Raw genomic sequence first — 72,089 nt, 5'->3', positions numbered from 1 at the left:
TTCTTATTTTCACAACTCACCCACATATCTTGCTCAAATTCTATGCATCCATAAAGCTTTCTAAGTCGTAGCCACCTATATTCCAATGAGTGTCAACCTTTAGTAGGTAGGACTTTATTAGATGAATGACAAGGGCCTCCACTCCCCCTTGGCCTTTATTAGATGAATGACAAGGACCTCCACTCCCCCTTGGCCTTTCCCCCCTACTTTCCTTCATTTACCTATCTCATTATAACCCTTTTCACTCATCTCCATTTTGGTCCTTATCCATTCATCTTTACTTGCTTTTCAATCCTCTCCTCCCCTCACATTTCACCCCTCTCCTTTCCCTAATTAAAAGATGTAAACGATTTATCATCCCTGTTTTGAGAGTATTGGGATGGCACTTGCTTTTTGGGATAAATTTTCATAAGCTTTTGTCATGACGTGGGTATTTAAGTCTAAAAGTAAGACAAGGGGCTCCACTTTCCCTTCATATGGCCATATGTCTCTAATGGCTCTCACTTATTTTACTCATTTATACTTTCCATTTACCTATCCTAAAGGTCCTTAGTCTCAATAAATTATTCCATACAACCTAAGGAGAAAGGTAATTGAAAAGGCCTTTATTTTTCAATGAAGAAATTCAATTGATTTCCTAAGTGAAAAGGAGGAGTAGCCCAAAAGCTAAGGTGAGAGATGAATTCAAGAGGTCTTACTATTGGGCTAGAGGAAGATGTTGTAAGAGAAGTAGAATCATAGTATCTCTCTCCCTCAAAATGAGAGAGAGTCATAAATAAGCTTACCCTCTACTTGCCTTTCCCTTGAATCCCCTCCCTCTTCCACTAATTAATTTTTGCTATCTTTTTGGCCTGCCGTTTGGAGGTCTTAGTGAAGGACTCCAACCAAAGAGAAATTTATTTTTGGGGGCTTTATTTTTTGAGTTCCCTTTTGCGGGATAACTCACACATGTTACTTGATCTGCACTCAATTGCAACGACTCGTGTGTGGTGTGGTCAATACACTACACGCACGAGCCACGACTCTCTCAGCAGCCTGAGCTGACCGAATTCCACGGCTTCATTATTACACTCTGCCTCTTGCGTTGCACACGTTCCTTCTGCTCTTGAACCCATCCGTACTTCTTCTGTTTCAAACCCACTGCGTTTCACTTAGACGCGATGCCTAAAACTGTAAGTCAAGAGGATAGATGACGAGAGAGCAGGCCGGTGCCGTGCCTCCTTCTCTAGAGCCGTGCAGCATCCTCTCAAGAGCAGATCTTTTGAGCAGCCCGATGTCCAATTTCTTGTTTGCTAAAACTTCCCTGCATGGGCGACGACGAGGAGGTTGCTTACACTCTGGTTCAGCCCCGGGCTCCCTAGTTCTCAGCTGATGGCCCGCAGATAAAGCGTACAAGGCGTAAGGAACGTCCCTACAAGGTCACGATTTCTGCTGGTGATCTCGAATTGTCCGATTCCAAAGGGAGAATCACAGTTGACGCTACGCAAGACGCCCCGAATTCTTGAAATTTTTTAAAAGAGAGCCCTGAATGACTGAAGGAGAGAAGCCGAACTGGTATGGAAGCGAGGGCCGTATCGTTGCTCCCGGAGATAATGGTATAGGAGGGACTTTCACACACGGAGGCAAGTATGTCCAATATAGCATATTTGGAAATCTGTTCGATGTCACTGCGAGATATCGACCCCCAATTCGACCTATCAGTCGTGGAGCCTACGGGATTGTCTGGTAATACGATTCGCTTGTCTCTGATTTCTTTGAATTCTGTCCGGGGATTGCCTCGCTTGGGAACGGGCAGATCTTTCTTACCATGATTTCCTTGAAATCTGTCCGGGGATAGCCTCGCTTGGGCACGGGCAGATCTTTATCAGCAAAGCTCTCCTTCTCTCTCTTGATGCACAAGGATTGCTTCGCACTTTTTCTTGGATCAGTTGCAATCGCTTAAGAGAACGCAATAGGGGGTTAACGAAAGTAGTCGCCGAGCCATGAAAGAGTTAAGAGGGAAATTGAGCATGAATTTAATTGCCAGGGGGGTAGAAGGAAAACTAAGGTATAGTGTGATTCTTTACAGTTCTGCTTTGGATTCGGAAACTGGCGAGGAGGTCGCAATTAAAAAAATATCAAATGTTTTCCAAAACATGCTCATCGCAAAGAGGTCTCTTCGAGAGATAAAGATACTCAGGCACATGGATCACGAAAATGTGAGTGATCTTTGCAATCCTGGGGTGCAGAATGCCTACTCTGCCTTGCAAATATATAGTGAGCTTCCGTTTGTTAGCGATGTACACGCAAGAATAAGCTAATTTAAGCGGCGAGATCTAATGACTGACCTTGAACCATTCTCTCGGAGCAGATTCTGGCTCTCAGAGAGGTCATTCTTCCTCCAAGAAGAGAGAATTTCAGTGATGTTTACATTGTGACAGAGCTGATGGACACGGACCTCGCTAATATTATTCGGCTGAGCGAAGATGTAACAGAGGAGCATTACCAGGTAACAGACAGAAGTCATGGCGCCGTTTTGTTTTCCTTGCGTATTTTGTGAGATTCCTTGAATTCGAATAGCGAGATTCCTTGAATTCGAATGATCCGTTTTTCTTTTTCGATTCCACAGTACAGACATAGGGTGTCAAAGCTGACGAGTTTTCTTCTCTAGTTTTTCGTATATCAGCTGTTAAAAGGTCTGAAATACGTACATTCAGCCAATGTCCTTCATCGGGACCTCAAGCCTAGCAATCTGCTTATCGATGCGGACTGTCAATTGAAGATTGCTGATTTTGGCCTCGCCCGAACTTTTTCGGAAACAGATCAGATGACAGAATATGTCATTACTCGATGGTACCGCCCACCAGAATTGCTGTTTAATTCAAGAAACTATACGTCGGCCATTGATATGTGGTCTGTAGGCTGCATTCTCGCAGAGTTGTACAATCGCGAACCTTTGTTTCCGGGGAAAGATCACGTTCATCAAATTCGAAAGATCACACAGGTGCCTAAGCCTAGAGATTATTAGATGTTAGCAGCAGGAAATGGACGTAGGATGGAAGGTCGTAACTGATGTTGTGCTCGCAAAATTGTGGCAGTTGATGGGTTGTCCGAGCGATTCGGAACTAGGGTATGTAATAAGCGAGCATTCGAGGAAATATGTCGAGCAGCAACCAAGGTATCAAAGGCAGGCGTTGGCAGAGAGGTTCCCAAAACTACCCCTTCTTGCAATTGATTTGATTGAGAAGATGCTTGTCTACGATCCCACAAAGAGGATAACAGGTAATTACTTACACCTTACAACAAGGACCTTTGCCATTCATGGAATAAAGCACTCAACATAGCTGCAAGCTCCCCACATGTGTTGCATGCAATGCAGGGTCACTTGTTGAATTCCTTACACTGCCACGAGAAGCTACTTCTAGTTCTCTCCAATCCTTCTCAAGAGATTCCCTTTCAAAGCAAAGTCCTCATGAGATTTACACTCTTATGAGCTTAGATGGGTGCATGAGATTGTGAAATTAACACCCAAAGATTGACATTTTCCAAGATGATGAATGATCAAAATGTGGCCAATTTGTGTTTGACAAATTGCATGGATGCTTTCGATGGATTGTGACATGAATGGAAAATTCTTTGTAACTTTGTGTATCTTGGTTTGATGCAGCGGAAGAGGCACTTGCTCATCCATACCTAGCTCACTTTCATGAGCCAACAGATGAACCCAATTGTCCCACTCCCTTCATGTTGGGCTTTGATGAACAATCCCTGTCAGAACAAGATATCAAAGATGTAATCTATGAGGAGGCCTGCCAAAGTTCAAGTTGCTTCGTTGACAAGCAATGTTAATAATTCAATGTCCCAAATTAGACTTTTTACATTCAACTTCATCTTTGTTCCCGAAAGGTCCTTGAACTTGTGGTCTTATTAATCTTTTACAATGGCAACCATCCAACTACATGTAACTCCTTGCAATAGTAATACTACACCTACATTTTGGGATCATATGAAATTAATGATGTTTCATTCAATTGGCTCGTTGTTAATGCAAGCAAATTGAATCACTTGCGATTGCCTTCCTATAAATCTTCAATCTCACATCTGTAGTTGTGAATTCCTACCATCATTACGTATGAATTATTAGTGGTTTCCTTTTACTTTTAATCTTGACAATCTTTTGCATGGATAATTTGATGAACATTTTGACTTTCTTTACAAAACGTGTGAATATATCATAATATCTCAATAAGAAATTTAAAGACACAACGAGAAGGAAAAGTGGAATCTCTTCATTGTCAATATTTTTGACATATGGCTAGAATGGAGCCGTGTGCTCAAGGCCCCAACCCTGAGTCACCTAGCCACTCCATGGACCTCCACCCCTCAAAATGGATCTGGGGTAATGAGGTCTCTATCACACAAGGCTTTATATGCCTTATTATATGGGCATCCATTTTGATTATGGGATTATCTCCTTGGACGTTTTCCACTTGTCATTCAATGGTGAGGTTCTATTAGTGCTCTCCTTCTTTGCACACCATGCACTCATGATTGCACATTTCAATAGCCCCCCTTGATGATGAGTTGGGTTTTTTTTAATGCTATTGACTTCATTCTCACATGCTCCCTTTATAATCAGTGAATTTAATTCATCATTTGGCTTCCAAAGCACTAACATTGTCTACAAGTGGTCCATTCGCTAAGTTCACTATGCGAATCTTCTTTTGTTGCATGATCGTATTCATTTGACACTCCTTCATGTGCATGAACATTCTCTTGGAGGGATTATGGTGTGGGCCTTATCAACCTATCTACATCACCAATCTTTATCTCCCAAAGCATTCACAATACTTGCTTTCTTTTTGGTAGCTACTACTCGCTGCACTACTGAGCATATCCTTTAAGAGAGCCACAACATCTATTGCCTTCCACAACACCATCCCATTGGTCTTAAGCGGCTCAAGTGTGATCACCCTTTTCACAATTGCACCGGCTTCAGCATGTTCACATTTTGCATGTGCTGAACCAAAAAGTTCCAACACATCTCTACACCGCTGAGACCATAAAACCATGCAACAAAATAGAATGGTAGATAGCCAATTTGAACTGCGTTGCACATCCATCAGGCCATACCTGATGCTTTGTGATTGTCAACCCTTGTTCTTACAACCACTTGTTATGTATTAGTAAAGAGTGTTGCATAAAGAGCATATCATGATCATTGTCTTCTGAAATGTAAAAGTGCATGTCTTTCAACACAATCCTCTCCACCCTTGCAACGATACATAATGTGTGCCAAGGTTTTTACTTGATCATTATGCCAATGCATTGATTGTATCTCGTTCTGTTCCTTGAAAGTAAAATTTTCAACAAAATCTAATACGGAACATGATTGTATCTTCCAGAAAATTCCCTATGCATTCTTTGATTTGACGAGGTTCCATTTATATACAAAATTAGGCTTGATGAAGCAATTAATGTGGGTCTTTGGCATCGACCATGATAGCTAGTCCATTGGTACCTCTTTGTAAGATAATGCCTTCCTCTTATGTCCTGTTCATGTTACTTTTTGGTGGTGTAAAGCATGTCCTTAAACAACTACATAGTGATAAGTTTTGGTGTACCAACTCTTGTGACGTTGTGAGGAGGGTGCTGAAATCTTATCGTAAGGCTTTATGCCTATGATGTGTCTGTAACACTTAGAACTATTTGCAAATAGTCTAAATACCACTTGCTAAAGGGGGGGATCCCTTCCTACAGGTGGATATGGAGAGATATAGATAGCTTCTCTTCTCCATCTTTCTATCTAATGTTCTCTTTGGAGCGATGGTTCACCATGCATAAATAGATGACAATTTTTGCCTGCAAAGAAACCTATGGCATAGGGAGGATGGGCTTGCAAGAAAGTTGGAATCAACTCAATGGTAAGGGATGGTAGCACTATTTGGGACAAGTTGAGGGGTGTTTTGCAATCCTTTTTTAATGATTTTCTTTCTATCTATGATTTTGGTATATAACACTTATTACACTATTTGCCAATAGGTTGAATACAACCGTGCCTAAAGGGAGTCTCCCTATCTACTGCTCAAAGCCTGCTAAGGAGCGACGGCTCACCATGCACAAAAAGATATGATAGTTTTGTGTCATGGAGGGTTTAGGTGATTTTGAGCACAAAAGACATGCAGAGTTTTGTGATTTACAACACATGGTGCAACACGTCTTATGTGCTTCAAAGGACAGATATGTGCTGCATGTGCTAGTAGTACACATAGTATTGCCATCTGCTTTGAAGGAGCCATGTTATACTTTTCTAGTGGTTATTGTGACATTGGAGGTACCTCAAATCTTGTGGTTTTCAATATGCAAACACAAATTTTCAAAGCTTCACATCTCAAATTGGAATTAGGCAGCGTAGTTTTGTGTAACACACATAGAAGATTTTCCTCAAAGAAGATATAAACCAAGTTTGATCTTCCTCAGTTGGACTTCACAAAGCAGTATGCAGGTGGACTTGTTATGCATGCTTCTCTACTCTAGATATGGGCAAGTGTGGAGCCCATAGTTTTGTGTCCGTAGGAGTAACACAATTGTGGGAATCATGTCTTTGTCCCAAAGGTGTAGATATGGGCAAGTGTGGAGCCCATAGTTGTGTGTCCGTAGAGTAACACAATTGTGGGAATCATGTCTTTGTCCCAAAGGTGTAAATCCAACCTATCATTGGCTAAAATGCATCATGGGTGAATGTCCCTAAGATATAAATTTAGCCTATCATAGACTAAAATGCATCATGGGTGAATGTAAGACATGTAGTCTAGCCAAGAAACTTCTCATTGTAGATCAAAAGAACATAAATTAGTGACGTGATGGAAAGTCATGGACTTTTTGAAACTTAAAAAAGCCAAGTCACTAGCTTTTTATATTTAATGACTAACAAAGCATAACATCGCTACATTAAAGCAAATAGCAATACTATGTGTGGTAGCACATCGAACATATTTCTATGCTTTTAAGCACATGGGATATGTTGCACCATATGTTGAAAAGAACAAAGCGGTGCTTCATATACTTTGTGCTTAAAATCACCTAAAAGCAAATGCAATACATCTCTATGTTTTAAAGCACATGGAATGTACTGCACCATGTGCCTTGAAGCATAATGTGTGCATCATAATCTCTATGCTTAAAAGCACCTAGCTACAACATTAGACACACAAAGCACAAAAAGCATAGTTTTTTTATGATGTGCTCCACTATGTGCTTTGAAGCACAAAGTGGTGCATCACATACTTTGTGCTTAAGAAAACCTAATTACTTCATGAGGCACACACACAGCACAAATAGCACAATTTTTTCTTTGAAGGACATTACAAAACTAGTTCAAATATGATATGGATCATTATAAAGCACATGTAACACATCTTTATGCTCTGAAGAACATGGGGTGTGCTGCACTATGTGCTTTCAAGCAAGATCCAGTGCATCAAATCCTTTGTTGTTCAAAGTACTAACATACATTGTGAGACACTTGCATAGCACAATATTTGTGCTTTGAAGGACATTATAGCACTACTTCAAATATGATATGTTTGATTACAAAGCACATGTACTGTTTTATAATACATGGGATGTGCTGCAGTATGTGCTTTGAAGCACGAAGCAACGGTATCACATCCTTTATGCTTGAAAGGACCTAGCTACATCATGAGACACACAAAACACAAGTAGCACAAATTTGGTTCTTTGAAGGACATTAAAGAATTTCTTAAAATGTGATATGGGGCAATACAAAGCACACAGAGTGCATCTCTCTACTTTAAAGCACACAAGACTCGGTCCACTATGTGCTTTGAAGCAAAACAATGCTTCACATCCTTTGTGCTTAAGAGCACCTAAATACTTCATGAAACACAAAGCATTAATAGAACAAACTTTTTTCTTTTAAGTACATAACAACACTACTTCAAACATGCTATGGTTGATTACAAAGCACATGCATCACATGTTTCTATTGTTGAGTGCATTCTATCTATTTTCAAGCACATCCACTTTGCTCTAAAGCAAATTTGGTTTGATTTAAAGGACAAACTAAAATAGATCACACAAAACACATCCTCTAAGATGAAATCACATGAATATGTGATGAAAATTAATGAACATATGATTTTTAACACATGCATTTGATGGTGGGCTATCACAAATTGCCTATGTGTCATGAAGAAAATGGGTTAGAAGATTAATGTATTCTTTTCTACCAATGTGATGATCACAAATATCTTTCTTTTTTGGTGAAACATGAGTATGCTCAACCTAGAAGACAATCCAACTTGCTAGAAGGGTGTTTTCATTTGCATAGATCCAAAGGGACTTTAGTGCTATTAGTATCACAAGACAATCTATTGTGGCCTTCATATGGATTTCTAGGATGTATATCCAATAATCTAGAGGCTTGGATGATGGAGACTTCATTGCTTGTGGACAACACACTCACCACATAACTTAATTGGCTTCTCTTCACAAATATTTCATCAAATTTTGGATTCTTGAACAATTGCACTGACTCTTTGAGAGCCATAACAAGTTTTTTCCCTGCATATGTCTCCTCCATGTATCTTGAAAGGCGTGGGTAATAGAGCACTTTTTACATAATCTTGTAAGTGTCTACACAGTCTTAGCCTTCCTAGTTTTCACTAATATTGCATCCTCTATCTTCAATTTCTTTTTTAACTTTTCCCTTTGTTTTTCTTTTGTCTCTCTTTCCACTTCCTTATAACTTTCCTTTTGAAAGATTTGAAAGGAAAGATTGAATCAACAATGTTGCTACATTCTTCATCTCTCCATCTCACTTTTTGCATTCTTGACTTACCTCATCTTGCTTCGCAATCCCTACCTCATTGAGTAGTCCTGTAACTATTTGCACAGCTGGCTCTTACACTCCATCCATGGAACCTAAGAGAGAGTGTGTTAACCGCATAGATTAACGAAGTCATAGTGGTTAAAAATAGAGTCACTTTGGTTAACGAAAGCGCGATTCTCTTAAACCAAACATGCAATTTCAAGATGGCTATTTAGGGTTCGGAATTCTATTTAGGGTTCAGAGTTTGAGGATGCATTATACCATGTTTTTCCACCAAGTATCATACAAGGGGGCAGACAATTTTGAAATAGTTGCCCAAGGCAGGATAGCACAATAGCCATTTGTGGTACCTGTTCAGGACCAACAGCTTGGGAACTTGGGCCTACTGCAAGAAGGTATAACATGGCATACTGCCATTATTACCTTGACAAATCATAATTGAATAACACACGCGCCATTGACAAAGCATGGGAAAAGAAACAACAAAGGTAGAGCCACAAGAAGTCAAGACAAAGAAAGGGAGTGGCACCATGTCTTGGTGTCAGATGAATTTATAAAAAGAGAATAGAGGGAGTGGTAGGATGAATAGGGTTGGCGCTCCCTTCCAAAGATGCTATGTATAAATGGCCAAAAGTTTGACTTTGGTCTTCAATTGTAAACTTAGGAATACAAGCTCTCTCTTTTTCAAGAATGCTCTTTATGTTCATCTTGCTCTTGCCCTTACGGATGCCTCTCACCCCCCCCCTCCTACCTCTCTTGCTTCATGCTTCCCACTCCCCTTCCCTCTTATTCTCCCACTCCTTCTCCCCTCTGGGATCTTCTCTCCCCTTCTCCACTTGAGTATTCACATTGCTACAACTCTAGAAGCCATTTGCATGACACTCTTGGACCGTATGTGCTTGCATTTCTCCCACAAGGAGTAGTATTGAGTAGGAGGCTCCATCAACATTCCTTCAAGATCCCCATGACATGTGAGTCACCATCAGAATACACATTTTTGGCCCCATTGTTGAGGGAGTTCAAGGTATGCTTTTGCTCTCACATTTTTCTTCTATTATCTCCCATTGCCAAGTGCTTGGTTTTGGAATTTTGAGTAAAGGATGAGTTGATAAAAAGAGGAAAGTGGGAGATGAAGGAGATAGACAACTCGAGTTAGTTTTTTGTGCTTTTTGAGGCTTGAAGGTGTGTAAATCTAGGATAGAGTAGAAGGAATCATTGCTAAACTGAGTATGCAGTCACATCTCTTAGAAAAAGCTGATATGAGATGATTGAGTTTCTTGTTTTTGTTTTCTCTTTTCCTTTCTTACTGCAAACAATACAAACTTCTGTTGAGATATCAAGCTCCACTCGTGATATGCCAGGGTGACCGTTGTGCATTTATGTCACCGACTTGTTAGCTGCAGATGCGGTTGGTACACCACCCATGAATAATAGCTGGATGACAGCTATCCTTATGTACTCTAGTTCGTGGCTCAATTAGTATGCTACCTTAGTTAGCTGAGTTTGGTTTGAGACCCACATATAGGGTTCTATTTCTTTGTACTAGAGTTATTTTTGGCTTTCACAACTAAGAAGAGGAAAACTGTTTTCAGCCTCCACCTTTGTGTGTATTCCCCATTGTGTATGTGAGAAAGCCGCAAGTGAGACTCCTTCCCTTCTCTCCCACTATCTTTACATGGTATCAGAGCTTGGTTCATGGTAAGGAGCTCAAGAAAGAAAACCAAGTTCACGATGTCCTGGTAATAGGACCAGTGTTGCTTTCCTTTTTCGAGTTTGGGAGGCCATTTCAGGGTCCATTTTGGAGGCAGAAGTTCTCCGCAAGCATTGAGAAAAAGGCCCTGTTTTTGCTGTGCGACCACTGCTCTGTAGGTCGGTGAAAAGTTGCCACAAAAATTGCATTGTATGCCTATGCACAGAGATATTGGGAGTTACAGAATCATCCTTATTGACTGTTGATGCAAAATCGTCACTAGGAAGTGACCGTGTGGTCAAATACCACTTTCATCAGTTTTGCAGATTTGCCCTTGTGAGGCTGAAGCTGTATTTTTTACAGTGACAGAATATTTTGCAGTGTTCTATAATGGCATCTGATTCTCTTTCATAGATTGTCACTGAAAAGCTTGACAAGAACAACTTCCAAGCATGGAAGTTTAGAATGACAAATTTCCTTATGGGAAAAGGCTATTGGGAGTTCATTACAGGAAATGAAGAAGAACCAGTTCTTCCTAATGTTCCCAATCAATAGGAAATGCAGGCATTTAAAGGATGGCATGAGAGAGCCAGAAAAGTTATGTATTGGCTGTCTATCAGTATTTCAGATTCTATGATTGTGCATATTCAGGATGCAAGTACGCTAAAGGAGGCATGGGATACTTTGGCAAAAATTACAACACAAATACGCAAGCTAGGAAAATGCAGCTCAAGCAGGAGTTGCATAATGTGCAGAGAGAAAATATGAGCATCAATGACTACCACATGAAGGTGAAGAAAATTGCAGATGCACTTGCTTCCATTGGGTCGCCAGTGGAAGATGGTGATTTAGTTTCTGTGACCTTGAATGGTCTAGGAAAGGATTATGCACAGTTCTGGAAATCCATTGCCGTCCGTGAAAAATTTCCTGATTTTGAAGAGTTGTTTGCTCTTCCAATTTCTGAAGAGCAGAGAAATGGTGGTGCATCTTCTTCAGGAGGAACTTCAAAAGAAACTATCTTCTACTCAAATGCTGGAAGAGGTAGAGGCAGAGGTAGAGCAGGCCGATCTGGAGGCCATGGTAGAAATCAGAATATGCTACGAACTCAAGAAAACCAGTCCTATGGAGGAGGATGTGGTAACTCTAGAGGCAAGGGGAGCCAAAGAGGTCGTGGTGGACGGCAGAGAGGCCAAAATGCAAACAACAATTTCGAACGCTACTACTATGGTAAAATGGGTCATATGGCTAAAGACCACTATAAAAAGTAGAATGACATCATGAATGGAAAATTGCAGCAATGGAATTATACATCTTCTAGTAGATAGGGTAATGACAAAAATGAGCACCTGTTTATAGTGCAGCACATGACCAATTCTGTGACAAGTGCAGAAGAAAGGAATGATGTGTGGTATGTTGACTCATGTGCATCAAACCACATGACAGGTCATGCAGAATGGATGCAAGAAGCAAGAAAAATGGAAAGACCAGGATTTGTGGAGACCGGTGATAATACTGCACATCCTATTGTGCAGATTGGTAAAATTCCTTTGTCTATGTAGGATGGGAAAAAGAAATACCTGTCTGATGTATTTCATGTCCCGAATATCACCAAGAACCTCGTTTCTATTGGTCAAATGGTTGAGCAAGGCTTGCAGGTTAAATTTAATCCTCATGGATGCTTTGTTGAGGATATGAAAAATAACGATCGCTTGATAGCAACAGGAAAGAAGAAGGGCAAGATGTTTACGTTGGATGTGGACATGCCTAAATTGAGTGCAACAATGTTTGCACATGGGACCAGTGTAGTTGCAGATATTGATATCTAACATAAACGCATTGGTCATGTTAATGTACAGCGACTTAAATCAATGCAGGCCCAAAATATTGTTACAGGATTGCCTAAATTCAAGGTTGTAGAAATGCATAAGGTATGTGAAGCCTGTCAATTTGGAAAACAGGCAAGGAAACCATTTCCTAGACATGTTCAAGAGAGTAAGAAGCCATTGGAATTAATCCACTGTGATGCGTGGACTACTAAAGCTGCATCTATTGGAGGCTGTCATTATTTTATCACTTTTATTGATGACTACAGTAGAAAAGTTTGGGTGTATTTTATGAAAAAGAAAAGTGAAGTGTTTGGGCATTTCAAAGCTTTTAAAGATATGGTTGAAAAAGAAATAAGGCTACAAATAAAATGCCTAAGGTCAGATGGAGGGGGAGAGTACCTCTCAAATGAGTTTGCAAGGTTCCTGCAGGAGCATGGCATAAAGCAGCAATATTCATACAGTCATACCCCACAGCAAAATGGACTTGCAGAAAGGAAAAACAGGCATATTGGAGAGGTATCTCGGGCCATGCTAAATGAAAAAGACCTACCAAATTATTATTGGGCTGAAGCAGTTGCTACAGCACTTTACATAATGAACAAGACTCCCACTGCAGCAATACATGGCATGATGCCAGAGGAGATGTATACTGGTAGGAAACCAAATATTTCTCATTTGAAAATTTTTGGTTGCATTGCTTATGTTCATGTGCTAGATGAGTTGAGGTCCAAGTTGGATCCAAAAGCTGAGAAGTGCATCTTTATTGGTTATTCTCTGCAGTAGAAAGGGTATAGATGCTATAACCCTTCTACTCGTAAGTTTACAGTGAGTAGAGATGTTTTTGATAAGATGAGCAGCTGGTATAAACCAGTAAATGTGATTGATGATGTAGATGCACAAAATGATAATGCTGCACAGAATTCACAGCAGCAATCACAAAATATTAGTGGACTTGCAGTGTCCTCTAGCAGTGGTTCACATACTTCACCATGGATAGGCAGATTGAGATTAGGAGAATCTCCTCAAAGCAATGCAGATAAGCAATGCAGATAGTGGTATGCAAGTATCATGAAAAGAAAAAGAGAAGGTAGATCAGCCCATGTTTGATGTGAATGGAGGTCACTCTTATGTGGATGGTGAATCCAGTGGCTCAGAACAGAGCATTGATGATGAGTTGGGTATTCCTTCTGTTGTTACACCTAGAGTAAGGAGGACCAGGGATGTTTTGAGAGCACCTGGAAGTGAGCCTATTTTGCGTAGGTCTACCAGAGCTAGGTATCTTGTGGATAGGTTGAAATATGATGGATTTATAGCCATTCACTATGCCTATATGGTCAAATTGATACAGGAACCAGAACCCACTTCTTTTGAGCAAGCCATGGGAAAAGAAAAATGGGAGAAAGCCATGGATGAGAAAATGGATGCCTTGGAAGCAAATGCTACATGGGAATTGGTGCCTTTGCCTAAAGACAAGAATGCAATTGGCTGTAAGTGGGTTTATATGGTGAAACACAATGCAGATGGTTCTGTGAACAGATACAAGGCAAGATTAGTTGTCAAGGGGTATGCATAGACATATGGCATTGATTATGAAGAAACATTCAGTCCGATTGCAAGGATGGCAACCGTAAGAGCAGTCATTGCTATGGCTACATCAAAGGGATGGTCTTTACATCAGATGGATGTAAAGAATGCCTTCTTGCATGGTGATTTGCAAGAAGAGGTCTTTATGGAGTAGCCACCAGGTTATGTTCATGCTGTTCATCCTGAGTTTGTTTGCAGGTTGAATAAAGCCTTGTATGGCTTGAAGCAAGCACCTAGAGCATGGTCTGACAAGATAGGACAGTATCTTGTCACTATTGGCTTTCAAATTTCCAAGGTAGATTTCTCACTTTATGTGAGAAAAACAGAGAAAGGTATTATGCTGCTTGTCATTTATGTTGATGATGTAATCATCATAGGTGATAGTGATGAAGATATCCTTCATGTGAAAATGCTATTGAAGCAGAAGTTTGAGATGAAGCATTTGGGAGAGCTACGTTATTTCTTGGGCATTGAGGTGATTAGATCACCAAGTGGGATACAGCTCTTGTAGAGGCAATATGGATTGGACATGCTGTCCAAATATGGGATGATAGGCTGTAAGCCTATTTCAGTTCCTTTGGAGCAGAATGTGAAGCTGAGCGTAGATGCAGGTGAGCTTCTGGAAGACCCTACTATGTACAAGCGCATAGTAGGAAGTTTGATTTATATGACTATTACCAGGCCAGATTTGAGCTATGCTATTGGATTGGTAAGTAAGTTTATGCAGGCTCCAAGGAAACCGCATTTGGATGTGGCTAGATGCATACTCAGGTATGTGAAGTCCACATTGTAGTATGGACTATTTTATGAGACTGGGGTTCAGATACAGTTGCATGGATACACTGATGCTCATTGGGCTGGTAGCATTTTTGATAGACGATCTACTAGTGGATATGTGTTCTCCTTTGGGAGTGCTACAGTCACTTGGAGCAGCACGAAACAGCCTACAGTTGCCTTGTCAAGCACAAAGGCTGAGTACAGGGGTGCAACAATGGCTGCATGTTGGTTGCATAAGCTACTTTATGATATGTATCAGTCTACAGATGGCCAGTTGTCATTTATTGTGACAACATGAGCAATATACACTTGGCAAATAACCCAGTCTATCATGCTAGAACAAAGCACATTGAGGTGCATCACTATGTGCAGGAGAAGGTTTTACTAGGTCTTATTGATCTAGTTTATGTCAACACAAAGGATCAGGTAGCTGACACATTCACGAAGGCATTGGAACAGAGAAGCTGCGCAAGTTTAGAGACCTGCTTGGTGTGCAGGAATTGGGATTGAGCTCGATGGGGAGTGTTGAGATATCGAGCTCCACTCGTGATATGCCAAGGTGACCGTTGTGCATTTATGTCACCGACTTGTTAGGCTGCAGATGCGGTTGGTACACTGCCCATGAATAATAGCTAGATGACAGCTCTCCTTATGTACTCTAGTTCGTGGCTCAGTTAGTATGCCACCTTAGTTAGCTGAGTTTGGTTTGAGACCCACATATAGGGTTCTTCTATTTCTTTGTACTAGAGTTCTTTTTGGCTTTCACAACTAAGAGGAGGAAAACTGTTTTCAGCCTCCACCTTTGTGTGTATTCCCCCATTGTGTATGTGAGAAAGCTACAAGTGAGACTTCTCTCCCACTATCTTTATAACTTCATGCTTGCTCCACACATCTTGATCCATGAGTGGATCAATTGTAGGAAGGGGGTCATGTTAGCCACATGGGCTAATAGTGTCACACTGGTTAACAATGGAGTCACATTGGTTAACAAAGGCACCATTTTTTTGGGGTTCTCTTAAAATAAACATGCAAATTGAAGATGGTTGTCCAGGGTTTAGAGTTTGTGGATGTATTATACAATGTTTTTTCAACATCATACAAGGGGGCATGCAGTTTTGAAACATTTGCCCAGTTTTTTGAAATAGTTGCCTAGGCCTTCGAAATAGTTTCCCAGGTCAGCATAACACAAGTTCCTTTAGGACCAACAACTTGAAAACTTGGGCCTATTGTGAGAAGGTACAACATGGTATACTACCATGATTACCTTGACAAGTCATAATTGGACAACACAACTACCATTGACAAAGCATGGGAAAAGCAACAACAAAAGTGGAGGCACAAGAAGCCAATACAAAGAAAGGGAGTAGCATCATGTCTTGGAGCCAGATGGGCCTTAGAAATTTGTAAAGAGAGAGAATGCAGGGGAGTAGTAGCATCGATTAGGTTGTACCATGTATAAAAGTTTGACTTTGGTCTTCAATTGTAAACTTGCAAGTTGGAGGAATGCAACCTCTCTCTTTTTCAAGTGTGTTGTTTATGTTATTATTGCCCTTGTCCTTGTGGATGCCTCTCAACATCCCCTTCCCCCCTTTCCCCCTCTCTAGCTTCATACTTTCCACTCCTCTTCACTCTCATTCTCCCACTCCTTCTCCCCTCCCCCCTTCTTCTCTCCCCTTCTCCTCTTGAGGATTCGCATTGCTACAACTCTGGGAGCTATTTCTCGGACACTCTTGGACCAATGTGCTCGCATTTCTCGCATAAGGAGTAGCATGGTGTAGGAGGCTACATCAATATTCCTTCAAGATCCCCACAACACATGAATCAATCCCATACTACACACACACACGCACGCACGCACATGCGCACACACACGTGTGTGTGTGTGTGTAATATATATATATATATATAGAGAGAGAGAGAGAGAGAGAGAGACAGAGAGAGAGAGAGAGAGAGAGGAGCTCAGATGTTGAAGACTTATGCTCCTTGTGATGAAGAAGGAGGTCAGAGATTTTAGACAAAGAGGGAGGAGTTGAGTTTTGTTTCTTTCTATAGAGGAGGTATTAGAGCTTAGACAAAGAGGGTGAAGAATGCTACTATTTCTTGCAATGGAGAAGGAGTAGGTAGGGAAGCTCATTTTGTAGGACAAACCTCAAGTAGGCCATAATTGAAGTTTCTTGGCTAAAAAGAAGTTGCAACTCCATGCTCAGAAATGAGGCTCATTGAGATGTCCAGTGCTAGAATGATTTGACGAGGACGTTTCAAAAAGGAAGCTACAAAAAGAAGTGGGAGCATGGGTGTTTAAACATTAAGAAAGCCTCTACATCTTTCAACAAAAAGAGTGCTATACAAGTGCTCAATCAACATGTCCTAGACAGTGTTTTTTGTTACATGTATTCATGCTGCCATCCTATTATATTCCTTTATCCATCTAATTTTATTTGCAATGTTTTTTTAAAGCCACGTGGTTCTTGTGAGCTGGCATAGCCATGTGTCAAGCAAATGTGATCCTCTATCCCCAAGTTCGATACCAATTAGTTGCCATGTGTCAATCTTGGGCATCTTTGGAGTGTTTGCCACAATTTTCCAGTGGTCATGCCAATTGGTTTATGTGTGCAAGACTATTTGCTACTTTTGTTCTATTGGCTCTTGAGTTGTTTAATATATAGCTCTTTTACTCATCACCATTAGTTTTAATTCTTCATCTGTGACCTTGGCATTTCCCCGTGTTGATTGCTTGCTGCTGTCTCTTTTACCACTCCACAAGCTCTACGTGCTCGGCTTCTCTAGCCATGTTATGCTGGCTTTTTGGGTCCAATGCATTGCCTTTAATTTTTCTAATAGTCTACCATCATACTAGTTTAGTATAGTCTTGTAGCTACTTACATGGCACCTCTCTGCTCAAGGTCATATCTATAGATGGCTTGTCATGTCTTAAAAGCAATTATTGCCCGTTGCTAGTGATAGCCTATATGGCATTGCATATTTTACAAGATAGAAGTAAGGTTGAATTGTGAGAACACTATCATTTTAGAATGCCTTAGTTATGTTTATGTGTATTTGTGACAAAAACAATGTACATTTTGAAATAGAAATATATGTAGTACATTTTAAATATTTCAATGGCCGCATACAATGACTTCTCATGAATGAAAGTTCCAAGTCGGTCATTGCAAAAAAAAAATTTGTTACATTTGATGACACCAATTGCATATTTTACAAGATAGAAGTAAGGTTGAATTGTGAGAACACTATCATTTTAGAATGCCTTAGTTATGTTTATGTGTATTTGTGACAAAAACAATGTACATTTTGAAATAGAAATATATGTAGTACATTTTAAATATTTCAATGGCCGCATACAATGACTTCTCATGAATGAAAGTTCCAAGTCGGTCATTGCAAAAAAAAAATTTGTTACATTTGATGACACCAATTGATGAACGAGGTTTAACACTTAGCTTCTACCTACCCATTTGTGGTTTACAAATATCTTTGAGTGGCTCCAATGAGGATGTCTTTGTGCTACATTGGAGTTCTCCAAAATCTACCTCCTTTATTCCTTTTGAGCCAACCTGAAAGCTAGCTTAACCTGTGATGTGTTAACTTTATTCTTGGCTTGAAGTCTTTGTAGTATTCCTCGATAGAACCACTAGAACACTTCTTTTAAACTATTGGCTTTCTGTCTTCCTCCAAAATGTTGTGTATGTCTAAAGAATGCATTTTGTAGTGTGATTTCTCCATTCCCTGTGTGGACCAAATTGCATAGCATCCGTATTTTTTTACAAAGAAAGGAAGGTGATTGTAGATTATATGCTATTTTGATACATAGGCAAGTGGGCATTAGAATATATAAAACTAAGATTGTTTGCTTTTTAAAAAAACATGCACAAAAAGAAGAGATTGTTCTTACCATGTAATGAGTGATGTTACATGTTGTCCAAGCCTGTTTCATTGCCTTTCCAAAACTCTTTATCGCTTCTTCAAATGCTTATTGATCATTTTTCCTAAAGGTGCCTTGGTCACAAAAAACAAAAAGTTTATCTAAGAATTTCCACACCTCTGCCTTGACATCTCTTGCCAATCCATTTGCCTAATGATCTTCCTCATATGTTTGGAGAGTCGCGCATTCAAACTAGGGCAACAAGTAGGACAAGCATGGTACCCTTGTGTTTTAAGTCATGCATATATGCATGCACAAATAGGTAATTAGACATGCATAGATCACACCACAATCAAGCATAAAGATCTCCTTTGTTTTCCTATCTTTTTCTCTGTTTAACTCTCTTTCCATCCTTTCCTTTTCCCTCTTTCTTTCCTCCCCTCCCCTCTCCTCTTCTTCCTTTTCCATCTACTCTTTTTCTCTCCTCTCTTTTCCTCTTTCTCTTTTTTTCCCCCCTATCTCTTTCCCTCCTCTCTTTTCCCTCTTTCTCTCCTCTCTTTCCCCCTCTTTCTCTATTTTTTTCTCTCTTTTCCCTCCGCTCTTCCTCTCTTTCCCTCCTCTCTTTTTGTACTCTTCTTTCTCCCCTCTCTTTTCCTACTCTTCTTTCTCCTCCTCTTCTCTCTCTCTCTCTCTCTCTCTCTCTCTCTCTCTCTCTCTCTCTCTCTCTCTCTCTCTCTCTCTTTGTTTTCTCTCTTTCCCTCCTTTCCTTTTCCCTCTTTCTCCGCTCCGCTCTCCTCTCCTCTTCTTTCTTTTCCATCTGCCCTTTTTCTCCCCTCTTAATTGCTCTCCTCTCTCTTCCTCTTTCTCTTTTTTCCTTTTTTCCCTCCTCTCTTTTCCTCTTCTCTTTTCCATTTTTTTCCTCTCTCTTTTCCTCTCTTTGTCTATATTTCTCTCTCTTTCCCTCTTCTCTTCCTCTCTTTCTCCGCTCCCCTCTCCTCTCCTCTTCTTTCTTTTCCATCTGCTCTTTTTCTCCCCTCTTAATTGCTCTCCTCTCTCTTCCTCTTTCTCTTTTTTCCTTTTTTCCCTCCTCTCTTTTCCTCTTCTCTTTTCCATTTTTTTCCTCTCTCTTTTCCTCTCTTTGTCTATATTTCTCTCTCTTTCCCTCTTCTCTTCCTCTCTTTCCCACCTCCCTTTTCCTACTCTTCTTTCTCCTACTCTCTCGTCTCTTTTCCAAGCTTTGTTCTCCCCTCTTTTTTCCTACTCTTCTTTCCCCTCCTCTTCTTTCTTTTCCGCTCTTTCTCTTGTTTCTCCTCTCTTTTCCTCTCTTTCTCTGTGTTTTTCTCTCTTTCCCTCCTTTCCTTTTCCCTCTTTCTTCCCTTCCCTCTCCTCTCCTCTTCTTTCTTTTCCATCTACTCTTTTTCTCTCCTCTCTTAATTTCTATCCTCTCTGTCTTATTTTCTTTTCCTACCCCTATTCCTCCTCTCTTTTCCTCTTCTCTTTTCCCTCTTTTTTCCCTCTCTTTTCCTCTCTTTTCCTCTCTTTCTCTCTTTTTCTCTCTCTTTCCCTCCTCTCTTCCTCTCTTTCCCTCCTCTCTTTCCCTACTCTTCTTTCTCCTACTCTCTAGTCTCTTTCTCTCCTCTCTTTTCCTACTCTTATTTCTCCTACTCTTCTTTCTCTTTTCCAACCTTATTTTCACTCCTCTCTCTTCCTCCCTTTCCCTCCTCTCTTAATTTCTTTCTAGTTGCTCTTTTTCTCTCCTCTCTTAATTTCTCTCCTCTCTTTTTTGCTTTCCCTTTTCTTCTTTTCCTCTCCCTTTCCCTCCTCTCTTTTCTTCGTCTTTTCCCTCTTCCCCCCCTCTCTTTTCCTCTCTTTCGCTCTTCTCTTTCTCTCTTTTCTCCTCTCCTTTCCTTCTTTCTTCTCTTTCCTTCTCTCTTCCTCTTTTTCTCCTCTCTTTTCTCTCTTTCTCTCCTCTCTTCTCGTCTCTTTTCCTACTCTTCTTTCCCCTACTCTTCTTTCTCTTTTCCTCTCATATTTTCGCTCCTCTCTCTTCCTCCCTTTCCCTCCTATCTTTATTTCTTTCCATCTGCTCTTTTTCTATCCCCTCTTAATTTCTCTCCTCTCTTTTCCTCTTTCTCTTTTTTTTTCTGTATTTGTTTTATATGCCCATAGTTGGTTGTTTTATTCTAACATATTATAAATGGACCACCCTCCTCCCCAAATTTCCTCCCTAAAGCCAAACCCTCTTTCTCATGTTGTGACCATTTGGCATATGGATACCCTGCTATCCCATGTAGCAAATAAAATTTTGCATGATACCCAAACCCTCTTTCGACTTTTTTTTTGCCCGAGGACCTATCCTACAGAGTGAACAACATAGGGGAAGTTATACAGGACAATGATGGGAATAAGGTCACAAGATACATGAAGAGCTTGATGAGCACCCACTTCCCCAAGGATATATTTAAACCTTGGAAACAACAGGACAATAGAGCCAAGGAGGCAATCATAGATGCCCTAAAGAGACAATTTCCCAACCCCAGAGGGTATGAGTTTGATCAAAATGCCATGCTTACGTGCATGGGGGAGCTCTAAAGTATTGTAGATATGACTTTAGGTTGGCTGTTAAGAAGTGTAAGCACAAGACAGCGTGGGCGGACCCAAAAGATTGGAAGATAGCAAAGGAGTACAAGGATAATTTACATGCATTCGAGGCTCACCGGAGGACAGTGAGGATACACTTGGAGATCGTAGGTCCTTTTCACCTCGAGAGTGGTGACAATTTAAGTGGAGATCGTAGGTCTCTTTTTCACCTCGCAGTGCATCATGTGAGTATACCCTATTCCTTATCATTATCTCATTAGACTATCACTGTTGTCTTACAATCAATGCTCTTAGTTTTTCTAAATTGTTTCATTATTAGGGAGGCACGTTCAACCCATCTAGAGATCCGAACAGAGATCCAGACTTAGAGATTGATCTGAAGAAGAAGTGGTTGGGCTCGCAGAAGAGAAGAGGGAGGGATCAAGCACACACATAGAGACCGAGGAGGAGAAGGAGGACAAAGAGGAGCAATAGCAGGATAGCACATTTACTCATTTAGTATTTCGGCACGTTTACCCTTTTGTAGCCAATTACTTCGGTAGATTTGCCATTTTGGAGTTTGACACTTTTGTCATTTTGTAGTGCATTAGCACATTACTTTGGCAGATTTGCCATTTTGGAGTTTAGCACTTTTGCCATTTTGTAGCACATTACTTTGGTAGATTTGCCATTACTTTATAGACCTTATTTGCAAAATAGTAACATGTACACCTAATTTGTAACATTTAATCATGATTATAATGAAAAAAAATTGTGGAAATCATGCAAGCAACTCGGAATTTAAAAAAGGTACATATCCATTTTCAAATAGATGCAAAGAATGCACCATTTTTAAAGAGGAATGAATCCTCCTCAGCAAGTGAAAGTGATTTAGAAGCTCTTCAAAATCAAGGAAAAACACATATGGATTTGTGTTAGAAGGGAAAATATATCCAGTAGATCCACAAACTTGTTAGACTCCTCGATTCCGTGGATTGACCAGCTTAATAAAGTTCCTATGTAAGGGTGAGAATGGTTTGTTAGGATATTGTCGAAGGTTGAGCAAGTAGCCTTCACAGCAAATATCAATCTTTGCTTAATGAAAGACACAAAAGATCGCAATGTTAGAGGCTTGGAATCAACATTTGGTATCATCTATGCAAGCTCCAAGTTTCAAATGTCTTCATATGATGGTATAGAGAAAAAAATTTAGGAATTATAGGTAAAGGTTCAAATATTAGATGCTCGATTGAGAGAGAGCACCACTATAAATGCAATTCACTTAGAGATGCAAAACACAGCTCTGAAGGATGAGATAAAAAGTTTGGAAAAACCATTGTCATTCATGAAAGATACTCCAATGGGTCCAAGACTACGTAAGAGGAAATTGTGTCTAATGGATGAAATATCCAAGAAAAGTGGTCATTGGAAGTGTTGAGTGAGAGCTTGTATGAGTGAGCATCGAGTCAGAGCTTGTACGAGTGTTTCAAAACTCATGTCTATCCATGATGAACACTATGGTGCTATTATTGAAGTGTTTACGAAAAAAGTGTTGGAGTCTCTTATACAACATCCAAAATTCAAAAGTCTAAAATCAGAGATAACATTTGAGTCATGAACAAAGTTGTGGAGCATTTTAATGCAACCATTGCACAGGGAGTTTGTGATACTGCAGGGATAAGTACAAGGGCATATCGTCTCATATTTAAGACCTTAAAAATAGCATGTCTTTTTGTGGGAGCAAAAGTTAAAGCCTCACTTCCTAGGCCGACTAATGTTGATAAGGCCAAGCATGCACTCAATTTGGGCATACTTGATTTAGTCCAGCATGTATGTAGTGCACTAACTTTGAAAACAAAGGCTAGAGAGTGTAAAGAATTGGAATTGATAGTCAACAATAACTTTGTAATGGATGTTCGAAGAGTTCTACAAGCCATGGTGAAGTTTTATGATATGCCTATGGAGGAATGCAATGGCACTCTGAAGATTGTACTAAAGCTTGATGGAAGTGAGGTGGTCAAAGGTAAAAAATTAGAAAGAGTTAGTTTGACAATGATGAATAGAATACTAGACCTTGAAGTTAAGCTTTGATGATGCAAGACAGTTCATTGTGCAATCAGAACAGAAGATTTGGTGGTTGGCTGCCTTTGAGGTATGATGGAAATTTGAATTTTAATGCAATAATGTAAAAAGACTTAGAATATTTTGAAATAACATGTGAGTTTTTTTAAGAATGACAAGCTCAAAAGTGCTAATCAGTTTGATGTACGGAGAAAGTTACACAATTCCTATTGTGAACGAGGGGGGAAGGGACAAAAAAGATTGGAAAAGGCACGAGTTTAGCTCTTGATAGCTTGGTACCTTTACTACAAAAGAAAAGATTCTAAGATGATGACGCACAGTGTTTCATCAATGCTGTGAATGACTTTAGTCAGAATATGGAGATAGCTTGGGGAAAGAACCATTTCACACAGTACATGGTAATCTCTAACTTGGACATTGAGATGTGCATATTGACTGGTCCTATATTTACTAATTTGATTTTCTATTTGGCAACACATTTTATATGCTCATGCACCATACATGGCATGTAATTATGGAAGCATCAGAGTGTGGTCCACTTAGAGCACGGAAAGATCGCATTGGCAAGCCCGTTGTGCATATAATAGAGCGACCCAACACGGGGGCGGTAGAACTAAGTCAAGCCCAATGGTTCAATTGGTTCAATGGTGGTACAGGCATATTGAAATAAGAGTAGCTACAACACTAGCATTCAAAGAGTCCTTAGTGTCCCATGCAATGCAAGATGTTAATGCAGAACGTCGAAGAAGAATATACAACTCATCAAATGTAAGATAGAATCATGCAAGGTGGCATGCAACCCATCATAAACAAGGGCACATATGGGTGGAGACTGATGAAAATGATGGTGTAGACTCTTCCAATGTGGATGCCCATGCTTCAGTTTCAAAAAAAATTTGTAATTTTAGTTATGTGATTTGCAGTAAAGCCAACATATAATGTTCATGAGTTGTAGTACAAATGAGAAATTTTGAGTTATTGGATGTTAATTATAATTATTTAGCTCAAGGTTGCACCAATTTTACTTTTTTTAGAGTTTTTATTAAAACAAGTATTTTTAAAAATTAGGGTTTTGGGCCCTATATAAAAGAATAGGCCCTCATTTTCAATTCATTGTTTAAAGAGCTCTCCACTCCCAAACCACCTCCCACTTGCCTCTGACATTTCCACCCTATCTCTCGCACCCTCACCCTTTGTCTCGCACAATCTCTCCATCCCCCATGGCCAGGCCCAAGATCAAGGCACCACGAAGACTGGCACAGCAAGACCCACCTCCAGACTCAGAGACGGAGAGTGATAGTCTCCCCCTCTCCCCTTGATGATCCTTGTCGAAGGGAGAAACTACCAATCTGGAAGAGTCGTTTGTTTCTTCGTTAGTATAGGAGGGATAGATAGAGGAAGGGAGAGAGAGAGAGAGAGAGAGAGAGAGAGAGATTATATTTGAAAATGCTATGTTTTTTTATCTGTTTGAGGGGATGAGTGAGAGAGAGAGAGAGAAAATAGTCGTTTGTTTCTTTGCTAGTATAGGAGGGGTAGATAAAGGGAAAAGAGAGAGAGAGATTATATTTTGAACTACTATGTTTTCTTCCATTGAGGGGATGATTGAGGGAGAGAGACAGAGATTGTATTTTAAACTAAAAGGTTTTAGAAGTATTTGAGAAAGAAGGAAGAAAAAGAGATCCTAATCAAAGAGTTTTGGGAGGGAGATAGAGAGTGATATGATATTGATAATGTTTTCTTTGTTTGTGGAGAAATAGAGTAGGAAGAGAGCATATCTTAAACTAAATATTTTAAAATAATTTGATGTTTGTTTGTGTGAGGGGTACCTTGGAAGACAGGCTGAGAGAGAGAGAAGTATTCGATGTTTTTTGAAATAATTTTTTGTTTGTTTTTGTGAGAGGTTTAGTTAAAGGAGAGAAAGAGAGGGGGGGAGAGAGAGAGAGAGAGAGAGAGAGAGAGACTTGTAAAGAAAGAGAAAGAGAGGGATAGAGAAAGAGAGAATAGAAGACATAAATGTTGAGGGTCTATGGAAGTAGAAAGAGGTAGAAAGAGCTAATTTTAATCATATGGTATAGGGGCAGAAACTATGGAAGTAGAAAATGGTAGATATAGAAATAGTTTATGGTCTATTGTGTTGAAGAATGTTAAGGATGAGCATGGGGAATGGATTCCTCAACTCTACAGGAAATCTTCTTGGATCACAATGCAACCCATTAATCGTGGGTGCTACAAAGTGGGTCGGAAGTATGCAATGGACATCTCTAAACATTAGAAAGGAATGATCTTAGATTTTGAAATTTCTCCTGGCGATAACATAGTCACAGGTATATATTCAGCATGTCTTTACCCATGCAAACATATACGTGCATCCAAATGCAGTACTTCCATATCGTAGGCCCAATTGTAAGTTTTTCAAAGTGTACTAGTACTTCATTTGCATTTATTTGGGGACTTTGACACAATTTTCTTATGCCTTGTATTTGTTTGACAGATTTATCCATCTACTTACAAAGAGTGGGAGGCTGCAGCATGCATAACTAGGGTGTTGCATGTCCTCCATGTTGAGATTGGGAGTCTTTAGTATGAAGGTCGCACACCATATTAATTAAAAAAGGATGGGATCTTCTTCTATGACTCAATGTTCATTGTGCCACATTAAGAAGGACAGTATGGTAGATTAGAATCTCTTCACTTTTCTTCTTTTGATAGTCCCAAATGGCCGCTTCCAAGCATGGAGATAAGTGAATCATATAGAAATAGAATGTTTAAAGATGTGAGAAATGCTATGAAGCCAACTACTGGTGGAAGAAATGCTAGGTTGAGCTAGTTTCTTCCATTTCCATGCTTTGTTGATTTCTTTACAAGTTGTAGGCAATTAAGCAAAACAAAGGTTACTTATACTTGCAAGAGCTTAGAATTGGACTGGTGGTCTGAGCCATTTGACAATAGATGGACAACAAGAACATGTCATGCTGAAGATTTAGTACAAAGTCGATTGAACACTTGAGATGTGACATTTCAATGAGCACATCTTACAATTCTTGTTTGTATAAAAAGTGATCAGGATAGTATGTATTGACAAATCGCAAATTTTGTAGGTATTTCATTGGAAGGAAAAATCTCTGCATGACTCACATATAGAAGGTTTGTATGGAAGAACTTGCAATGGGAAGCAATGGATGATGATCTACGTGATGGGACTCACAGTGCTATTGTCGAGGTATCAATTTATTAACAAGGACATCCTAATCTAATGTTGGAATTAGAAGAGGAGTGGACCATGTGATTTATCAGGGAATAATTGCAGTTGTTGGCAACATCAAGCCCTCTCCAAGACTATTATTTTAGACTTGATAATCGCAAACTTAGATAAAGGGATGAGACAAGTATCCTTTGTAAGAATTGTTGCCCCCCCCCCCTACTCTAGAGATAGTAAAGACATGATGACAGGTATTTCATAATATCTAGTTTCTTGGATCCTTATTGCTTCAACAAAGCACTTGGCAATGAGGCATTGTTACATATATGGACATAAATCATAAATAATACAAAGTGTTATTTCATTTATTGTTAATATTTTATTTATTAAGTTTGCACCTCTAGATTGATGGCTCTCTATGGTCTATGAATGATAAAGCGATAAATATTTGTAATTTTAAATCTATGTGGATATTTGTATATCTGTATTGTGCAAGAGAGAGAGTGTGCAAGAGAGAGAGAGAGAGAGAGAGAGAGAGAGAGAAGCTAAGAGTGCAATAAGCAACACAAATAATGCACCTGGCCATGAGACAAAGTTAGATGTATGAAGAGAGAGAGAGAGAGAGAGAGAGAGAGAGATGTGACCGAATGGTTGGGGATAATAAATTTTTAATGGGGGGTTATCGGTAGGTGTGTTAAGTAAGCAAAGCAAAGGGGAGCAAGTAGCAGTAAGAGCAAGCATGTAGGCTAGACTGATTACTTAGATCAAAGGGAAATAGGGAAAATTTACTAATACATAACAATAAAGGTGCAATTAAAGTAATTTAAAGGGGGTTTTTAGTAGTAAGGTAGGGGGCTAGGGATGTCCATATAATTAAAGTGTATATCGGGGGGAAGGGGAGTTAGTAGCATAATAATTAAACAATAATAAAAAATTAAGGAGTGGAAAAATAACTAAAAGAATAAAAAATAATTAGAAACATGAAGGGTTTTAGGGAGAAAGGTAGGGGCCTAGGGAGGGGTTCAGGGGTATGTGTGTGTGTGTGAATGTATAATAATACATTGTGCTAAAAAAGAGACCATGGGGCAAAGTGTATAAATTGTGTGTGTGTGTGTGTGTGTGTGTAGATTTATAAGAGTGTAGAAGTTGTGTGTGTGTGTGTGTGTGTCCCACCCCCAACCTAGAGAGTAAGACGACATGGTGGGATTAAGCCCAACAAGTGGACCTTACTCCCCACCTACTAATAATAAAGTGGATCTGTATGATAAGTATCAAAATGAAAAAATGATGCCAATAGGAAATGTGTAAACCACTTATGCAAAATAGATATAAAGGTTAGTAAAAAATAAGGTGAATCACAAAATGTCTAGGGATTATCCGTGCTAAAGAAATATCCAATGGATGTGAATTATTGTATGGCCCTAGCCCGACCAAAGGCTAGTTAGGAAATCAAAGTGTGTATTTAGATTAAAAAGTCCCATCAATAATCGAGCCATACAATTAATTCCATCAATTGGACAAAGGAGAAAATAGAGGAGCGTAAAATTGATATAAGTGGATGATGAGATAGGTTAGGGTGGATGAACCTTTTTTAGATAATTCTACCACTTTGATACACCTATTTTGAGGGCTTGTAACCAATTGTGATTTTTTTGGATGTTCTTCCTTACATGGGAACTTTGACAAAGTCTTTTAAATATTTTTTTAATAATCCCAATATCCCTTGTTTTAGAATAGTATGTATGCCAATTTGTTTCAACTTTAGAATTAGGTGGGAGTTCATTTCCTTCCTCTCATTGTGTACACTTGGTGGATTAATTTGGTACACGTCTTCAATGCAACAAAATAATTCTATAAGCACCATTGATTTTCTATTTTGGATCATTGATCACCTCCCAAAACCTTGCCTAACTCAGAAACCCAATCACATGACCCAAAAATAAAAGGGTAACTTGCTAGAAGCTACACTTTTCATGAATATAAAATAATGCAAAAACTTAGAAGCTACACTTTTCATGAATATAAAATAATGCAAGGACTTGTGAATTCATAATGAATTCAGTCACAATTTGTGAAAACCTATGCATCTTATTGTGTACTACGAAGATCAAATGTTGGGACGTTAAAAGAGCTTCCCTAGCTTGGATGGCTTTTGAAAAACTTCAGGGGAACTTCACTAGATCATCTTTTATGATTGGTGCCAAATTCACCTCTATCATTTCAGCATTTGCAATCAAGCAAAGATTGACTTGAACAATGTCCTAGTGCCATCCTCTATGTTGGAGGTTGATGATTGGTAGAAGATACTAAGTAGGGAGATGAATTTCATGATCACAAATGGCATCAAAATGTACTCCATCATGTGTCACTATAGAGTTAATGCATCTATCAAAGAATATGCCTTTAAAGGCCAAGAAATGCTCCATCTATGCTTCAAAATGTATGATTTAGCTCATATCTATTTAGCATTGTTGGAGAAATGTATCCCTAGGTAAAGACACACATTTGGATTATGAGTCTCTTCTTGAATGTGGATAGGAGAGAACCTTATAACCTAGGGATAATAAAAGAAAAACCTAAATGTGTTAATGGGATAATATTTAAATCGCTACTTACATACAAGAGGTCCCACATTCCTTTATACTTGTGAATGGGGATGGGCAAGAAGTGAGTTTTTTTTTAAAACCACCACATTTTGCTCCACCTATTCCACTTGTGACACCTCTCTCTCTCTCTCTCTCTCTCTCTCTCTCTCTCTCTCTCTCTCAACCTAGTTGAGGAAACTACTTACAACCAATACCAAAAAACAGGCACATCCTTAAACCTAAACACTAGCTTCATGTGCCAAGAAACAGGCACATCCTTGAACCTGAACACCACCTTCATACTAATTCCAAATGACCAATTATGCAAATCCATTAGATTCTCATGGATTAACCTCCGTGCTATAGCATTGTTGTCAACTTCCCATCAATCAATCTACCAATCGAACTGAAAGTGTTGGATGCCTTTTCTTTAATGAATTCTATCCATAACTACGTGGATCTCCTAACTCAAGAAGGACACACACTCCTCCCAAAGATGGGTAACAGGTTTCTAGACACAACTTGCACTCATACATACTAAATTGTGACAAAAACAAGCACATCCTTAAGCCTAAACACCAACTTCATGTGCCAAGAAACAGGCACATCCTTGAACGTGAACACCAGCTTCAATAATTCCAAATGATTAAATTATGCAAATCCATTAGATTCTCATGGATTAACCTCCCTACTATAGTATTGGTTTCAACTTCCCATCAATCAATCTACCAATCAAATTGAAAGTGTTGGATGCCTTTTCTTTAATGAATTATATCCATAACTACGTCGTGGATCTCCTAAATCAAGAAGGATATACACCCCTCCCAAAGATGGGTCACACGTTTCTAGACACAACTTGCACTCATACATACTGAATTGTGACACAAATCCAAGTTGTCATGCTTGGGTAGGGGATGGTTCAACAGGTCAACATGATTGGAGTTGAATTAAGTAACTATATGCGAGTAGTGAGCATGTATAATTTTATGTTTTCCTACTAAAAGGGGATTGTTTGCTCAGCTCTTAAACCACATTAGAGGGTTTCTAATTATATGACTTGGAGGGATTTATGTTGGATACAATATTAATCAGGTCAATCACGACAGTTGGCTAATTTCAAAAAAATAGAGATAAAAGAAGTCACCATGTCATATAAAGTCCTTACTTTGTACTCAAAGAAACCATGCCATTCATTTTTTTTTACCTCTTTTTCTTTTCCCAACCTCAACTTTAAGAAAAGGACCATCATGTGGGAGATTGAGATTGACGGGACAAAGATTTCATTTCACCAAATCAACATAGGAGAGCGAGATTGAAGAAAAAATTCATGCATTAAGTGGAGACCAAATTAGCTCCAAAGTTGGACTCCAAGACCTTGAACAAATAACAAGAAGTGGATATCACATTGTTCTTTCCTAGGTAAAGCTTTGCTTTATTGTTTTAGGAGAAAAAACCAATGTTTGAGTTTTTGCACATCTTGTTGGCAATTGTAATATTTGTGCAATTAATTGTGGGTAAACCTATTGCATTGTCCAATGTTGTGTTGGGTCTCTCTTCTAAGCGGTTCTAGATTATTGAATGTTCACATGACCACACCTTCTATCGATGGTATCAGTTTAGGATATCCACTTGCAGTTTAAACTAGAACAATCAATCTACACGATCTACTTATGTTACTCCTTTTGCTACTAATTGATAGCCATTTTGACATATCTTTCGATATGCTGTTCTCTCTCAAAAGTCATTCGTAATTGTTCTGCCACAGTACTCATTGATCAGAGGTTATTTATTTGATAAGAATCATACAAAGCAATGTGGATATTTGTAATTTTTTTCCATTTCAAGCCTTAATCAATCTAAGAATCAAAATTAATCAGTTAAATTCCTGAGATGAATCTTCAAACAATCTAGATCCAGAAAATGATCAGTTTAACTAAACCTTATCAGTCTTAACATTTTTAATGAAAAGACTATTCTCCACACTTTATCGTTTATCTTTCGATATGCTGTTCTCTCTCAAAAGTCATTCGTAATTGTTCTGCCACAGTACTCATTGATCAGAGGTTATTTATTTGATAAGAATCATACAAAGCAATGTGGATATTTGTATTTTTTTTCCATTTCAAGCCTTAATCAATCTAAGAATCAAAATTAATCAGTTCAATTCCTGAGATGAATCTTCAAACAATCTAGATCCAGAAAATGATCAGTTTAACTAAACCTTATCAGTCTTAACATTTTTAATGAAAAGACTATTCTCCACACTTTATCATTTATGAACTCTCTAATTGGCATATCCTGTTGTTTCCATCAAGTGCTCACCATCATATATTACAAAGGTTCAGTAAGGGTATACAGCTAACAAAATACAGAGATGTAAGGGGGAAGCTTTCAACATTGTTAATCAGGAAATTTGTGATAGTGATGGTGCCAAGTCGTAAGATTCCTTGCCTCCTTTGATTGAAAGTCTTGTGTTTCCATCTTGTTTTACATCTAATACAGGCTCACGAATAAATCATCCATTTCACAAATGATCTAAATTTTTCTCTGGCCATCAAGTTTCTCCAATAACATACAAAAAAGTATCTCACATTTAAGAAACAAGCATACCCTTGAGTCTAGACTGTCAAGGAACTAGCCCATAATAAATGCAGCACAACCACCATTTGTAATTAGTATAATCACAAATCAAATACCAATTTACAGGGTTGCTGAAAAACATTTCAAGACCTTTGTCTAACAGACAAGACTTCCTGATGGAGGACAAACAATGTGATTGGTGCATAACAATATTCCATTCAGCAAATAAGACGAAACATAACTCATTGATGAGAGATATTCCAAGCCATCATCTAATGGACGGTCCATCCTGATGGAGGATAAATACTTTGATCAAGCATAACAATTGTCTTCCAGAAGACAGGATACACATCCAGCTGGCAGTTGGAGTCATCCCCTCAAAAAGAGCACGTCCCTTTAATGTATACATAGGTATCTATACAATGATACTGATTGGGTACCTGTACAAAGACATCATAAACGCAGGCTCCTGTAGATGAGGGATCTTAATATCATGCTGATGTTGAACTGCTTACCAAAGTTGAGCAAGCTTTCACAAGCCTTGGGAGGACATCCCCTGCGGGCCCACACAACATGGCATCTGCAAGACTGGAGCTGCTAGGGTTTGGGTCACATATTATCAACTTGCCTCCATTCATTTTACACAAATCTACCACCATGTTTGCAGGAGAAACCTGTCCGAAAAACAAAATAAACAAGTAAACTTACATATAAACCCCAAAGAATCCTCCCCTTGTCAAAAATATAATCTGGGAAACCTAGAAGAAATAATTGATGCGTCATACATTCATTAGCCCCTAGGAGAGAAGAATAGTCGCAATTCTTCTGGCAGTAACGTTGCCACGAGTAGATAAATCTCTCCCAAGTTTAATATTGTTGCTACAAGAGGCCCTTAAGGGATCGTAGACATTGGAACCCTGTCATCTATAATAAGGCAGCATACACCTCACTACCCTTTTAAAAATATAATCTGGGAAGTAAACACATAGAAAGATATAATTGATGTTTCATACATTCATTAGACCAGGCAGCATACACCTCACTACCCTGTTAAAAATATAATCTGGGAAAAAAACACGTAGAAAAAAAATTGGTGTTTCATACATTCATTAGCCCATAGAAGATGAGCAATAGTAGCGATTCTTCTGGAAGTAACGTTGCGACAAGTGGATAATTATCTCCCCAGTTTAATATTGTTGTTACAATAGGCTCTTGAGAGATCATAGACAGTGGGACCCAGTCAGCTATAATAGGGCAGCATCCACCTCACTACGCTGCAGGAGAAAGGTTCCCGTGGATCACACTAGCTCTCAGATCTCACTCTGCTATCATGCACACAAGTAGATATGACGACACAAACAGATCTCGATGAATACACAGCAAAGTAAGCGTCAAAACCATGTCTTTATCATGCTCCTCAAATGAAGACTCATCAAGGTGCAAAACTGTCCAGTTTCCAATAGCTGCAACTGCTCAAGCTCCCACCTTCAATTGTTCTTTACAGATCAAATAGAGAAGGGACAGAATGAAGAAAGCCCAAGCCAAGGGCCAAATATTAGGGCGCAAGCGATCTGATAAACCACTGAAATGGACCTGCCAATTTGAGCTAAGTCTTACACAAACTGATAAGGAAGACCCAAATAAGCTTGGTTAACCAATCTGCATTGCGAGAAGGATACATCTTTTGGTGCATAGCACAGCAAAATGAAGGTCACCCAAGTGGACAGGCCTATATGTTGTTAAGCCCCAATTAAAGGATATGGGGGCAGGACACCTGCGATATGGTAATAGAAGAAATGCCATGTGGGCAGGCACATGCGCAATCTAAAAGCCACATGTGAGCAGCAGGCTGGCAGCCACATGGGCAGCACATTAAGCAGCCACATAGGCTGGCAATGTGGACCAGCCCAATGGGCTGGTGTGACCATGCAGCAGGGCTGGGTAGGTAGCAGATTAGGGCTGTGTGGATGACCCTTCATACAGGACAGGGTGACCCTGTGCAAGGCTGCGGCTGAAAAGAGCCCAGCAAAAGAGATTTATCATGGGCTAATAAGGCTTTATACAGCTCAGGGCCTGGCCAGCCAAAAAGGCAGGTCATCCAGGCACTGAAGAGGGGATTTGCAGGTTGGTGGGGCCACATGTTAGGTCCAGCAAGTTCTATGCCAGGAGAGCCTCGCAGAGGGGCCTTATCGTGGGCTGATGGGACTTTATACAGACCATGGCCCAGTTGGTCAAAAAGGCAGGTCAGTCAGGCACCTAGAGGCAATTTGCAGGTCGACTGGACTACCTGTGAGGTCAGGCAGGTCTGCAGCAGGCTGGCCTGCTAGTCATCCCTACAACAGACGGGTTGGCCCAGATTGGGGGCATCTTAAGGTGCGCGGCAGGCCAGAACCTTGCCTAAATAAAGAGCCCAAGGCCCATAGTCTCCTTTGCTGCCACATTAACCCTGGTATGAGCCTTGGACAGTTAGTATAGTTAGTACTAGGATAGTACAGTTAGTATTAGTCCTATTAGGACTAATACATTTAGTCCCAAGCTGGGCCACACTCTTGTACTTTCATTTTATCCATTCTGCAACTACGCTCCATTGGTTTTCCCTCCATTGCATTCCACTTCCCTTCAACTCCACTCCACTCAACAGTGGTATCCTGCCTAACCTCCCCCCAACTCTGTTCTTGCATAACTGCAGCCCTTGACCAGCTCGACCTGCTGCAGCAGCCTGCACATAGTCCCGCGGTAGATCAGCACAGCCTTTTTCCTGTTCATCGCCACTTTCACACTGCATTGCACTGTCCTTCAGTTCCTGTACAGACACAACCAGCAGTTGAAGGACTTGCAGCTCCAGCCTACAAGTATGCAGCCGCCACTTGTTCATTCTCAGCAATCTTTACAGTCGTCGGCACTTTTGGGCCTCCAGCCAAAGATTAACCTGCCAAATTTGTTCGTGCACACTGTCGCCTACACGGAACTGACAATCCGTACAGCACTGCCACAGTCGCCCACTCACCTCTGTCCGCACAACTGTACGGAATCCCTGCCAAGAGCCTGTCCATACACCAGAGTTCATTTTTCTGTCAGTTCAGCTTCAATTTCTCTGATTGCTTTAGGATGAGTTGCCTAGAGGCAAGGAAAATACGATTGTTGATGTGTTGGCACACATTATGCATAATAGGAATTACACAAAATCAGAGAGTGCTCTAATGACCGAGATAAGGGAGACTCAAAAAGTGGACGAGCTTGTCCAAAGCCTTTGGCCTGAGATGGATTGTCAGACCAAGGAGTCAATCAGACTTTTAAAAATATGCTAAGAGCATATTTATCATTGAGCAAGTGTCTACCATTGTTGGAGATTGCCTACAATGATAGAAAACATTCCTCTAAGAAAGAATTGGTTCGATTTGAACTATGGTTATAGAATAGTGAGTCCAACTATGATTGGAGCACCTCGACATGTGCCTAGTGCTACAAACTATGCGGTTCAGATGCGAGAGATGCTAGGGAATTGGGCAGCATGAGTCTCACGCTGCAAACATGTGTACATGCATTTTGTTGCTGGAACCACCCAAGCTGGTGAGGCAACTCGGTAGTGGCGTGAAATATATGCAATTGGCTGGGAGATGATAGCAGCCTCAGACGCCTGTGGGTTTTCTAAGAGTGGACTGACTGTTTTGTAACAATATATCAACTGTTTCTCTCAACAGCTCTAGCCGCAGCACCTGCTAGAGTAGCCTCAGCAGCTCAGCAGCAGCAGGATCACACCCTGCAGCAGCCAGGAAGTCAGCTCCCTTCACCATAACCTCCACAACAGCATCCACAGCAGCCCCAGCAGCCCGTACAGCAGCAGCAGCAGCCCATACAGCCAGCAGCAGTTCTACAGCATCCGTAGCTTCTACATGCACCATCCAATCATGGGATTAGTTCCCAGCTAGCCTTGCAGGTTAGCCTTAGTCATGGAGAGCTTCATAGCCTCAGCCTAGCCCTTCAGTGGGGATGAAGATAAATGCCTTCTTCATTGAGAGATAGGCAGTTGTACAAGGGGGTATTCTAGTGATTGCCAGGCCCAAACCTAAAAATTAAAGACCATACTTATCATAACCTCATGTACCCATCATAGTTGTAATGAAAGCATTACTTCTTATTTGAAACGTTTCCAAACTTTAGGGTTTAAACAATGTGTTTCTTTGCGTACATGTACTATGTGCAAAAGGGACAAAGTACAATTTCTGCCCTATTGCACAGCACATCATTGCACAAACTTTCATCTTAATCATGTCCATCCAAAGATACAATCTTCTAATTTCACCGATTGAGGAAGAGGTTCAGGTATTGTCATGACTATTCTCCTAAACTTATCAGTATATTCTGCTACTAATGAATTCTTCTGACGAAGATACATGTACTCATCCCCAGCTCACAATGCTTCGTCAAGAGATAAGAAATGCTTTCATCTCTCTGTTGTTTTATCCACCATCTATCATTTGCCTCTAAAAACATGTGTGGCCTTGCGGATTTTCTTGACAATCCTGATCTCACAAATGGCACATGCCTCATCCCATTTGTGTAACCAACCCTCAATGACATCAGAGCTATGGTCTGACATCCGATCAGAATACTTTTTTGGTCTATAATTTGCCATATTTGACACTTCAACCTTTAAATATTCGACCATAGGCACACTACACTCTGGCTCCATCGGAGCCTTTCCTTTCTCCTCTCTAGATGGTTTCGTAAATAGCGCTTGGACCATTCTTCTTAACTCTAGCTGTCCTAGATTATCATGTAGCTGCTGATTCATAATTTCTAGTAAGGTGTCCTCTACAACAGCAATCCTACCAGATATTGTATGGGCCATAGGGCACGACACCTACTGATCGGCCGGACTCTTGATTCTACGAGATCCACCCGTGACATTTCTCCTTCAATTTCCATTTCTATTGTTTTACCTCTATCCATAGAGTTCAAAGTTTTGGGTCTACAGAGTTTATTAGGAGGGGGAGGGGGATGTGTTGGGGGTAGGAAGAGCGGAGGGGGGCGCCCTCGTTACACAATATCCAATACTGTAATTACAATCACATAAACTAGACCCAAAACCACTGCTAGAGAGGTATAATCCAAATACCAAAAACTGTTTAGAACTCCAAAACTGTAAAGCTGTAATATAATAAAAGTATATCAACCCAGAAAGACAGAGATATGAAGTGCCCCCTCGTATTTCTCCTTTACAGCTCTTCACTCCATATCTCCATTTGTTGGCTGTCCACATGATCTATCTCAAAATATTCCAACCCATAGAGAATTTTCATGTCACTACCTTGCTCCAAGTTGATTTTTTGCAATCCCCAACCTTCGCTGAGGTTAGCTTCGTTGGCCACCAGCTACCCTTGCGCTGCGCCAAGCTCCATGGGACGATTGATCGCATTTATACTGTCATGACAAGAGAAATCACTAATCCGTGATTAGTAGACATTAATACATTATTATATATTATACACCAATGGTGTAACATGTATTTGTATTTATGATGGACACGGATCGATTTGTTATGGCGGTGCATCATCTAAGTAGATAGGACTAGCTGAGCTAGAGCTACTGCTTCAAACGGCATCGAATTTGGACATGTGATACTTATTCTATTAATAAAAATGTGCACACACGTGTCTAGGTCCTAGGGGCAATAGGAAAGGGAAGGATGCATTAGAGTGCATTGAATGGTAGATGCATGGGTCATAGGCTAAGTGTAGGTGTAAATGGAAAGATGGAACTTGAGTGATCTCAAGGGACATTAATGAAAGGGGTATCACCCTTTCATTATGAATCTCACGTAGCATTCTCTATTCACCTTGCATTCATCCGCCATCTCTCACACACCTTGCATGTAGGTCGAAATAGAAAGAAGTACTCTCACGAGGGCGCTCTTTCCCATTGGAGGGCCAATTGGCATTCAAATTCTGCATGCATTGCACACATTTGCATTCATGAAAACTCTGCGCGAAACAGGCCCTTGGTCGGAATCTGCGCGCGAAGGCAGAGGGCCACTGAGCGCAAGAAGACAAGGCCGCCAGACCCCGAAATCTGATCCGCTGAATGCAGGGAAAATTTGAAGGCTTGAAATCGGAACTCCTGAGGCAAGGTCTTCCTCTGATTTTTTTTTGTCTTTGGACGGGGAACGGGGTGTCCTAACAGGGTGACCCCCCCCCCCTTGATACAAAATTTGGGACTAAGAGAGTGCTTAATTTTGTGATGAAGATTTAGGTACCCCCTTGAAGAGAGACAAATTTCAACCTCGAGAGAGAATAGAGTTCCCAAAGTATGATGGAGCAAGAGAGGTGGATAAAATCCTCAATTGGATTCACCATTTTGAGCTATATTTTGCCCATCAAGATAAGACCGACCATGAGAAGCTTGCTCTTGCCACACTACATCTACAGAAGGATGCTTTGATGTGGTGGTCCTTATCGCAAACGGGAAAAGATCCTATTCTTCAATGGTCCAAATTTGTAGAGCAGCTTAAGGCAACTTTCATGCCTCCGAGGCATGAAGAAGAATTGACCTTCTGCTGGGAAAGGTTTAGGCAATTCGATAATGAGAGTAACGCTGAAGTTACAGCTAGGTCCTGGAAACTTAGAGTTACTTGAGAAGAGTAAGGATGATAAAAGGAAGAAGTATTTAGCAGCCCTAACCCCGAAAGTGACGTATGAGGTTGAAATGTTCAACCCAACCATCTTGAAAGACCTCACTAAATTGGATGAGATTGCTGAGAAGAAATTGAATCCTCGGAAGCCTTTCAACAAAGGAAAAGAGAAAGCTATTGTACAAAATGTTAACAACCAATCACGTCCTCGATGGATACCATTTCCTTCCATGACTGACGATGAGAAGAAAAAGCTAATTAAGGAGGGTAAATGTTTCGGATGTAAGAAACATAAGCCAAGGCATCCATGGCATAAATGTCCTACTCTATTAGCCAAAATTCCCAAAACCAACTCTGTAAAAGAGAAACACAAAGCATCCAAGCATGAGGGTGAGGCTTCTACCTCCTCATCCCAGGACTCTACGGTGAACATAGAACCAAGAGTAAATGCTATCCATTCAGCCAACACTAGTGTATGGATGTGTGAACTAAATAGAGAGTAGGCATATTCATTGTAGAGTATGGACAGAGAATAAAGAATTTTCTCCTCCATGTAGAGCGTCTTATAGGATGAACAGGGCTGAAATAGAAGAGTTGAAAAAAGAGATTGAAGGTCTATAGTTTCTATAGATTAAGTAGTTCTCCATCACAAAATCATCTATAGCCAAGGTCCACCTAGCTCAATGAAACATTTGGGTGAGAGAATCGATACTGACCAGTTTGTTGAGAATATGTTTCAGCTTATTGAGCAGGTTACTATAAAGAGATTTCAGCAGCTTGGTATTCAAAAGAGAGTTCTGAGTATGAAGAGATATTGAAGAGGCACTGCAGTGGTACTTCTGCATTTTGAATATTCAGTATCAAAAGGAACCAGAACTTGAAGATGAGATTTAAGTTCTGATTCAAAAGAGATCGTGCACTACTAGGAGAAGACTATTTGCAGATTATGAAGAGAAGATGAAAATGCAGAAGTAAAAGAGAAAAAGCGTACGCAAGAGAAAGAGACAAGAAAGGATCTAGAAGAGGACTTCTACCCATTTAAGCAAGAGGGAGTGTCATGACAAGAGAAATCAGTAATCCGTGATTAGTAGACATTAATACATTATTATATATTATACGCCAATGGTGTAACATGTATTTGTATCTATGATGGACACCAATCGATTTGTTATGGCGGTGGATCATCTGAGTAGATAGGACTAATTGAGCTGGAGCTACTGCTTCAAACGGCATCAAATTTGGACAAGTGATACTTATTCTATTAATAAAAATGTGCACACGTGTCTAGGTCCTAGTGGCAATACGAAAAGGAAGGGTGCATTAGAGTGCATTGAATGATAGATGCATGGGTCATAGGCTAAGGGTAGGTGTAAATGGGAAGATGGAACTTGAGTTATCTCAAGGAACATTAATGAAAGGGTATCACCCTTTCATTATGAATCTCACATAGCATTCTCTTTTCACCTTGCATTCATCCGCCATCTCTCACACACCTTGCATGTAGGTCGAAATAGAAAGTACTCTCACGAGGGCGCTCTTCACCATTGGAGGGCAATTGGCATTCAAATTCTGCATGCATTGCACACATTTGCATTCACGAGAAGGCTGTTTCTTCACATATACAACTATTATGATCAATTCATTGCTCTAGGGATCAATTCTGCCACTGCTCAGAACAATTTTCCAAAGTACATGATCAGTTGGACACTTCGCTTACATATCTTACCACCGCTCAACGTGAATCACCTTGCCCTCTGTTAGAAGTCAATCGCCCCACCTATGAGCCCATATGACGTGTGCATCTAGGTCATTAGATTGAGAGGGGGTGGGGTACCTGGACAGCAAGATTGTGCGGCAGCAAGGGCAGTTCCAGGAGCATAATCTCCATCCCAAGTGGCACGTGGATCTGATGCAGATCTGCAGCAAGAACAAGGGCTGACTGCGTGGCAGCAGGGGGTGTGAGCAGAAACAGGAAAGGGCCCTGGCAGGGCCTTTTTAGGAAAGTAATGTAGAGTTTGACAAGTGGCTTGTTGCCAAGAAAGAGAGCCTTAGAAAGTCTGGCCAACCCAGCCAACCAAGGGCTGGTTGGTCCAGTCTGTTGGTTGGCCCACAGACTGGCCAACCAGTCGGTTCTAGTCGGCCAGGAAGGGGGCTGCCAGGCCCCCTTTATAAAGCCCTCCTCTCAACCCAGTTTTGTATCTAAGTCCACTGAAGCCTCTTCATCCAAGGCAGCGTCTGACTGAGGGAGAGTTGCAGTTTAGGCAGAGAATTCTCTACTGTTATATGCCAGCCCCTTTGCTGGATGTTTTGTGCTCGGTTTGAGCTGTGTTTTGCCCACTGTTGGTGGAAGAATATATTCAGAGTTCTCTCTCTTCCTCTATTCTATTTGCTGTACATGTTCATGAGTGAGGTGTACAACAAAGAGACAATGAGCAAAACTTCAAAAATGATACCTATGAGCCAACAAGCTCATACAATGATGACGCTGTCCTTTAACCACCTCATATATCTTCAGCAATTTACTAAGAAACACAAAATGGGTATACGAAAGGAAATTGCCGCAGTTTTCTTCACCAACAGAGTGATTGACCCATACTAATATATCATCAGCGAAGTATCCCAACACCTTAACGCTTGCAACAATCCCGAGTCATACAATGTTTCTTGAAGCTTCAATTAAAAGCTAATATAATTTGTCTACTGTGACCATCACCCTGCTTTACAACAACACCTTCCACAAGCCTTCCACAAGCCACGTGCATAGCTTGGCGTAGATACACAAGGAGTTATACACGAATACTTGCATTGTGGTCATGCTTCACGTGACAAAACCCCAGTCCTTACTCTCAGCTCGACCAAAATGTTGCACAACAATTAGTTCACTCTCGAAAAAACCCACAGGCATCCAAGGCTGCTATCAACTCCCAACTAATTGCATATACTCACGCCACTACGGTGTTGCCTCATCCAACTTGGGTGATGCCAACGTCCAAAACCCGCGTACATATGTTTTCAGCATAAGACTGATGCCCCCCAGCTCCCTAGAAGCTCCCATTGCTATAATTATATGCTTGCTTGACCTTAGTTCCCTTCCCCATGCCTTTAATCAATTAGGTCCTTTAGGGTCCTCATTAATTCATTAAAGTTTGACCTTGCCCCTAGGCACATGTCCTGGGTGCACACTTAATGAAGTAACCCGAACAAATACTCAATTATTTACATTTATACATATTACCATTGGTCTCTCTAACGATCTTCTATCACCGATCCATCTGAGGTCATGCCATGTTCTGACTGGAACGTAGCATATATACTGTCCCAAAGATGGACCAAAATCTTGTACAAAAGGGGTGCACAGTGTGCAACCATCTAGCAGCAAGGTGCTTCCTAGATATGGCCCGGGGCCCCTATGACTACAAGACTGTTCTCCTACCTCCTTGTAGCAGCTTTCAAAACACTCAGAGCCTGCGTGCCCTCCTAGAGCTTCAGTGGGCTGCCTAGTGATTCCCTGCAAACACGGCTTCTTGCTGCTCCAATGGACAGCCAATGGTAAGGCAGTGTTTGCTCCGTGATCCTTGGCCTCCTTGCAGCTTCCGTATGCAGCCAATGGTGAGGCACATCTCCCTTGCTTCCTGTCCTTCCTGCTGCTGTGTAGGCAGCCTTGCATGAGGACCTTTTATGGGTGTTTAGGACCTCCCTGCTGCTATGTGGGCAGCCCAGTGTGGAGTGAATAAGCGATGCCCCCCCTGGGGCCCTTTATACAGGGCTTGGAAGCCCCCTGAAACATGCCCGACCAGTCTATACACTGTCCCGATCCAGTACTGCAGACATCAAGTCTGCGCAATCGTTGTCACCTGCTGCCACGTGGCAGCACTGTCTGCTGCAGGTTCCTGACCTGCCCCAACCTGTCTCACTGCTCCAACCTGCACCTGTTTGCTATGCAGGTCTGCAGATCTTGGCCCTAACAGCCCAGCTTGGCTGTCCTTGCAAGGTCTCCTCTGGTCCACGCTGGTGCTGCCCCTGTTGGAATATAGAAGGTCACCTCCCCCTCTGTAAGACCCCATATGAGCAGAGCATCGGGGGGAGAGACTGCCACATGGGCAGCATCATGGCTTCCATGGGGGCAAGGATCAGACAAAGAAAAGAGGAATACCTGGAACCTTCTGAAAGCATAGATCAGCACAGTGGGTTAGGCGACTGGTAGAGGCAATTCCATTCCAAGAGCAAATCTGTGGCAGAGTGGAGCTCCGAGAAGACTGCAACAGATGGCGCATCTGTACAGAACAGGTGGCGGGGATATCAGGCTCTCGATCTGGCCTGGCGGGAGGTGAATCAGGAGCAGCAAGAAGGCGGGTTATCCCGGGGCACAGGCGCCTAGCTGGCGAGGTCTTTGGCGGGAATTGTGGGCAGGGTGAAGGCCTGCAACAAGCCCAGGAAGAAGGCGGGGTAGGCAGCAAGGAGGTCGGCCAGTACAAGGACTGGTTGGGCTGGTTCGAGCCAGCCAACCAGGTCGGGGTTAGGCAGATCAAAGGGCTGGACCCCAGTGTGGAAAGGAGGGCCAAAAGGCCATGGTTTTGTGGACCCACAAAGTGCAGTAAAAGTCAGCCAATAAGGGGATTGCCAGTTGGTCCTGTTTGGGGGTCATTGAGCCTCATAAAAGAAGGCCCTTGCGGCCTCATTTTGGCATCCAGTACAGCCTTTACAGAGCAGAAAGGAGCAGCAGATCTCTTCTGGGCCTACATCCAGGATGTGAAGGAGGGTCAGAGGAGCTGCATACTTAGCTCATCATTGGCTGAGGCCTAGGCTGTCTTCCAGGGCAGTAAGGTGTTGACATCTAGATAGAGAGTCTACATAAGCACGTGGGCTCAAAGATCTAGAGGTTCCAGGCATTTAGTAGGAGAACCTTTTGATATTGTATCTTGTCCAGTTTGTGGACGGACAGTAAAGCATTGCTTCTATATTTGTTGCTGAGAGCAGTCTATTTGCTAGTCTGCACATACACATGAATGTTGTGAAATACACACACTTGATGAAGCTTGATTATGTAGTGAAACACTTCCGCGTGTAATTCATGGGCTAAACTATCAGTCTTCTGCTCTGCGGAATACCCTCTGGTGGGACTTCATGCCTCAGCACACGGCACGTTGCATGCTGCCCATGTGGCAGCCCTGCATGCCATCCCAGATCTGCCCCCGTGGCAGTCCCTCTCTCTGCCCATGTGGCATTTCTCCTAAGCTTATGGTCTATCTCCCCCGTGTCCTCATTTGAGGGCTCACAGGTAGGGGAGGTAACCCCTAAAATACCAACAGTGGGTACTATAAATGCCCTGCTGGCCTGTCCCATACATATTGCTGCCAGTCTGCTGCAGACAGATGTTCATGAACTGACAGATGCCGATGACAGATAGGTAGTTGCTTTCGATATTTCCTTGAGCACAGAAAAGGCTACACAGTATAAGCGGCTGTTTGGGATCCCCCTCAGACTTTGATCTGTTGACCTTAGACACCAACATGTGAACATGGAAGAAAATCAAAAGAGACAATAAAACAATAAGGAAAGGATAGCCACAGACCATGAGGGAAGTGCCCACAACAAGTAAAACCTTCGCTTTTGTGGCTGCAAGCATAGCATTTTTCATTATCATTCGAGGGAGAGCCTCTCCGAAAAGAACTGCATCCATCTTGACGATACCATTACAGACTAGGCACTTTGGGAATTTCAGATTCTGCCTTGGAAAATAAGAAATTAAACAGCATAAGCATGTATTAAATTCATTTCTAAAGCACACAGAAAATGCCAATTTGCTAAAATAATAGAAATCGTGCAGGGTCTAGTATTATGCATACTTCATTCAACTTAAGTTTCTTCATCAGATGATCTGTAGTAAATTTCTTTTTGCAAGACATACAAGTTGCAGTGGAAGCATTCCCATGCAGCTCATATACTTTCTTGCTCCCTGCTTGCTACAAACGCAGTAAAAATCCATCAGAGAGTATAGAATCATCTCTCTCTCTCTCTCTCTCTCTCTCCTATACATTATATGAATACCAATACAAGGATCCTCAATAAATTAAGATGTCGTAGGATAAACATCTTCACAGTCCTCAACCTCCCAGTCCTACCACCCAAGTAATCTATGTTTTCTACGATATTCATAATAGTAGCATGCTTTATGTAGGTTAGACTTACTGTACTATTTTTCTTCGTTTTTAAGAGTAGAAAGTTCATACAATGGATTCTTTTATTGGAGATTGAAACCTTATATGCAACAATGGCAAAATCTAGTTGAATGCTAGTTGAAAGTCTTCTTATCTTGGCCCAGCTGCCCCACTAAAATTAGAAGCACATCCTGCTACTGTCGCTCCATATCGCCTAAAATCCGGGAACTCTTCGCATGATCAGCTATCCAGCCTATGTGCCCAGATTCGAAACGAACTTCTTTGCCGTTACTCAGCAGCTAGTCCCGGCTAGCCGGCTAGCCGGATTTCCTCCTCATCTGTGGTTGCTCACATGGTCAATTTTAATTCTTCCATAGCCGGAAGGAGTAGTTTGCAAAAGCTAAGGATCCCTTTCTGCTCGAAGATTTGAATGTCGCCATGTTTACGATGTAGCAAGCACATAGAGCGACGATTGAATTCCAAGGAGCCATTGTGTGAGAGCACGATCCCTTTCGTAGGTGTTCAAAAAAGAAGGGGCGCACCACGCACCAACCTGGTGAAGGTTGTCGACGTTTTGCGTGATGATGCACGACAGCAAATCCAGCCGTTCAAGTTCAGCCAAAGCGAAATGCGCAGTATTTGGTTCTGCACGGCTCACAGTGTCGTGCATCTCCGCGGCCATAGTCCAGAACAACTCAGGTCTGCACAAGAGCGACGTCACAGTTTCAGGCTCAGACGTAGAAGCGAAGGCAAAGAGGCGGGACACGTGAAGAGAAGGTACCTGTCTTGAAACACCATGAAGTTACAATACACGGCAGGATCATACTTGGTCCAGAGACCACCGGGGCTTCGAAAATCAGGGATGCCTAAACACAAAATTCGGAGTGAGGTGAGTATGCTGGATTCAAAAAGGGAAAGCAATTGTGGGAGAGGGAAGTACCAGATTCGACTGAGATGCCGGCTCCAGTGAAAGCCAGGATGGGATGTGAGGAGGCGATGAGGAGGGCAGCTTGCTGGATAGCCTGCTCCAGCTCCAACTTTGAAGCGGCATCCATTACAAACACACACACACAACAGGAAAAGCTTGCGCAATACAAGAAATTGAAGATGAAGATGATGATGGTGACGAAGCAGCAGCTAGAACAGTACTCGGGAATCGCCATCGGGAGGCATTTTCCCCCTGGAAAAGGTGACCACGTTGATAGATTTCCTCTGCTATCTCCTCATTATAGGGGAATGGGCACCGGGAGCACTCTTCCTTAGACTAGAGGGAATTCCTCTCAACACTTTCCTAGAGGAATGTGTGACCCACGGGCATTCCTCGTGGAGGACGCGTAAATCTTTGAATTGCATGTTCACACACAAGAGGTGGTTTGCAAACCAAGAGTTTCAATTTAGGCTCACGCATGGCGGTTTTGGAGGGAAAACCCAATTGCTTGCTTGAGCCCTTGCTCTTGAGTTGGGGCCAGCAAAAAAACTAGTTGTTGCCGATAGGGACAGCTTGGTTGCAAACCTAAGCTCCCACATGAACAATCTCTAGATATTTGTGAGGTTAATGAGGTACAGAACGTCGTACGTTAAAATGGGCACTCTCACGATTCATCGTATAAGGAAACAGCTGAAGCAGACAAGGGAGCCTGAGATGCCACCATCCATTTTTACAGAAGGTGGAACTCTAGGAGATTGTCATACCCACCTCACACCTCATATTATTGGTGTGATGGAGACACGGAGGCAATGGCTGTGTGACATTTTACCATGGCCCTCAATTTATGATTATGAATGCCCCTTAATCTAACGGTTGAGATTCTCCTTTGATGATACCTTTTGGAGTGCCTTTAACAAGGAACGAGTTGTTTCTCAACGATCTTCCAACCAAGAATTCCAACCAAAGGCTTGGTTCTATTCTATAGGGAGAAGGTGAGGGAGTGCTCTCTCTACACGTGTTGGTCTCATGTGCTCAATTTTGAACTTTAAGAAAGGGAGGCACGAGAGGGGGGCCCGACGGTTGGGGGATAAACTTTTGTGCTTTAAGAGCACCTTCCCCATGCTACAATCGTCTTGAGTGGAACTCCAAGAGGGAAACAAGGCGACTAAGCAGATACTCTATTCCCACGTGCTCGTTGAGAGCTACAAAAGCAGTCCATCTGACAATAGTCAGAAAGGAAGAATAGACTGTACCAATGTGTTAACCTTCTCAAGGTCCAAATTGAAAGTAGCTCCTAAATCGATGTCGTCGCCCAATTTCAAAGGGGCTCCATTTTGCTTGATATATAAGGCACATAGGTAGGACAAAAACATGAGATCACCACTGTTGAATCAAAGGGTGGTGCATTTCCCCAATGCAAGAGTGTGCTCTAAGGTGTTTTGATGCTCTGAGGGAAATGTGTGGGGGAGGCTGCTCGCTGGTTTTCAACCACTTCCCGGCTTTCCCTCAGAGCATTAAGCCGCGAACCAATTTTTGGCCACTTCCCGCCAAGAAATGCCGACCTCGGGCAGTTCTCGAGCGTTGAAGCTCCAAGGGAGGTGGCCAGCGATGAGCGAACCAGCACGTGGTAGTTTATTGGTGGTTTTGATGATTTTTGGTGATGTGTTGCTCAAAATTATGGGTGCATGTTGAGTCTTTGGAGGGGGAAGTGGGTGGTGCTAATCGGACTGGGCTAGGGAGAGGTTTGATGCACGGTGTTCTATGGAGGGTTTAGATGTTTCTAAGTCAATAGAGGAGTTGGATCTAAAGCTTTTTGGTGAGATGCTAAGTCGATTCATTCTTCAAGTTTGCAAAAAGAAGGGTGAGGGAGGTTTGTATCCACTGACGACTTTTGTTGCATTGTTTAAGAGTTTAATAGAATCATTCAGAGCTGTGAAGACAATCGTGTGGCTTCTACAGGCGTTATGGAGGTTTCTACAGGCGTTATGGAGGTTTCTTTGACATTTTTAAGAACCCTTTGTTTGCAAAAGTGTGGTCTTCTATGACGAGTGCTCTATGATGAGTGCTATGAACCATTTTGTGCAGGTGGATGGTCTAAAGCCTACCAAAAAGAGTGATGTTGTAGGGTGGAAGGATGAGCTACTGGTTTTGAACGATGTGGATTTTTCTCCCTTTCATTCGTGCAGGTTGAAGAAGAGGTTTGTTTTTACTTGCTTTTGTGGTTTGCTATGAGTGGCGAGATTGAGCTGTATGGTATTCAATGTGGGCAATTTGTGTGAGGTAGAGATGTTTTCGGTGAATACTTGCCGCAAGTGTGGGTTTGAATGTGCGTAGTTGTTTTGTTCGATTTGTTTGTGCTGTTCTTGATGTATTTTGTCTCTTTTGCGGGTTTGATGAACGTCTCACCAAAAACCATGCTATGAGTATCAAGTGTTATCGATCCGAACATCTTCGAAAGCCGCTGAAAAGTTATGAGACTAACTTTATTTTCACATTTGATCAAATTATGCGCCATATGCTTGGTATAGTTGCTGGTAATGACATTCTTCTTTAGGCATTCCTTCAACCAATCGACAATCCTCAAAGTGTGGTATGTTTTTCTGTTTGTCGGATTTGTTCTTGTTTTCTTTGTTTATGTGCTTGTGTTCTTAGTTGGTTATGTTTGTGTGCTTGGTTTAGGTTTGGTATAACCGGAACCAGGTGGGATTAAAGACTCTCAAGGAACTTGTGTGTTCCATGCTCAACACTGTTGGTGGCGGTCAGAAGGGGAAGTATAAAAATTAGAGTTTACGTTTAGTAAGCTTGCATTCATTGGTGTTCCTACAAAAGTCACGACAAAGTATTCTAGTCATTGTTGTGTCTCATCTTTTCAAAAATATGATGCCATAGAGGACGTGTAGATGTAGGCTTGTAAAAGATGAAAATGGTAAGAGGAGGGGAGTGTATGGCAGAGTATGCGGAAGCTATTAACATGTTTTGTTGGGTGATTGCACTGGTAGCAAGTATGTGTAGGTTTGTTTCTTGGATTATGGTGTTTCTTTTGGTGATTCTGATGTTAGGTTTCTGGGAGCGATCTATCTGGTGGCATGGGTTCTTTCGGTTCTACTAGTCCAGGTTCTTTGTCTTCTCTATTCCGGTGGTGCTATTTCGGATGGATCTGAACCTAGTTCTACTGTTGGTTCTGGTGGTAGTGATTCAGCTATTGGCTGTGTTGTTATTGGTGGTGCGGCGATGGGTGGTGCTTTGTCGACTGGTTCTCTTCAAGTTGGTGTTTCTCCTATTGCAGTTGGCGGTGTTTTGGTTGTGAAGAGATTTAAGGATGTGTCGGATTTTGGTGAAGCTCTGGAGGAGGAGGATGAGTTTTTGAAGGAAATGGTTCGGGTTTATCCTGATGGATTTGATCCTACTATTGATGGTTTTCGTGGAGGTTGTGGTTCATCGAGCTATAATGTACCTTGTTCGTTTAAGGGATGTGTCTTCAATTTTATGGTGGTTCGGCGGTGGTGGATAATTCTGATAAAAAGTGAAGATGTTACGGAGATGGTGTTGTGGTGACAAAGTTTACCGTTGACAAATTTCTTGTTATGGTGAAGGAGTTTACTATCGACGAAGGTTTTTTGGTGACGGTGTTCAATACTGGCCTTTAGGCCTTTGCTCATGTAATGGTAACTTGTTGTTGCAGGTTATGTTTTGCTAATGGAATAATAAAGTTTGTTTTTACACGTGTTTTTATTTGATTGGTTAATTTTTTGAATGGAATCTGAGTTGTGGAATGGAATTTTGTTTTGTTGACTTTATTCTTGGAGCTTATGTCTTACATGTCAATTTGTAGTGGTTTTGTTTTCTAGCGGCGAGCTAGGGTTGGGGTTTGAGGGTTAATTCTTTAAAACAATATGGCTTGATCCAATGGTTCAGATCTTCTTACGCTCGACCTCGGACATTGACGGTGGACAATCGAAATGCATGTTCCACCATCTCGCATCTTATATCGCCATGTTTGAGAAGAAGAAAGACTAGTTATGGAGAGCTAAAGATGCATTCCTCCTACACTGTCTTCCACAAAATTGTCCATTGAATCCAAAGCTTTGGGACTTTCTACTAACATTGTGAATTGAGCGATGTTCAGTGTGAAGATAGATAGCACATGAATCAAAATCCTTCTCCACCCAATCGCAATAGAGTACTACACATACTCTTTCCTTGGCCAACAAACAAGTTGAAACAATCAGCCTGCCCAGCCTACCATGACCTAGGGCAATGAACATTTTTGCACACGAGAACCTACTCAAAGAATTTGGTGGAATGATGAATTCTAACCCTTCCCACCAAGTTGCCTAGCCTCATAACATAAACAATGCATATCAATATGTCAGCCTTCTAATAATAAAATCGAAATTACTTTTTCACACTCTTGCTTACAACAATATATGATCGGTCACTCATTTATTGCCATGGATGGCAACATTTCTTACCTATGCATTCAACATATTGTCCCTAACTTGGCCTAGTAGGCTATAGAGCAATGAACATTTAAGTTACTTTTTTTTCTTCTAAGGAGAAATCCCTCCTATAACATATTTTCCCTATACATGTGAGAATGGGGCTCTAATCTCGAGCAACTTTTCAAGGACTTCCTTCTTGCGAAAGCCTTTTTGTAGCATGTTTCCATGTACATTAGTCTTTTTTTTCTCTCAAAATACATTAAAACCCTTATAATAGTTTAAGTATATATATCTAATGAAGATGTTGGATGGATGCTCATAGTCCATCATCATGTTTCAAAATTGAGATATGTATCTAATGAAAATTTTGGATGGATGCTCATAGCCCATCATCACATCTCAAAAGTGAGATTCTATTTTGCAAATATACAATCATTCAACTTTTTACCAGACACAAGTTAGTGGAGAGTTTGGAAAAGATTAACCACATATTAGTGTAGAGTTTGCAAAAGATTGACTCTTACGAGACCACGTATTTGTAAATGGAGCATTGATCTAAAAAGTTAATCCAATGGTCCATATTTCAAAATTGAAATTTGCCTTTTTTTGGTTGATTTGCAAAAGTTTGTTAGCTTATGGTTTGCCATGCCCACAAATAGCTCATTGTTTAGCCTTGAATTGATACTTTACCACTTTGAAAAGACAACACAATGGTTCTTAGATTCTTCCAGTCTCTTATTTGCAACAGTTTCTTCCATGAGTAATTGTCCCCAAATTCTCTACGTGTCTCTCTCTCTCTCTCTCTCTCTCTCTCTCTCGATACAGATATATTAAAGAAAACAATAGTTTACAGATGGGCTACCTGGTTGCCATGTGATATGTAAACCTTCGAACCACTGTGGTAGCATGAAGTACCCCCATATAAGATATAGCCATGTCATTCTACACCAAATAGCCATGTGATGGCTTTCCCTTTGTAAGACCTCCGAACCATTGTGGTAGCGCATAGTACCCTCATCTAAGATATAGCCATGTCATTCTCCACCAAATAGGCAGACCCTAAAGAAGAGACTTGCCACAATAGTAGCCCTTTGATACGACCTATGTGAGATTTAATTCCAATTTTTGCATCAGTCATGAAAGACTTGCTTGTCCAACAGATATGTTGCAAACCTGTCCATCCAAGAAAATGGAAGAAAGCTGCATGGTCTAGGTTTAAGGACACTTGCCAAAAACCCATTCTTAAACAATTATGTTCCAAATGGTCAACAACATCCATGCATGATAAATGAAATCTCACACCTTCGTTGCCACTAGACATTAAATAAAAAGATGCGAAAAGGTTTAGCATGGACTTGTTGAGAACCTTTCAATACATCCCGCCATGTACGAGCAATGCTGGCTTTACCATCCACAAGTATAACTACCTCCATGAGTGCTTTAGCCTTTGACACCCTGGTTCTTGAGATCCACACATACCTTGGAGTAAAGACCATCATTGAGCAACCATATGTGATTAAACATTAATGTAGCCCTCTTAGGATTAGTGACATGTTCTAAGAAATCCATATTTGCCCTAGCTCATTGCCTGCTTTTTTCCATAGCATAATATCTAAAGATATTGGGTTGTTATATGTAACTCAAAGCTTTGGCATTCCATGGCAATAAAGAGACTCTATTAATCATAATGGGTTGTACCACTTTAAGTGAAAGGCCAACCTTGTAACTTCCAATACACGAAGTTGTCATGAATTGTGGCAGAAACCTATGCCAACATAACTTTTGAATCAACATCAATGGCAATCGGATAGCCCAAGTGACACATGATATAGCCCCTTTGTATGACCTAACCAATCAATCCAAAACCCCACAAAGCATTCTCAATGTAGCTTAGCAGAGTAGGTTTTTATAGATTAATGCACATAAACCTAAAGCCAGTGCAAATCCCAAACAACCATAGCCTTTTGAACATTATTTGTTCAAGCCTTAGGAACATGAAAGAATCATCTACCCAGGCCTAGCCAATAATTTGCTCTCCTATGAGAAGTCTAAGCCCTAGAACTTCACCATCCTCCCATCAAGACAATGTTGGATGTGTAACAACAGCAAACTAACAATATGCCATGAGTAAAAGTCAAATTAGCATGATAAAGAGCTTCAAATATGTCTTTACAGTTTGAAATTTGGCTAACACATGAAAAGGTTACATGATTTTGAAAGGAGCTAGGTTTATATCCCTTAAAGTACTTTTTGTTTAACCCCCATCATTCAAAAGACCCCCCCCCCTTTGGGTCTCACATATTATGAAAAACATGTACAAATCTTAAAATCTTTCATATTTTTTGAAGTATAAACTTTATGCTTAGAAAGGATTGGAGATTGTCATATTTTTCCCTTGCACATTTAAAACTTTTGTAGGAAATCCATGCATATTATATATGGGCTTGATCCCCCCATACCCCTAGATTTTGGACAAGGGTTTAACATAATACATATTGAGTTGGCACACCAAGGCTATGCGACATCCCTATCTGCTCACCGATCATGTCAAATGAAGGCTCAGTCACACCACCATTAATCAAAAGCCTAACCATTACATGTTGGGCTAATAGTGTAAATCAAGGAAGACATGCGAGGCTTAAGTCCCATAGCGTACATAAGCTATGCAAGAAAAGGCCAACTAATAACCTCCTACCACCACGAAGCCCATGCATAATCAATTCCAATTTGAACATTCAGTATAATATTCCAAATATTCCTACCTTAATAAATCCAAATTTCTTGTAATGCATCAAAGTAAGAAGAATTTTTTGCATCTTGTTACCCTAGTCTTTTGTAAAAATCTTATACATGGCACCTCTCTCTCTCTCTCTCTCTGTCTCTCTCTCTCTCTCTCTCTCTCTCTCTCTATTTCTCTCTCTCTCCACCTTTTGTGTGCTTGTTGTGTTAGTTTCCTTGGCTATAATTCATTTTTGAGTTGCACGTAGTGTTTTTTGTTTATGTTTATGTTCTTTTGTGTAAATCATCATAAGTGTATGTTTTTTCCTCTGGGTTACCATCCTTGTAATGCCATCACTTTTGCTTTTTTTTACTACTTGTGCTAGTTTTTCTATCCTTATGCTAATGTAACTTGTCTTGGCCTGTGAGTATTGTATAGGGGCCAACCTTGTTGGGAATAGCCAACTAAGCTATCTAGTTTTAGTTTAATCACTTTGGATCATGAGCATCGTGTCAAGTAGTCTTTCCTCTCCTTAGGTGTTGGCATGGTTGTTAAGGTCTCTATTTTTGGATTGCATTCTCTATGGCTGTCTTTCACTTCAAGGACGCCTCTTCTTCTCTTGCTTGCCATACTCTTTCTTGTTAGTTGACATTTTTGGCATTCACTCAAGCCTATAAATTTGGTGTTTCACAATATGCCTTGAGTAAATATGTTTTCCATGATTAAATACATTAGACAAATAGAAAGAGCAATGCATTCTCTCCCATGGAATGACAAAGTTCCATGTACATTGATTTTTACAACTAAAGAATCAGATGTATAAGACAACAAGTTCATGAAGGAATAGATGTATAAAATAACAAAAATGTAAAAGTAGTAGTGAGGCACAAGTTGAAAGATTACAAGGCAACATTATAGGAAATACTAGGTAGATTTAGAATAATACCTGGCATCAACCTCACCATTGATGTAAAGTCCCACCTGCAAGACGAAAAATTTCTCATATGAGAGCCACACAACCTTTTATAATAAACACCATTCCTCATTCTCCAAAACACTTGGAGAAGGGTATGTTTAGTGTATTTTATAGATTTGGGAGATAAGGCATCTTTCCTCTCCACCCACTCATGGCATGCCAAGAATGCACTACAAGAAGAAACCACTGATCAGTCCTCATGAAGACATTAGCAAATACTAAAACAATGAAGCTTGCGGGACAATCACATCTTGTGAATCAAAGAAATTGGATGAGAGGCCCCAACTCAAAATACTTAACGCACTTATTGATGACAGTGTGATCACCATTGAGACACATGCTATTTCCATTCGCAATTCTCATCTGACCGTGGTGCACATTGTTAACCCCCAATATGTGGCCTAAGTAGTTGTGTCTTTTTGGGTTACTGTGCAAGCCTATGTCGTTGCACTCTCCTTCGGAGATGAACTTGTCTCAACTTGTCTCCTCGTTCTTAGATTGTAACCACTAGTACTTAGCTAGCCTTCTCTCCCTATGTAGCACTCTCTCAAGAGACACTTCACAAGTGTGGTTCTCTTAGATGGACAATGCTCAATGCTCATAAAGACTCTAGCTAAGTAAGGTAGTGGGAAGAAACTAGAATATCCCTTCAAGATGTGAGGGTTAAAGGCCACTATGCCTTAACCCCAGTTATGTACAATACTCAAACACACACACACATATATATATATATGGATGACATAGAAGATTAGGGGGTTCTGCACCCACCAAAACTTGTGTGGCTCTATCTTCTAGCTCTCCCTCTCTCTCACCTTCTTCCATTCCGCTTCTGTTGTTGAGATCTCTCAACGGGTATCAGAGCATGGGTGTTCTAGCTAAGCTCGAGTGTGTGCCTAGAGCACAAAGTCTATTGTCTGCTGCTACAGATCTATGGGAGGAAGGAGAAGCTCATTGGGTGACTTTACCTGCATCCTGGGGTACAAAGACCATGCAAAAACCTTTGGAAAGTTCTCTGAGTGGTTTTGGAGCAAAAAAAACATTCTTTGATGATTCCCCTATTCCTTTTGATGACGACTACTGAGAGGTCAGAATGACTTGCAGAGGCAACCATTGCTTGATTTTGGTGTCCATTGCACTTCAAGAGTTCAAAAACACCTTCATTCTTGAATTTGGCATCATTTTGTTGGTTTTCTGTCTCATTGTCTCTGCTTCAATGTTTTTCCGCCAATGTGTTGGAACTCTAGTTTGAAGCAACCATTCGCAGATCTGTTAGTTTCAGTGGACTCAGGAGGTCCTAACACTTTTGTGTTGCTCATCATTTGCACTTCAGTGGTGTTTATAAACATGCCTGTTTGCAAAAATGTTTTTTGGTCCGTGTGTTGGACTCAGTGATTGGGACCACGGTTTCCAAAACCGTCTATTCCTTTGCATTTTGAAGGCCCAAAAATCCCTACTTGTCAACTCTTGCAAGATTTTGTGGAGATTTGGAGAAGTTCCATCTCTTTGAGGTGCCGAATCGTATGTTTCTCTATCAAAAATCCATTCAAAGGTTTCAAACCTTTGATTTTTTGGTTATCGATCAATTGCAAGGGTTGACTTCTCAATTCCCATTCATCGGTTGGGATTTTGAAGTTCTAACAGAAGATAGATATTTGCAGATTGTCTTATTGAGTCTGATTATGCAGTGATGCCCATGTTTTGAGGAATTCCAGCTTCTATTTTCACTAGCGGTCATTGCCATAGGGCCGTGATTTCTTGGATATACCTTATGCAGATCACTCTAGTTGTAGTTTGAGCCATGTGCGCTCATTCGCAGTTTGCATTGTGTTGCAATGGATTCGTTATAGGCCATTTGGATGCATTGTGATCCTTGTTGGATGTGTTGATAGGCCCAAATTGCCTTGTGGGATGCTTTATTGATGGACATTTAGCATGCATATGTTATTTTATGTTGAGGGAAAGCTTCAACACATTGCAGTTGATGGACTCATAGCGCTATGCTCTCTTTGATGAGACATTATTGATGCTTATGTCCATGGATGGTGTTTATGCTTGAGGCATTTGGATGTTCTTGGCATTGGGTTTGCCATTGTTTTGTCATTTGCAAGTTGACATTTTCTTTTCGACCAGATTTGCTCATATGGATGCATAGTATATGCACATGACTCAGATGCATTTTGATGCTTTGAGCCTTGAGTTTTGTTGACACTATCCTTCATTCAGGCAAACATATTTGGGTGCACCCCGTGCTTATTCAAAAGAAGAAAATTAAACCCTTGGCAAGGATTGAAGCTAAGCCTGCAGATATGTCTACGGATGATTGGAATGAGTTGGATGCATTAGCAAATTCTACTGTTAGACTTCATCTTGTAGAATCAGTTTATTTCATAGTAGTAAATGAGTAGACTACGAAAGATTTGTGGAAGAAATTATGTGCCACTTATGAGAAGGAAACTGCCTCTAATAAAGTTTACCTCATGAAGAAGTTGTTTGAGCTGCAAATGAAGAAGGGGTCTCCATTTTTTCTCACTTGAATGAGTTCAATATTATTTTTAGCATCTTCAAGCTTAGAAGATGAATTTTGATGCGAAGACTAAGGCAACATTTCTCTTGTGTTCATTGCCATCCTCATGGGATACCTTCCACACAGCTGTCAGTAACTCTGTACCTAGTGGAGTACTGAAGTTTGATGATGTTGTGGGTAGCTTGTTGGCCAAGGAGATTAGATGGAAGTCTATGGATGGCAACAAGCAGAATGTAGCCTTAAATGTGCAAAGGGGTAGATCACAATTTAGGAGGAAGTCCTAAGAAAGAGGGAAGTCTCGTAGCAAATCCAGGGCTCAGAACATTGAGTGTTACCACTGTGGCAAATCTATTACCAACTGTGGCAAGAAAGGCCACATGAAAAAGGATTGCTACAAGCTGAAAAGAGAGCAAAAGGATAAGAAAAAGAATGCAAATTGGGGTGCAAATAAGAAGGAAGAGAGTCCTAGGGAGGACAAAGGAAAAATGAAGATCGAGGAGATCACTAATAATAGTGACAATGACATTCTCTTCATGTCTACGCTACCTGTAGCCTTGCTTACCACTTCAGATCACAGTTTAGGGGGAAGTTCCAAGAAAGAGGGAAGTCTTCTTGCAAATCAAGGGCTCATAACATTGAGTGTTACAACTATGGAAAGAAAGGCCACATGAAAAAGGACTGCTACAAGATGAAAAGAGAGCAAAAGGATAAGAAAAAGAATTCAAATTGGGGTGCAAATAAGAACGAAGAGAGTCCCAGGGAGGATAAAGGAAAAATAAAGATTGAGGAGATCAATGCAGTCATAATAATAGTGACAATGACATTCTCTTCATGTCTAGTCCTACCTATTACAGACTTGCTTACCACTTCAGATGATGCATATTCCTAGGATTGGATTTTGGATTTTGGTGCTTCATTCAATGTTACTACCCATAGGGAATGGTTCTCCACTTGTGACAGTGGAAAGACAAGTTGTATGCATCTTGGAAATAACTATGCATGTGACATAGTGGCAGTACGTGACAAAGTTTTCTTTTGCAAATGGGTCTACATTTGTTGTTTTGAAAAATGTGAGACATGTGCCTAAGCTGACCAAGAGTCTTATTTCAACAGGGTAGCTAGATGATGCTGATTTTTAGACCACCTTTGGTTTTTAGAGTTGGAATATCCAGAAGGCCTCTATGGTTTTGGTAAGAGGTGCCAAGTGTGGGACATTATATCCTTTACATGTATCAGGGGTGTCTGATCATGTTGTTGCAATAACCGAGAAACCAAGTACTTCTTTGTGGCATTGTTGGTTGGGGCACATGAGCCATAATGGAATGAAACTCTTATGCCATTTGGGTTATGTACTGCATTTGAGTTTTTTTTTCTTTGAATTTTGTGAGCATTGTCTCTATGGGAAGCAAACTAAATCAGCCCATAAAAGAAGGGGAAAGAAAGAGCTTGAGAAGCTTGATCTGGTGCATTTAGATGTATGTGGTCCCATGCCTACACAATCATTAGGTAGGGCTGACTACTATGTAACATTCATTGATGATGCAACTAGGAAAGTATGGGCCAATGTTATCGCTCAGTCCATAAAAGAAGGGGAAAGAAAGAGCTTGAGAAGCTTGATCTGGTGCATTCAGATGTATGTGGTCCCATGCCTACACGGTCATTAGGCAGGGCTGACTACTATGTGACATTAATTGATGATGCCTAGGAAAGTATGGACCAATGTAATAGCTCGGAAGAGCGATGTGTTCTAGATATTTTAAAAATGGATGGCTTTGGCTGAAATCAGTTAGGTAGAACACTTAAATGCATACGAACTGATAATGGTGGAGAGTATATCTCTCACGACTTTCAACATTTCTATGATACACGTGGGATCAAGAGGGAGCTCACATCCCCTCGTACTCGTTCGCAAAATCCAATTTGCAGAACAAATGAACCGCCATTCAAGAAAGGTTGCAATGTATGCTTTCCAATGCAAGTCTTTTTGGTGGTTTTTTGGGCTAAGGCAATGAAGACTGCAGTGCATGTGATCAATAGATCACCTAGTAAGAGTTTGGATGGTGGTATTCCTAAAGATTCATGGAGTGGAAGCCCTTTTACTCTCATTTGTGTATATTTGGGTCTGAGGCATATGTACATGTGCCAAAAGAGCTTTGGAAGAAGCTAGATCCTAAGTCTAGGAAATGCATCTTTCTGGGTTATGGTGAAAGTGGAGAGATGGGCTATTGTCTCTAGGATCCAAAAGAAAAGGAGATCATACAAAGCCATGATGTGGTCTTCAATAAGAAGAAGATGCATAAGACACCCATGAAGGATGTGGAAATTAGGAGAATCACTTTCACAGATGTGAATCCACCTACATATGTTGATAGATAGCAAGCTATCCATGCACCAAATGTGCAGGAAATGGTGCCACTAGGTACTCTCATAGGTACACAATCGAGGGTAGATAATGGGTCATATTGGTGGAAATGATGAGCTGAATGTGGTTGATATGCAAGTGGGACAACAAGCTGAAATGCCCTTGAGAAGATCAGCTAGAGTGTCTAGACCGCCGCCTGAGAGATTTGTTCTAGGGGTAGACTATGTGATGCTTACTGATTGTGGGGAGCCTTCTTGCTAGAGAGAGGCTATGATGCGCAAGGATCAATGCAAGTGGGAGTATACTATGCAATCAAAGATGAATCCACTCATGAAGAACAAGACTTGGAAACTTGGTTTCTTTGCCACATGGAAAGAAAGCATTGCCATATAACTGGTTCTATAAGATGAAGGTCACAGGTGATGATGTGCCTAAGTACAAGGCCCATTTGGTTGCTAAAGGGTTTAAGCAAGAGAAGGGTGTGGACTTTGATGAGATCTTCTCTTTGATTGTGAAGATGACCACACTTAGATGACTACTTGGTCTTGTGGTAGCAGAGGATATGAAGCTTATGTAGATGGATGTTAAGACAACTTTCTTGCATGGGGATCTACATGAGGAAATTTACATGATATAGCCAAAAGGTTTTGAAGAAAAGGGCAAAGAGCATTTGGTTTGCAAGCTGAAAAAGAGTCTCTCTGGCCTTAAGCAAGCACCTAGAGAATGGTATCAAAAGTTTGATGCTTTTATTTGGTCCCAGGGTTTCAGAAGAAGTGAGATTGGTCACTGTCTCTACACTAAAAGGGCTAAGGATAATAGCTTGATCATCCTGGCACTTTATGTGGATGATATGCTATTGGATAGCAAGAACACTTATGAGCTAGATGCATTGAAGGCCAAGTTGCATGAGGCCTTTCACATGAAGGATTTGGGACCTGCATGTCATATTCTTGGTATGCGCATCATGCGCGACTGGAGTAGGAAACTCCTTTGGCTTTCATAGGAGTATGTTACAAAAGTGTTGCAGCATTTCAATATGGATGGGGGGAAGGAAGTAAGTACTCCATTGCCTCCATATGTGAAACTAAGTCAGGTAGATAGTCCTAAATCAGATGAGGAGAGGGTCATGATGACCAAGGTTCCTTATTCATCAGCGGTCAGGAGTCTTATGTATGCTATGATAGCTACTAGACTGGACATTGCATTTGCAGTGGGAGTTGTTAACCGATATATGGCTAATCCAAGAAAGAGGAATCGGGAGGCAATTAAGTGCATCATGAGTTACATGAAGGGTACCAAGGAGATGTGTATCTTCTTCAATAGAGGAGAGATGCATGTACTTGGGTACACAGATTTAGACTATGTAGGGCATGTGGATAGTAGGAGATCCACTTCTGGTTATGTGCTCACCTTTGCAAGTGGTGTAGTGTCATGGATGCCTCGTGCATAAAAGTGCGTTGCTTTGTCTACCACAAAGCCCGAGTATGTTGCATCCACAGAGGGAAAAGACCAAACACATTGAGGTCAGGGTACCATTTCATCAGGGAGGTACTTGAGGACAAGCGCATAGAGCTTGTCAAGGTTCATACAGATGATAACCCTATAGACATGCTGAGATAAAGAGTCTACCTAGTCAGCAGTTTGAGTATTCTCATATATTGATGGGCATTGGATAGTATGCTCACTGGTTGCTCTCCCTTAAAGGAACATTGGCCTTTAAGTGGGAGGTTGTGGGGGTTAAAGGCCAATGTGCCTTAACCCCGGTTATGTACAATACTCAAACACATGTATATATGGACCACATAGAAGATTAGGGTGTTCTGCACCCACCAAAACTTGTGTGGCTCTCTCTTCTGGCTCTCCCTCTCTCTCACCTTCTTCCATTTCTCTTCCATTTGTCAAGATCTCTCAACTGGTATCTCAAGAATCTAGGCAAGATAGCTAGTGGGAAGAAACCACAATAGCTTTTCAAACTCTAAGCAAGCTAGATGGTGGGAAGAAACCATAATAGCCTTTCATACAGTAGGCAAGATAGTGGAAAGAAACCAAAAACTAGAATGGAGACCCTAAAATAGCTAGAAACCAAAACACAAAATCACAATGAGCATAGCTTCAAACAAAGGAGCAAGCAGTCATGCATGAGTATAAATACATATGCAAGAAAGCTTGAACCAAGAGCAACAAAGAAAAAAGCATGCATATGAGAATACTAGAAGAGGAATTGTGAGAAGGAGAGCGAAAGTTAGATGAACTTAGTGCTATTCAACTTTGAAACAATTTATATACAATGCACTGTAAATTCTAGCACTACAAGAGGAAATGTGAGAAGGAGAACTCTAGTATGGGCCAAATGAACTTAGTGTTAATCTTCGAAAGGATTATATACAAGGCACTGTAGAGTCTAGCACTCCAAAAATTTTCTAAATAACTCAAGCACAATTCCAAATTTTTTCTAAAAACTATGTCAACAATGTCCCCTTATAGTTTGGGATCCAATCCCTTGGATTCTTAGTAGTGTAAAAGTCTATCTAGGGAGTGCAAATATGATGTTCTTTTCAATTATTATGTATGAGATAAGAACTCTTGTTCTATCATTTCTTCAAATGTTAGTAGAGTGATATTGTAGGAAGGCTTTCCCCCAAGCAAATTATTCAACACGTTGGAATTATGATTTTAATGTTGGGATTCAAACTAAATTTTCTTCGAATAGGGGCATTGTCTGAGTTGATCCAGATTTGAAATAGACTAAGAAGTAGCTTGCAATTCCATACTAATTCAAACACTAATAGTGTAACATCTAATTCAAGAACTTAACCTCAAAATGAGAACTCTAGAGGAATCTTTCAAAGATTCCCTTCTTTTCATGTGAATTTTACATATTTTTTAAAAAGATGGCCATTTTGCACAATGTCTTTTGACGAAAGACATAAAAACCATCTTTTTTTGAAAAAATTTTGACAATGGTGTTTCAAAAAACAGGCATGAAAACCTTTACTTAGAATACAAAATCCACATAAAATACAATAATGTCTCAAAATCATTACAATATGGACCTATGCATCCAATGCAAATAAAAGGACCATGGCATGACATATTTTAAAAGTCTAATATGCTAGAAATTACATTGCTTCACAAATATACATGCGATTGATTCTACAAAGAATAGTACTCATCCTCGGATCCTATGTCTTCAAATGCACTAGAGCTAAACCTTTGTGGGGTAAAAGTTGTAAGAGCCTTCCTCCTCCAAACTATCCACTAGAACATCAACCTAGCCAAGTTGAGATGCCACCCTCTTTCTTGCATGGCATGTCTTGGCTTTAACTTGTGCGCTGCATCCAATCAATGTCTTTGGAATCTTTCGGGATAATGTTATGTATTGTGTCGCCTTTGCTTGTCTCAAATGAAATGCATATATCAAAATATCTAAACCCAATTGCTTAGTCAATGATATCATCTACCAAGCTCTACCTTGCTTGCTTTATGCAACCAAGCTATATGCTTGGTCAATGATATCATTGACCGAGTGAGCCAAAACCTTTGAAAGCCCTAAATTATTTAAGAAAAAAGGTAAATTTTTTGTAGATTCATATTTTGGTACTTTTGACATCATAAACCCTAAAAACAACTGCAATCACGGATACCTTCCGATGACGATTTTTTGAAAATGCCCAAAGGGAAAAGTATGTACCCACATGCAAGGTCGATGATATCATCGACCAAATGCGCACCAAGTTGATGATATCATCGACTTAGCACACGGGCGCATGCTTTTCCCTCTGGGCATTTTCAAAAAATCGTCAAAAGGTACCCATGTTTGCAGTTGTTTTTAGGGTTTTGGGGCCTTCCGAGCTCATTTTCAATGTCAAAAGTACCAAAATATGAATCTACAAAAAATTTACCTTTTTTTTTCAAATAATATAAAGGTTTTGGCTCACTCGAATAAAAGTTTTCCATTCTTTCTATATGTGGTTTAAAAAGTGGGTGAAAAGTCTCGTTTGGACAATAATGAGTAGAACGTGCTATTAGGTGCAACAAGTTAAGATAATAAAAGTTATTTTTTGATAAAAATACAAAGGGCACGGGAAGGTAAAATCTTTAAGACTTTGAGAATATAGAAAATCGAAAGATATTTTGTGATATAGTGGAGGCCCTTTTTAATTCATAAGCATGATGTTTGAAAAATGTATAAATTCTCTAAGTTTTTAGTTTTTGACTATGCAAAATATAGCTTTTTTCTTAAAAAGTTATAATTTTAATGAATTTTTGAGGGAATCTTAAAACGGGTACCAATGTTACGTACCTGAAATAGATGTTACACTGTTCACTACTAGGTCAATTTCTCCCCAACAAATGTTCATGCGGCACTTAAGGAGTGCCAAGGGATTTTAAATGTGTATGAAAGGTTAAGTGGTATCATAGGTCTTATTGTTTATTGGTGATCCAATGAACGATCAATTGAAAATCTTCCAACAATCTTGGTTAAGTGAAGTGTATGAAGTTGAATTTGAGGGAAAAAGACAAGTTTTCGATGAAAGGTAATTGAATGAAGGGTGACCACTTAGAGAGATTTGAGACATACTAGCAAATTGATAGCTATAGATAGTATTCATAGAGACTAGGCCAACCAAGCTTCACATGAGTTAGTAGTTTTCATGTGTTGTCCGAGATGTTCATCACTGCAGATGCTATTCTAATTAGGCAGTAATGATGAGACACGAACACTGATTATTAGTGTGAGGACAAAGATCTTCCATGGATATGCCTTTTTGCACTATTATGAGGTATCCACAAATCTTGATTTTATTAGATTACATTAAGAGGTGTTGATAGAGAACAATGTTGCTACTCATTCTAATGATTTGGTATTTGAACTCTACCAAAATTTCTACTCAATATTATTCTCTACTATCCTCATCCTTTTAATTTCCTAGCTTCTGGTGAAGACTAAGTTGAGTTTCTCTTTCAAAGGCCCCACATGGTCAAAGAGGTCAATAGAAGACTAAAGAATTTGAATCTCAATATCTTGATGAAGTTCAACTATCATGTGGTCGATGTGGCCCTAATTTTAGAGCTCAAAGGATTGCTCTTTGCAAAGTGAGAAGGAGATCCATTAGCATGGCATGTTCTATCTACTTATAAGCATGTCATAGATTCCAAGCAAAAAAAAAAGGAAGTGGTGAGTGATTTTGGGTGGCCAATGCATATTGTCTATAGAACCAAGCTACTCAAGACTTTGTTCAAGGTGGTCAAGCATTAACAATAAAAGTGAAAGCATTCTTGGAGCAGCAAAGAGCATAGTAACAAGTGAGTGATATTTATGTTGTCAACCTATAGGAGGCATGTCCGTTCCTTAGTACACAAACAGATCACTCTCCAATCAAGTAGATAAGCAAAGGTTTAGGGCAACTCAATACAAAGCTATGTATCCGGAAGAAATGACACGGGTGCAAGTTTTGGACTATGAATTAGTTTATAGTAATTAGAATATTAGTAGACGTGAAGAGCACATGAAAGGATTGCATGGGGAATAATAGAAAGAATGCACCTAGACCATCAAAGATCTCAATTACTATAGGGTAGCTCTTGAGGATTTTAAACGTAGGAACAAGGATGCAAAGGAGCTAGTGATCAGTCTCCAAAATTCACATTGCATTTTCACTTTACCAAGGCCATGCTCTCCATTGAGTGAAAACGGGTGGTGACAGTAACCAAGAATTAAGGTAGAAGGAGGATACACAATCCTAGGCCTAGTCTTGGTTTGCTAAAGTTCAAGTTGAACATACGACCTACCAGGTCAAATAGAGACCATGCAAAAAATTTTGTTCAGGATTTAGCTCAACTTAGCATTGTGAGTCTCATTCATATGATGTAAACATTAATTCTATAGTTGAACAACTTGAAGGCTTACTGCTCTCACTCATGAAAACATTACAAGTACATCCTTGAAGCTACCTCAAGGGAATTTTTTATATGTTTGCACTCCTTGATCCCCACCTTCCTCTTCTCCATGAATGCCCTCTTGTTCTCTTGTTTTGCCTTTTCTCACTCTCTAGGAAAAGTTGGGATGGTACTCAGTATAGTATACTATTTTCAAATTCTCATCACAAGAACCATAAAAGGAGTAGACCACTACTTATGTGAAATTAGAGCCAGAGGCAATTTTTTGTTTCCTATTACTCACAATCTTTTGGGAATTTCTTGTTTCCTATTAGAGCCTTCGGCGATTTCTTGTTTTCTATTACTCACAAGCTCTCCCAGGAATAGGGATCTATAATTAGATCTTAGAGCTATGAAATTTTGAATTTTCTTGGCAATAGGAAAAAATACAGCCCCTCTATCAACCCTATGGCAACAAGAGTCAGAAATGCAGACTAGAGCAACAATGATGATATCATTTTGTGTGTAGAGTAGCGGCAGCAAAGCTCCACTTGTAATATCTTGAGCTTGAAAGATGGTATGATGAATCTTAAAGGATGAGGATAGCCAACATACTCTCTAGAAAAGATCCAATCATACTTGCAAAATTAGGATCTAGAGAGAGAAATACCAAAACTAGAGAGAGAAAGACTAAAAGCCTACACTTCTTGAGGTTCCCCCACTTTGTGTATAGACTGAATAAGCCCCCACACTTTGTGTAGAGACTTGAAAGGTCCCCCCAGTTTTTGAAGGGACTCATGAGGTTCCCCCACTTTGTGTAGAGACTCAAAAGGTCCCCCCACTTTGTGTAGAGACCCAAGAGGTTTCTTAAAAAAGTGGAGGGACTCTTGTTCAAAAGGTCCCCTACAAAATAGGTCCCACACTGGATGTACCTACAGATTGTGTAGATACCAACATGTATAAATCCCTCTCAATGGAATGAAGCTTCAACTCTTTGGGGTTCAGTGTTCAAGCTCACCATTGTGTTCATGTGATTGACCTCCATTGCATCCTCCTACTCCTCCTTCCTCCTCCTCCCTCCTCCCTCCTCCTACTCCCCCTCCTCCTCCTCCTCCTCCTCCCTCCTCCCTTCTCCCTCCTTCTCCTCCCTTGTCCCTCCTCCTCAACCCTTATCCCTTGAAGTCATGAAGGAGACTAGCTTTCCACTCCTCAACCCTAAACTCCTCCTAAAACTTGCAACCCTCTCTGAACCCTAGAACTCCAAGATAGCTCTCTCAACCATGTCCCCTTCCAAGCCTTGCAACCCCCTTCTAAACCCTTAAACTACTGTGGAGGCAAAATCCTCCATCGACTATTGTGATCAAAGCCTCTTTCTCACCCATGCATGCATGAGATCTACTTTCCTCACTTTAACCTACACCACTCACTTGAATATGACACGAGGACCTATGCTACACTTGTGAACACCCATGTTATAATGAGTAGTGCCACGATTATAGGTGATCGATACCCTCAAAACCTAGACATGGGAGAGACATTGACAACATTCGGGTGCCGTTGCCAGGGAGGTTAGCACGTGAGGCAAAAGAGAATCACGTGTTTGCATGTTTGAAAAAGAACCCCATTGAAGAAACCATTCATGACACATCTCTCAAGGCAAAGGAGTGAAAAAATGCTTGCAATTGGTGCAAAAGGATGAGATTTACATCCTAAACAAAGTTGACTTACATAAGCACATCAATATGCTAAAATCACAAAAGATTAACCCTTATACCTCCACATTGCACCCCCTCCCTCCCCCAAAAAAGAAAAACCTCCCCTCACTTTTCCAAGCCACTTCCATCTCCCCTCTATCTCCAAATTCCGTCAAGCCTCCATATTTTCTATTACCTCCATTTTCTGTCCTCCACCTTCTATCCACCACCACCACCACCATCCTTTCCGTCAACCTCCCCCCTCCACCGCCACTTTTTTCATCTAGCATTCCCCTCCACCATCACTTATGTCATCCATCCCCTCCACCTCGCACTCACCGTCTCTACCACCACCATCACCCCTTTTTCTATCAAGCTCCCCCCTCCATCTCCACCTCCCATCATCTCCCTCCCCACCACCTCCCTTTTTTCCGTCCATCCTCCCCCCTCCACCATCAGTTTTCTGTCAAAATTTCCCCACCCCCCACCGCCGTCACCTCCATCTCCACCACTCAAGGCAATCCCTCTTTCTCCCTCCATTCCCCTTTCCCCATCCACCCTACCATCCCTCTTCCTCCCACCATCCCTCTACCTCCCTCCATCGCACCATCTCTCTACCTGTCTCTACACCCCCCTTCCTCCACCCCACCATCTCTCTACCTCTCTTTACACCCCCTTCCTCCACCCCACCATCCCCTACCTACCACCATCTCTCTACCTCCCTCTACACCCCCTTCCTCTCTCCACTGCCCCACCTCTCTCTCCTTCCCCACCCCTAACCTCTCTCCACCCCCTCCCTCCCATCATCTCTCTACATCCTCCACCTCCTTCCTCTCTCAACCCTCCACTTCTCTCTCCACTGCACCCCTAACCTCTCTCCACTCTCCTATCTCTCCCTCCACCCCCTCTCCACCCCCACCCACCTCACTCTATCCCTCACCTCTCTCTACCCCCCCGTACCTCTAGGCCCCTCTAACCCATCTTCGCTCCCATCTAACCCATCTACGTCCTCCCTCTAACCCCCTCCCTTTTTTTGAATTTTGCCACTGCCGCTGCCATCGGGCGTGCCCTTGGCATTGCGACCTAGGCATTGCCCTTGGGCATTGTGGCTGACATGCCAGGTGACAATGCTACCACGTGCCCTCAGGCTCTATGGCCTAGGTAGGCAAGGCATTGTGGCCAAGGCTCTCGAGCATCGTGTCCTCGGGCACTGTGGCCAACCATGCCCTCAAGCATTGCGCAATCGGCCAGCTGTTAGGCACCGTGCATCCTTGAGCACTGTGATCGATGCCCATATAGCGTAGCCCTCGCCTCGAGCATTGTATGGTCAGCTTCCATCGCTACCATCCTCAGGCACCACATGACCAACATACGCCGCCTGCCACCGCTATCAAACTCGATCACTGTACTTGTGCACCATCGTCATACCCATGCTCATGCCAAGCCGTGTGCCTGTGTTCTCCTCCCACCACTGCCATCATAGTGCCCATAACATGCCCGACAATCACCGCTCTTGGGATCTGCTCTGCCACCATCGGTGCCATCACACTGCCATTGTTGTACCCTTGCCACCATCATTTTTGGTGCTACCACCCACTGCCACTGTTTCCTCCACCGTCGCCTCTGCGTCGCTGCTAGCCCACAGTGAAAGAAAGGAGAGAAGAGAGAATAGTTAGAAAGAGAGAGGAGAGAGTAGAAAGAGATAGAGAGAGAGATAGAGAGAGAGAAGAGAGAGAGAGTAGGATAGAAAGTAACCCTTGGTTAGTTACAACTAATTACATTAGGTTAGGTTAGTTTGACCAACTCATCTATTTAAAAAAAAAAGGGAAAAAAAGAAAGAGACAAATGGTAGGTAGTTAGGAACATAAGGTTAGGTCAGATTAACCGTTCCATCACCCCTCGAGAAAAAAAAAGGGCCTTTAACAAAAAATTGCCCATTTTTGTCTTTTATTCGAGGGCTCATATTTTGGTTGTTTGTGGAGACCAAATTGCACCTGGTTTGAACCCAAATTTCATGCACGCGAGGATCTACAACTAAATAATATTTTTAGATATTTTTTCCATCGTTTTGGGCCCTAGTAGTTGCCACCACATAGGCACTTATTTTGACCCGTCGATCACATATGTTTTGGCATTTTTGGGCTACAAAGGTCAAAATCAATTGTGGATTTCAAAGTCAGATGCACACACTTGAAAGATACAATTAAGCATTGTGTATGCACCTTAGATCTAGACAAAGACTAGCACCTAGATACTTCCATGAACTTTCTTCTACCCTCGATTCTCTCCACAAATTCAACCTCTCACCCCATTGACAAGCAAGGGTTGAAGAAGAAATAGTAAGTGACACTTTGTATTAGGATGATTTCTTTGATCAACAACACAACAACAACAACAATGACAGAAGACACTTTGGCAATTTTGAAATGCCAAAGTACAATGGACAAGGGGATCCTATCAGATTCCTTTAACTCTTTGACGCAGCATGTTGTGCTAGAGGTGATCAATCATATGAAACCAAAGCCACCTGTTTTTGATGGGCTTAACTAATGAGGCCTCAAAATCGTATGTCAACCCTCTCGTAGAAGAAAGATACATGAGCACTGCTATTCGAGCAGTTGAAAAGAAGATTCCAAAAACAAAGGCTACAAGATGACCCCATAATGTAGCTAGGAAATATGGAAATGTACAAGAAAGAAAAGGTCATAACGTACTTAGGAAGAATGAAAAGATTAATAGCAAAGTGTGTTCCCCATCTAGACACAGCAAGTACCTCATTTCCTGGTTCATCTCTGGACTGAAAGAATCCATTCACAAGGACATGAAAAAAGTCAGCAGCTATGCGTATTTTAGCAATGCTTCATGAAGCTGCAATTGAAATCGAGGATGGCATGACCAATTTTGAAAGTGATAGTAGTGATGACTATAAATCAAGTCATTGTAACAAGTCTTCAAAGAAGGGAAGCACTTCCACCAAAGAATACACCCCCAAGCATAGAGTGGAAGCCATGGTCTTAAGAGTAAAGGACCAAATGATGCACGCCATAGAGTAGAAGTTGCATGTCTCTCACCACCACAATACCCATCAAGAGAGAATGTCTGGTGCTCAGACTGTATGGCCAACCACATGGCTAATGAGTGCCCAATCCTGAGGCACATACTCAACCCACTAGAGGTGGCTCAACCCCCAAGGTTATAGTGTGCCATTTGCAATGTTGCACGCCATGATGTAAATACCTACTTCTACAATATGAGGGTAGCACAACCCCAACCCCAATAGTACCAACAACCTCCAATCCCACTATAAAGGCAGCCAACAGTAGCACCCAATGCACAAGTGCCATCGCTCAACCCCATCCTAGTGAGGACACAAGTGCCTTAACTATTGAGAAATCAAAATTCTCCGTAGTATCCTCGAGCATCGAATCTTGCTTCAATAGTTCTAGTGCGCAACAATTCCAACCAGAAGAGCTAGAATCTCACTAGTATGAAACAGAATACCCTATGTACTACATGGATGATGCTGAAGGACTCATTCTGGTGTATGCCAATCAAGTAAGACCAACCAACTCAATCTCCATGCATGCCGCCATCTATGTGGCCATGCCTCCATGGTACTACTGCGCATGACAATGTGTGTTGGCTTTGTGCACACCGCCAGTGCCCACGAGCCCTTGCGTCCATAATGACTGTGTCAGTAATGGGGATTGTGTAGCCCATATGACAATTAAGTGCATGATATTAGAGGTGCCCATCGATTGAATGGAAAGGCCCGTCGAATTGTAATGCCAAGCAACACTTTACTAGAGTATGTGTAAGAATTAAAGGCAGGTTTTTACCTTATCACACCATCATGCACGTCCGTTGTGTAGCCAATCATGTGATAGAGCAATATAATGATCCCTTCTTGAAGTAGAGGTGGAATTTATAGAAATACAACCCCCATACAATGAAGGGTCACTTTGGAGAATGAAGGGTCATTAGACTTTTTGTTGCCCCTTTGAATATGAAAAGTCCTTATGCCAATGAATTTCAAGGGTCATTTGCTTATTACCCCATAACTCATATGTGCAAAATTATTTTATTCCTTTCATAAGCAAGGGGTTAAATTTTAGTTCAACCCCATTTATGCTCAATTTACAATATAGGTCCAAAGCTATTTGCCTCATTGAGTGTTGTGACCCAAGTGAACCCACTTAACGCTCAAATTTTTTCCCTTAACTATAAGCAAGGGTTAATTTCATGCTATAATCAAGTCTTGATCAATTTACAAACTTTTGAAGTTGAGTGAACTTTGCACACACACACACACACACACACACACACATATATATGTCATGCACTATTTAAATTATTGCAAAAAACATCTTTTTTATATGGGAAGTGGTTAAAAAGTACATCCATCCTTGACCATAATTGTCAGGAAGGTGTGTGTGTGTCTGTTTACACACATGCACGTCCACCACATATATGCATGCATACGTGAATACATACATACATGCACGCATGCACGCATGCACACACATACACACACATACAGAGGATTGTAGTAGTGTCAAGGTAATACGTGAGGGAAAGTAAAACCATACCAAAAGTCCAATGTTCCCAACAAATCGTGCTATAATAACCAAAAATAAATTAATGCCAATAATGCAAATTAATGTCCATCAAATCGTTATTAAGATATTAAGAAACTGAAAGAAAAAATCTTACTATTAAATGAATGGTAAAAATTTGTATCTAATCTTTTAAAAAAAAGGGAAAAAAGGGAAGCGAGGAGAGAAATGTCCTAAATAAAAAGGAGATGTCGGCAGCAAGGAGATGTAATAAGAAAACATAGGGGAGCTTAATAAAATATAGATAGTAAGTGTAGGGGAAATTTTAGGGGGGGATAATATTAATAAAAGTAGGGGAATTAGTTGAATCATGAATGTCACTAGTCATAAAAAGGTTAATTTTAATAGTCCTAAAAAGGGTTTAGAAATTAAGGTAGAGATTATTTTTAAAACATAAACAAAGGTAGAGAGTGTGTGAGTAGAAGTAGGGGGGAAAAGGTGCTAGTAGAGCAGGGCGATTGTTGTTTGGTACAGTTGGAAAACAATTTTTTTAAAAATGTGTGTGTGTGTGTGTGTGAGAGAGAGAGAGAGAGAGAGAGAGAGAGAGAGAGAGAGAGAATGGAGGAAAGGAGATGAGGAAGAAGAGAAAGGGGGGGATAGGGGAGTCCAAGAGAGGGGATAGGAAACAATGGAGAGAGAGAGAGAGAGAGAGAGAGAGAGAGAGAGAGCTCGCCATTTTTGCACAAGCTCGCCAAAAAAAAACACCCCCTTTTACCTCAAATTTGGGATGATAGGGATGATCCAAGAGTTCAAGGAAATGTGGAACAAGCATAAGATATGCAAATAAAGATGAGCCTTGCATTGGAGTTATAGGTGAACATTTTGAGAAAATGGATTGAAAGGTACAAAGAGGAAAAATGAAGATGAGAGGAAGATATAAGAGCATTTAGAAGAGGGTGTTGTCTCTCTCTCTCCCATGTCCAGGTTCGCACGGTGTTGGTCACCTACAATCATGTCATTGCTCATTGTAGCACAGGTTTTCACAAGTGTAGCATAGGTCCTTAGGTCATATTCCAGTGAGAGGTGTAGGCTATAGCGTGGAAAGTAGGTCTCATGTGCGCATGGGTAAGAAAGAGGGTTTGATCACATAGATGGATGGAGGCTCTCGCCTCCACAAGAGTTCAAGGGTTTAGAAGGGGTTGTAGGGTTTGGAAGGGAACAAGGTTGAGAGAGCTATCTAGGAGTTCTAGGGTTTAGAGAGGGTTGTAAGGTTTAGGAGGAGTCCATGGTTAAGGAGTGGAGAGCTACTCTCATTCGCAACTTCGAGGGGTAAGGGTTGAGGAGGAGGGACAAGGAAGGAGGAGGGAGGAGAAGGAGGAGGAAGGAGGAGGGAGGAGGAGGAGGAGGAGAACGAGAAGGAGGAGGAGGGGGAGGAAGACGAGGAGGAGGACGAGAGAGTGCAAGGGTAAGGGCATGCTAGAACATGATAGTGTGAGAGAGTGTGGTCATAATGGAGGTCAATCACATGAACACAATAGTGAACTTGAACACTGAACCCCAAAGAGTTGGAGCTTCATTCCATTGATAGAGATTTATACATGTT

At 41.0% G+C, this 72,089-nt stretch overlaps 2 protein-coding genes across 3 annotated transcripts; one reads left to right on the top strand and one right to left on the bottom strand.

Annotated features, from left to right (window-relative positions):
• Positions 1-967: 967 nt before the first annotated feature.
• LOC147892215 (mitogen-activated protein kinase 4-like) lies at positions 968-3,984 on the top strand. 2 transcript variants are annotated; one of them, XM_087388847.1, is made up of 6 exons: positions 968-1,725; positions 2,069-2,198; positions 2,351-2,488; positions 2,666-2,983; positions 3,078-3,261; positions 3,647-3,984. In XM_087388847.1, the coding sequence occupies exons 1-6, from the start codon at positions 1,529-1,531 to the stop codon at positions 3,826-3,828; spliced, it is 1,149 nt and encodes a 382-aa protein (XP_087244973.1). In that variant the 5' UTR covers positions 968-1,528; the 3' UTR covers positions 3,829-3,984. The 2 variants fall into 2 exon arrangements, with proteins under 2 accessions (XP_087244973.1, XP_087244972.1); XM_087388846.1 differs by having other exon boundaries at positions 970-1,725; positions 2,651-2,983.
• A 27,613-nt stretch (positions 3,985-31,597) lies between these two features.
• Positions 31,598-45,632, bottom strand: LOC147892214 (uncharacterized). The gene is made up of 6 exons (XM_087388374.1): positions 45,346-45,632; positions 45,187-45,271; positions 44,959-45,106; positions 44,094-44,210; positions 43,820-43,972; positions 31,598-32,290 (listed from the first exon to the last, which is right to left on the bottom strand). Exons 1-6 carry the CDS (start codon positions 45,566-45,568, stop codon positions 32,108-32,110), a joined length of 909 nt encoding a protein of 302 aa, XP_087244500.1. The 5' UTR covers positions 45,569-45,632; the 3' UTR covers positions 31,598-32,107.
• Positions 45,633-72,089: the final 26,457 nt, after the last annotated feature.

The sequence above is a fragment of the Dipteris shenzhenensis genome, chromosome 17, assembly GCF_047967505.1.
Source record: "Dipteris shenzhenensis isolate YYH24624 ecotype China chromosome 17, Dip_SZ_1.0, whole genome shotgun sequence".
NCBI lineage: Eukaryota > Viridiplantae > Streptophyta > Polypodiopsida > Gleicheniales > Dipteridaceae > Dipteris > Dipteris shenzhenensis.
Note: the sequence above shows the minus strand (reverse complement) of the source record. Positions and strands in the feature narration are given on the sequence as shown.

Coding starts and splice junctions, on each gene's coding strand:
- LOC147892215 (XM_087388846.1), top strand. CDS start 1,529: ATGACTGAAGGAGAGAAGCCGAACTGGTATGGAAGCGAGGGCCGTATC. Junction 2,984..3,077: donor AAATTCGAAAGATCACACAG/GTGCCTAAGCCT, acceptor AAATTGTGGCAG/TTGATGGGTTGTCCGAGCGA. Junction 3,262..3,646: donor TCCCACAAAGAGGATAACAG/GTAATTACTTAC, acceptor GGTTTGATGCAG/CGGAAGAGGCACTTGCTCAT.
- LOC147892214 (XM_087388374.1), bottom strand. CDS start 45,568: ATGGCGATTCCCGAGTACTGTTCTAGCTGCTGCTTCGTCACCATCATC. Junction 45,272..45,345: donor CGGCATCTCAGTCGAATCTG/GTACTTCCCTCT, acceptor TTTTGTGTTTAG/GCATCCCTGATTTTCGAAGC. Junction 43,973..44,093: donor AGAAACTTAAGTTGAATGAA/GTATGCATAATA, acceptor TTTCCAAGGCAG/AATCTGAAATTCCCAAAGTG.